This window comes from Chrysoperla carnea, chromosome 1, assembly GCF_905475395.1.
Source record: "Chrysoperla carnea chromosome 1, inChrCarn1.1, whole genome shotgun sequence".
NCBI lineage: Eukaryota > Metazoa > Arthropoda > Insecta > Neuroptera > Chrysopidae > Chrysoperla > Chrysoperla carnea.
The window spans coordinates 18,704,871-18,776,959 of record NC_058337.1 but is presented as its reverse complement, the minus strand read 5'-3'; the positions used below and the strand labels follow the sequence as shown (position 1 = coordinate 18,776,959).

General features: G+C 29.3%; 4 protein-coding genes across 4 annotated transcripts; 3 read left to right on the top strand and 1 right to left on the bottom strand.

The window, feature by feature from the left end:
* Positions 1–19,187: 19,187 nt before the first annotated feature.
* On the top strand, positions 19,188–21,398 carry LOC123304235. Its single transcript, XM_044886343.1, has 2 exons — positions 19,188–19,352; positions 19,717–21,398. Exon 2 carries the CDS (start codon positions 19,723–19,725, stop codon positions 20,770–20,772), a length of 1,050 nt encoding a protein of 349 aa, XP_044742278.1. The 5' UTR covers positions 19,188–19,352; positions 19,717–19,722; the 3' UTR covers positions 20,773–21,398.
* Positions 21,399–25,199: 3,801 nt separating this feature from the next.
* On the top strand, positions 25,200–30,174 carry LOC123305700. Its single transcript, XM_044887495.1, has 3 exons — positions 25,200–25,514; positions 25,593–25,827; positions 29,795–30,174. The coding sequence occupies exons 1-3, from the start codon at positions 25,423–25,425 to the stop codon at positions 30,143–30,145; spliced, it is 678 nt and encodes a 225-aa protein (XP_044743430.1). The 5' UTR covers positions 25,200–25,422; the 3' UTR covers positions 30,146–30,174.
* A 510-nt stretch (positions 30,175–30,684) lies between these two features.
* On the bottom strand, positions 30,685–33,730 carry LOC123305692 (hypoxia up-regulated protein 1). Its single transcript, XM_044887483.1, has 2 exons — positions 33,694–33,730; positions 30,685–33,624 (listed from the first exon to the last, which is right to left on the bottom strand). The coding sequence occupies exon 2, from the start codon at positions 33,601–33,603 to the stop codon at positions 30,814–30,816; it is 2,790 nt and encodes a 929-aa protein (XP_044743418.1). The 5' UTR covers positions 33,604–33,624; positions 33,694–33,730; the 3' UTR covers positions 30,685–30,813.
* Positions 33,731–37,674: 3,944 nt separating this feature from the next.
* LOC123300212 (RAC serine/threonine-protein kinase) lies at positions 37,675–49,008 on the top strand. Its single transcript, XM_044882743.1, has 7 exons — positions 37,675–37,827; positions 38,434–38,997; positions 41,587–41,784; positions 41,856–42,024; positions 42,629–42,849; positions 46,107–46,496; positions 48,741–49,008. The coding sequence occupies exons 2-7, from the start codon at positions 38,440–38,442 to the stop codon at positions 48,834–48,836; spliced, it is 1,632 nt and encodes a 543-aa protein (XP_044738678.1). The 5' UTR covers positions 37,675–37,827; positions 38,434–38,439; the 3' UTR covers positions 48,837–49,008.
* Positions 49,009–72,089: the final 23,081 nt, after the last annotated feature.

Genomic DNA, 72,089 nt, shown 5'->3' with positions numbered 1-72,089 from the left:
TCGCCCAATCGTTAAATGAAACCGATTTTTTTATTTTTTGGGTCAAAATTACCTTATATACAGAGTTTTATCGAAATTGGAGACGATAAATTTGTATCGATTTTTTGCAATTTTTTCAAGGGGTACCCCTTAGAAAAATTCGGAAAAATCGTAAAAAATTATTTGTTTCGGAATTTGATGAAACTCAGTTTATAAGGTAATTTTGACCCAAGAAATTCAATAATCGAGTTTATTTGGCGATTGGCCGAGTCATTTTCGAAAAAAACGATATTTCGGATCGATTTCCGGTATTATCTCGAGAATTATTCGCCCAATCGTTAAATGAAACCGATTTTTGTATTTTTTAGGTCAAAATTACCTTATATACAGAGTTTTATCGACATTGGAGACGATAAATTTGTATCGATTTTTTGCAATTTTTTCAAGGGGTACCCCTTAGAAAAATTCGTAAAAATCGTAAAAAATTATTTGTTTCGGAATTTGATGAAACTCAGTTTATAAGGTAATTTTGACCCAAGAAATTCAATAATCGAATTTATTTGGCGATTGGCCGAGAAATTTTCGAAAAAAACGATATTTCGAATCGATTTCCGATCGATTTACCTATACCAAAATTATTTTCGTAGCATCAATATTTTTAAGCGTTAAAAACTTGGGACTAAACTTAATATACTATGTATATTTCATATATACATGGTATAATAAAAAAAATGTTCTATGTGGCTTTATGTTGTTTACTTGTTTTGTGTATTTTTTATTTTTCGTATCAGTAAACATTTTCGTTTTAATATAAATATTGATGCTGCTCAATAGTGCTTTATTAATTTGAATTTTAATGAGTATGGACCGTTTAAAAAAGTATATCATCACTAAATTTAAATAAATACTATTACAAAGGTACCTATATCTGAACGGAAACAGTTTAAAATATAAAAAAATACGTAGAAAATATATATTTGATGAAAAAAATGTTGCAAATATGAAAAAGAATTATATTTTTTTACATTTACCATGAATGAGTTATTTAAAACTTTTCTGTAAAACTTACTGCCAATTTGAAAAGTGGCTAAATTACTCCCACAGCTTTTTGTGAGTTGCAAAAACGCCTTTCATCTGATCGACCAACAAATTTTTATACGTAATTTATGTTATTAAAGCAAAAAGTCTTCAGACGAATTTTTTCCTTAATTGAAACTACTTAAGTAGTGCCTACAGAACAGAATAAAAAAATTCACCGAAAGAATTGCTTTACTTTTGGAGTTATATTTGCTTTACAAGAAGGAATTTGGACAAATAGTTTAAAAAATTAGAATAGATTGTGTGTTTTCTTGTTAGAAAATTTTTCTTTTCGCTTTTTATCACTTTTAATGTTTAAAAATTTTTAATTTCTTTGTCGTTTACAAGTTGTATTTTGGAAAAATTTGTTTTTTAGTGCAACAGAATACTTACATAAAATAAGTACTTAAAGTGGAAAGAAGATCTTTTATTTTTGAGATTATTGAAATTTTGCGTGAGGCATCTCAAAGAGCTACTGAGACATCAGAGCAGCCCCAAGTTCGGCTCCGAGAGCACCAGAACAATCCCAAGATCGGCATGAACAGCTTGTCGAGTATTTAACGTTTCAACGAGCTACTGAAAAGGCGCAAGATCAGTCGCCATTTGTTGGGTTGTTTTTCGCGCGCGCTCTAACAATTAACAATCAAGCACACTTAAAATGCAATTAGGGCAAACATTTTAACAGGATGTTGTTGAGTAAGCTTTACACTACAAATAAAAAGTTTATACATATTAAATATCTGATTGTTTCATCGAGTTTTTGAAGGATGAAAATCGTAAAAATCCCGTTTTACGAATTTTTTACTCGAAACTGGAGGGCTTAGAAAAAAAATGTCAAATCACTTGTATACCATGTATATGAAATATACGAAGGTATATAAGTTTATTCCCAAGTTTGTAACGCTTTAGAATATTGATATCATGAACATAATTTTGATATAGGTGTTCATAAAATCACCTAATTAGTCCATTTCCGGTTGTCTATCTGTCGTCTGTCGTCTGTCTGTCCGTCTATCATCGCGATTACTTAAAAACGAAAAAAGATATCAAGTTGAATTTTTTAAATCGTGCTGACGACGTAAAAAGTGAGGTCAAGTTCGTAAATGAGCAACATAGGCCAATTAGGTCTTGGGTCCGTAGGACCCCTCTTGTAAACCGTTAGAGATAGAACAAAAGTTTAAATGTAAAAAATGTTTTTTTATAAATAAACAACTTTCGTTTGAAACATTTTTTCGTAAACATCACTGTTTTCCCGTGAGAGCGCAAATTATGCACAAATGTATGTTATGGCTATATCAGTTATATATGTGTGACATGTATGTGTGTGTAATTTGATAGAGTAAGCAACACTGTCTTTACATGGTATTTCAACAATTAACTCAATCAATTGTTTGTTTTCACTTGTTTCTGTTAATTTTGATCCCAATTATATGATAATATTTATTCCGAAGCGATTCGTTACGCTACCGGATTACCCTACAGCAACCTGTACTTTTACATTCAGGAGCATGTTTTGAACTTTTGTGCTTAAAAATAAAATTCGACGTTGTTGGCAAAATTTGTTAAAAAATATTTGTTGCCGACTCCGGTAACGTAAACATTTCCATTATTTTCATTCGGTGTAAATGTTTATAAAATAAAATAAACAGAAAGTACATGAACTATCAAAATTACTATTTACTAATACAACAAAAATTTTCAAAACATGTAAATAAATTATTTATGTAAAACAATATACCATATATTAAAACATTGCATTCATAGATCCGTCATCATAACCTTCTATAGTTTGGTCTATTTATATTTTCGCTTACGTTATTTTCGTTGTTATAAAACTTAATGACAATTTTCCAAATGATGCCATTCAAAAGTCAATGTTCTTATTGATTTTCACTAATGAGACGATAAAAACATGGCCTACACTATTTTCACACATCTTTTTATAAATTCTAAGTGAATACGTTTATGGTAGCCCTGTTCCATGTTAAAGGGCATTTAATTCACATAAAATAACTTCGTTTCATTTCCTGTTTTAAAATACAACTTGGCAGATTTTAAATTAACACCTTTCAGCAGCATCAACACATTCTGCGTATGCCGCAATGTTTGATGACCATTAGTTAGTTGATGGAGTTTGATTAAGAACATGTAGCAAGCATCACTATTGATAGAAAATCGACATCGCTATTGTGAAAAGAGAGGAATCCATTCTATAAATGGCTCCTCGACGTTAACATAAAGTGGATCTGAGTGCCATGAGTCACATTCAGTTTCACAAAATAGAGAAAACATGACTACCGTCATCTAAAATAATGGATTGTAGGAGTACAACGTGTGTTAGTGTGGTATTTTGTAAAAATAAGTAAATTCCAACTTACTTCGATCATGTTTTGTTATATGGTTGTTTACCAGTTAGATTTTTTTTTCAATTAGAACGATAATCAATATCACATCTTTGTTCAATTTTAATCGGCCATAATGTATTGTTCTCGATTGTCTCTGTCTGTTTTTGACTCTAAATCCTCATCAGACGTAACAAAGAGGGGTGATTAAATTGTTTTGTAACTGAACTCAAAGAGATCTTGTAACTGAACGTTGTAACTGACACTCAAAGAGATTAGCATAGTTCACGGTTTGAATTTGGATATCACTTTCTGCTGGATTTGAAAATATATATTATTTTATTACATTTTCGTTTCTAAAAAAATTTATTAAAGTAGTTCATAAGTTTATAAGGTCAAGAGGTATCAGAACTCGAGTTGCGTTTTGCAATTATTACATACAATTATTACATTAATTATTTTACATTATTTTTCAGTGTGGAAATTAAGATTGTTACAAACTTGTTATTAAGATTGTTAATTGGTTTTGTGTGAAATAATGCCCATTTGCAATAATGTATAATAAATGTTTATTGTTCCAATATGGTACAGCGATTATAACAATAGCTGTAGGTTTTCAGTTATTATAATAAGTTTAAAAAAGGAAGTAAAAATACAGAGAAATTTATTTTCTTACAAATAAAAATATTTTTTAGTTATGTACAATAGCTAAAATATAGTAAACAACAATAGAAATATAGTTAAGAAAAAAAAAAAAGTAAAATTTATGAAAAAAGTCTCAATAAACAAGAAATTAGAGTATCAACATAAACATATTATAAAGTTAGATTAAACAAAAATATCAACGTTTATCATGTTCATTTAACAAAACAAATAAATATAATGTAAGGCTTTTTTCTCTTTTTGTAATAAAAAGAAATTAAAGAACATCAATTTTCTTCCATAGTAGATAAGCTGTGTAATTTCAATAGCCCTCTATATGAAGTTGAAATTCAATAAATATACAATTTGCAAATATCAATAATTAACAAATTATAAAATTTAAATGAAATAAGAACCTTTGCAATAGACATTAAAGTATATCAAAGTTTTCAAGAAATTCGTCTAGTGGTGTTTTTTTTGTATTGAGCCTTCGGGTGTTGAACGTTAAAATATTTTTAATTATGCAACAACTTTTTGTACTACACTGTTCGTATCTACCGAACTCCCCATATGAACTGTTTTTTTTCAGGGCAACGCACCCATAATTGAACTTTTTATATATTTCCAGGCAGATAAGAGAGAACGCTGCAGAATTGGGACTGGCAATAAATGAAGAAAAGACTGTATTCATGAAGATCTCAGCCTCACAAGACCGGAGGATAATGGAATACCTAGTAATAGATGATGTAGTTTATAAGGCGGCAGCGCAATTCAAATATCTTGGAGAACAGGTGAACAACGAGGGAAAATGAGTGCCGCCATAAGAGAAAGGTTGTAGAGTGGAAACAGGGCATACATTGGAAATCAAAGGCTCCTGGCGAACAAACTAACTTCACGTAAAACCAAACTGATAATTTACGATACGATTTGAACGAAAGATCATAAGAATGATATATGGTGCAATCCGAGTGAGCGAGGAAGAATGGCGCATCCGAACCAACAGAGAAATCCAGAAAATCCTGAAGGGAGAAGATATTGTGTAGTTCAAATCACAGAGGCTCAGATGGTTCATGTGCAAAGAATGTAAGAAGGAAGAATTCGAAAGAAAATATTGCATGCCAAAGTGTACGCCGCACGAAGAAGAGGCAAGCCTTGACTCAGACGGTTAGTGGTCGACTCAGATGTTTTCCTGGTTGGACCAAGTTATTGACGATCTGAGGGTGATGCGACTCACTGGATGGGGATCCGCTGTCAAGGGCCGAGCAATCTGGAGGAGAGTGGTCGAAGAGGTCAAAGCCCATCCCGGGCTATATCGTCATTTGGATTGGATGATATATTTCCATGGAAACAACTTTCATTTTTTTGTTTCTTACACAGATACGTTAGATTCCACACTTAATTTCATTTCTTTTTAGAAAAGACCATTCCACAGCCGCCCACGATACCAGATTTGCTACAATATAAACTTATATGTATTTATTTACTTATCATAGTGGTGTTTTTTATTGTGTCCCACTTTTGGGTTACTGAAACCCAATGAATCCGGATTTCAAAGCTACTGGAAGATTTCAATGCCACAATTCGAAAAAGTCAGACATCTTTGTGTGCTCATCAGATTTTGATTAAGTTTTACACTGTAAACTATATTTCTAAACGTGCTTATTTGTTTCTTCAACTTCTTACAAAACTTAAGAAATATAATTATAAACAATTTTAATTTGAATTGTTTCATGAAAAGAAGCTGTCATCATTAACAAAGGAAATATATTATATAAAACTATACAAACTATCTCCATAACACACCGAAGGTACTAAATGCCCGTATCTTAAAGCGATTATGTAAAAATTTATATAGTCTGTCTGCATTCATCTATGAAAGAACATAAAAATAAAATTTATACAGTTTTCTTCCTATCCGATCCGTATATATATAATACCAACAACTAACAACAGTAAACTGTCTGTTGTGAACTGAACTGAGTTGGTGCAAACAATTCTAATAATATGGGAATGATTACTTCTTGATATGAGGCACGTCGTATCATACAAAACACGTACGTTTTAACAATAACGTCTATGCCGTATGGATCAATGGATTTTTCCAGTCATTTTATTCCTGTGTATATACATGGTGGCGCAGAAAAATATGCGATTTTCAAAAAGCAGTGTATCACGACTACTGCAAGAGCTGTCACAGTGGTGAGGAGGAGGAGACAATGTCTCATCTTCTCTGTCACTGCCCAACTCTTGTCATGAGGAGATGGACTTACTTGAGCCAGCTCTCTTTGACGACCTCTCCGACCTAAAGTCAGTCGACGTCAAAGCCTTCCTTCTGTTCTTAAACAGCTCCAAATGGTTCATAGAGTAGTGGCCGGGGATGGGCCAACCCTTTTACGGTATCCCAACGGACCCTATGGTCTAAGTGTGTCCCACCCCAAGACAGCCACTCTAACCTAACCTAACCTTGTGTACAAGTGCTGATTATAAATTTGATAATTTAGATATCTCTCTTCAATCATCAATACTCTAACTATAGTCGTCTCTGTTCATCAAATGATGGATCTTCGTTGAACTGAACTTGATAATTAAATTAAAATTTTGTTTTTATGTCATCAACAACCTTATATTTTTATGATATTATTATAAACTACAAGATTGTCTAAATATTTTAGATAGTTTTTTATTACACTCTCTAGATTTTTTGACATAGAAATATCCAATTGAAAAGGATAACCTATATGATTCATCATTTTTTTAAATAATAATAAGATAAAATAATAATAAAAAGCCCGATGACCTAGGATTTGTTTGTGATTTTTGGAAACTATGTTATTCAAAAAATGTATTTATAAAGTTTTATTGAAACCCGTAGTATTATTATATCCCTGCATATGTCCTTAATTAATAATATTGACCAAATACCATACATAATACAATTAGCTTAAAAAATTACTTTTCTCCAGTACTTAATTTTCATAAATTCCTGTGCTTAAAATTCATATGGTTTCGTTTTACAGCGTTTTCAAAATCACTTACTTCTCTGCGTCACATTGTATATAAAGCATATGCATATATACTTATATGTTTTACACAATAGAAAAATAGCTTTACAAATTTCTCAAAAGTTTGATAAAAAATGAATAAAATATATATTAAATTATTCCAAACTATACAAGAAATATTACTTTTAGGAAGTTAAAACCGCCAAAAATTTCACTTGCATAATAATATGGTGATCCCAATAAATGATATCAAAGCAATGGCCTCACCTATCACAACAAAGAATATCAATATATATATATATATATATATATATTTATATATATATATATATATATATTCTTCCTTAACTGCCTTATTAAACTTCCAAAACTGCCTTAGGCTGTTTATGTAGATTTTGGTGTCAAAATTATTAAAGACAATGAACCTGGAGTAGAAGATGTACCTAGAGTAGAATCGAACCATCGACGACAGAATATGATGTACTTCGTCGCTAGGGGAAAATAGAGCAAAAAATGTTGCCATTGATATTGTGTTGGGATTTTACTGTACATAAATTACAAGGAACTACTTTAGATCAAGATGTAGTTGATTTAAGTTCACGTATTTTTGCGAATGGTCAAGCCTATGTAGCGTTGAGCTACATATTGGTTAGATATCTAGATGGACTAATAATCAGTAGTTTAAATCGCCGTAAGCAACTTAATAAACCCAATGATATTAACTCCCTTAATGAAATGACAAAATTGCGAAATTTACCGCCTTATAATCATAATTAAAAAAGGTAAAATAAAAAAATTAATTTAAAAAATCAAAAAACCCGACTGAGTAAAAAGTAAACCAAACTTCACAAAAAATTAACTGAAAAGAAAAAAACAAGTCCAGCATTTTACATAGCGACCTTAACAGTCGGGACCCATTAAAGTCTATACCGGCTCAAATCTTCCTAATAATGGGTCCCGACATGTAAAATGCTGGACTTGTTTTTTTCTTTTCAATTCATTTTTTATGAAGTTTGGTTTACTTTTTACTCAGTCGGGTTTTTTGATTTTTTAAATTACTTTTGTTATTCACAATTACCTTTAATTCCAGACTTAATTATATTGTTTTCACACAATATAGCCCTTTCCACAGCAGTTCACGTTACCAGGCTCGTTACAGTATTATAAAGTAGAGACCAGGGCCCGATCTAGGGAGGGAAGAGCCGGGCAAGTGTCCGGAACGGCAAAAATGGGGAGAGGGCGGCAAATTTTCAAAATATGATATACGGTAATTTCGATAATTGGGACTCAATACGATCAGGACTATTCCGAAAACTGGGATTGCACGGAAAAAATACATTGTAATTCATAAATAACATAAAACATTGAAAAAACACTATTGGAATATATGTATTTAAGCGAAACTGTATATATAAATATATAATCTATAAAGGCTGGTTTTTAAGTTGACATAAAAAATGTTGGGTGTGTAGACGCACATCTTACGAAGACATTAAACGTGACCTAGAAATGACCCTAAAAATTGTTTTTTCGTATAATTGTTTATGCTAAATCTAGGCACTCTTCGAAAAAAAAATTCAAATAAATCCAATAAAAGTGGTTCGTTTTTCTATAAAGACCATTTTAGTTCAAATTGAATGAACAAACGCCCAAAAAACTAGATTTTTAAAGCTATCAATTACTGTCTAAACGAATCAGTTTACAAAAAATGTTTCAAGCAAAAAATGTTTGCCTATTTATAAAGAACAACTTTCTAATTTAAAGCGTTAATCTAATGTTTGTGAGTTATGAATCAGAGTGACATCTTATTTGAACCTGAAAACATAAATCGAATTCAATGCTGGTATAAGATGTGTCCCATTGAAACTAATATTTTTCATTTGAAGGATTTTCCTCGATTAAATTTAAATATCGATTTTCAAGCAAATGTCAACTTAAAAAAGACATCTTGTATATGGTATGAGTGTAAAGGGCGGCAAATATTATTTTTGCCCGGAGCGCCTAAATAGCTAGATCGGGCCCTGGTAGAGATGAATGATGTTTCGCATGGCTAATGTATGTAAGCTTCTAGGTATCAACTATCGGAAGATTGCTCGAAACCATTAAATGTTGAAGAATTGCAAACATCGAAGTTCACTTATCGATTCATTAAAAAATATCGATGCCACATTATGATATACCTATCACTTCGATTTTTTACATCTATAATTGGAGACATTTGGTTTATGTTTAGTTTGTAACCCCCGAACTAAAACAAAGGGGTGTTATAAGTTTGACCGCTATATGTGTGTGTCTGTATGTCTGTGGCATCGTAGCGCCTAAACGGATGAACCAATTTCGATTTTTTTTGTTTTGTTTGAAAGGAGAAAACTATAAATTGGCGATGATCTTTCAAATCGGCTCAGTTTGGAAAATGTTTTAAGGAAAAAGGCAATTTAATGGAGAGTGTTCTTAATTATTTTCAAATGCGAGTTTAGGGCTCCGTAGCCGAAAAATTTTTCGGGGGTTTTTTAAATTTTGTAAATTTTACTTGTTTGGTATAATTTTCAAGATTTTGTTGTTATTTTTACTTTTAATTGTCAACATGCAAATAAATATAGAGAGAATAAATATATACATCCTGTATTCAAGCTTTATTCAAGTAAAGCAAAATTGTTTTCCAGTGAATTGTTGTATAAATTATGATATCTAATTAATATTCACTTAAATACCTAAATATTCAATAGTTCGTGCTGGAATAATGTGGCATTTTGTACGTATAAATGTTATATCTTGTACAGGGTAATTGTGAACCTCGTAAGGCCCACTTAAATTTAAAACGCCATAAATTTTTTTAATTAATTTTTTTTAATCCCTATGAGTAAAATAATTAATCATTCTTTTGCAACACAAATTTTATTGGGTAAAAAGTATTGATGGGCAAACTTCTCATATTTTAGTGATTCTAGAATTGAAAAAAAAACAAAATTTAAAAGTATTGATGGCCTGTTCTTATAGTTTACAACGAAGGCCCGTTATATATTTTTTTTTAAAACTATATAAAATTTTCATTTGATTGCGTTTTTTTATTAATACATATGGGCATTTGCAGTTTTAAAAATTTTGACACTACAAATTGCTACAAAACAGAAATTTTTTTCTTAAATCAAAAATATCACACATGATAAAATCTATCAAATTCATTTATAACAGAACATAAGGAATAAACGGTCCGAAACATCGGACAAGACTTTATTATACAGTGGAATCTCGATAACTTAAACCTCGGTAACATAAAAACCTCTGTTACTTCAAAAAATACTATGTTCCCTTCCCATCAGAGCCCAAAACCTCTATAACTTAAACTACGCAACCTCTATAACTTAAATAAATAATCTCTGTATAGGCCCTCAGTAACTACATAGAAACATGTATATACCTCTATATTAACTCGGGTACATAGAAACATGTACATACCTCTATATAAACCTTTACCTAACATAGACACTTGATAACTTAAAACCTCTATAACTTAAAATATTTTGTGTTTCCCTTGGACTTTAACTTATCGAGATTCTACTGTATTACAAATTGATATATTATTCTTGTAATATTTTTATTGAAAGCAGCCAATTGTAAGAATTATTTAAAAACAAGGAAAAGCTTCAGTCTCTTAACTTCACTAATTTGGCTTTAGAAGGATATAGTTTGGTAAGGGTGAGGTTGAGCAAAGATTACCAAGTTACAAAAGTTACTTAAAAAGACATTTTAAATAATATTTGATCAATTTTGGGTAGGGTTGATTTCACCACTTTTGAAGATTTCATCCCCTCCAGTTCCAGCGGTAGGGGTCCCAGAGGGGAGTTATATCAAAACTAGGACCTTGTTGATATAAACCCTGATACGAAGAATCACTGCTGTCCCGTCAGCCTCTCCCTAGAAAATCCCATTTTCCTGTATCTGGAAAGGTTTTCCCTAGGGTGTGGGCTTTCTAGAATTTTCCGGATATGTGGAAAATTCTTATACCAATCCTAGGAACACCTTAAGGTCTAGCCTTGTTTGAGAAAAATCGGTTGAAAATTGAAGGCTCCAGCTTGGTAACAGATAGAAAGACCCTGAAAATTTTTAATTGGGTCACTTTCCTATTTGTGTTTTAATTTTTATCATAATAACTTAAAAGAACGAGCATTTAATGAATTTTAAGATAGTGACGCAATTAAAAACTTCCGCGAGACTCCGCCAAAGAAATTCTCATTTTCCAGTTTTTTTAATTTTCTAATAATTCTAATTTTTCTCCCTGATTTATTTATTCTATTTCAGCTGTGAAATACTATTTCCATATGCAAAAAAATTTTTCCGTCACTTAAAAAACACTGAACAAAAAAAAAAATTGTGAACATAAATATAAATTGTATTTAATATTCATTTTACCTATTGCATGTATTCAGCTGCATATAAACATTAAAAACTTCAGGCAACCTGTATTGCAATTTCGTCTTTATAACTCATACCATTAAAATATCGTTTCCTATTATCTTAGTTTATGAAAATTAAATTGTCTTCAAGCTATTTTACATCATCTAAGATAATAGAATAACATATGAAAATCGTTCAACAGCGAAATATTGATCCAATTATTTTAAGCTAATTAAAATTAAAATATAAAAACTGATTATCATGATATGTGTTATAAATGCAATCGTTATTGAACTACTATTTATCTCTACACTTTTTCAGAGTCGCAGGCCTTCCTTCATGATCTTAAATTTTAGGGTCTCTAACTACAATTGTTATTAACTCAAAAACTGTAAAATATAATCAGAATTTTTCTCCATATTATATGATTCTTTTTGTCTTTTGCGTGATCCGATTTAAATATTTATTTTTATATGTATAAGTTGCACAAATATTGTTTTAACAATATAAATAACTAGCAGTTATTTATGTTATAGCCTTCAATTCTCTTACCTTCACATTTGTTGATTAATTAATGAATTTTTATTTCTAGTCCGAATCCCTAATTATTTTGAAAAGGAAATACGGCCTTCGTTTTGGTTATATGGATTATTTTGTACATAGATAATATCCACCAATAGAATTCAAGAAAATATTATAAAAAAGTTAACGGATACGATTTACCCCCTGTAATTTAGTTTTTGGAACTATGTTCCTTATTGCACGTTATTGTTATGATTTGTTTGCTGATTAGGAGGAAAAACCAAAAAAAGTGTAACAAAAAAACCACACCTAAAACCGATCATTTTCACCTAGATCACTTAAGAAACTAAAACTTTTACAAGCGATTCAGCTTGCCATGAATTTTGAGAATATGCAAATATATTTTTATAATTTGTCAATTTGCATTTTTTGTCAAAATTTTATGTTTTTTTTATTAAAAAAATGAATTGTGAAAGTGAGTTATCAGAAGTTAAATAATAGAGATAGTATAAAGTATTTAGTGCAAGGAAATTTTTTGTTATGCCATAATAAATATCCTGATCAAACCAAATGTGGATAAAGTACACACATATTGGGTTGACTACTAAATCAGAAGAATGTCTTTTTTAAAGTAATTTTACAATTAATTCACAATAAAAAGTAAAATTAACCTCATGATAACTTTTGATAAAATATTTTACAACCGTTGATCACAATTGACAGATAGAAAAAATTTTGTTTTTCTTAAATTTTGAGTTGAATATCTACCCGAAAATTTGAAAGTTTAAATATAAAACCTAATAGTTTTTCAAAATTTTCCGTACATGGCACATTAAATATCATAATGTGTAATTTTTTGTCATTTAAAATGAAAAATGAATGTCTCACATTTGGGACAAAAGTTATCAAGTGATGTAAAAATGAACTTAATGGGTATGGTTATCATTAGGTTAAATTCTTTAAAGAATAAAACAAGTAGTGACTTCAAAAATATAATACCTTAAATTTTAAGAAAAAAATCTTGAAAATAAAAATGTAAGCGATACATTTATAATGTACGAGGATACAAATGGAACACAGTTCCTATCGAGTCTTCCACGACATCTCGTTCTAGTCAATGTCATTTTTAACCCCCTAACCAAAAAAACGGTGTTATAGGTTAAAGGTCTGTCTGTGTGTTTGTGTGTCTGTTTGTGGCATCGTAGCACCTAATGGTAATTTAATGGTAAGTGTTCTTAGATATGTTTCAAGTGCGATTTTAGAGTTCCGTACCCGGAACAACTAAAAGAATAGGCGATAATTCTCAAAATCAGTTCAGTTTGGAGAAGGCTCTAAGAAAAAGGGTAATTGGATGGAGAGTGTTCTTAGATACGTTTCAAGTGCGAATTTAGAGTTTAAATTTCACTTTTTGTACGCAATGCATTTCTAAGATTTTAATATTGTGCAAAAACAGATATATTCAAATAGGATTTATCAGATTCCACCGAAATGCCGTTTTCGAGCTTCGCCACAGACCTTAATCAAGGTTATTAAATCGAGTCTTGGTTTATCGTTCCTTATCCAACCCTTAGTAAAGGCTAATAAATCAAGTTGGTTTGTGTTCTTTTACAGACGGTCAAAAAAAGCTTTGATATACAAATGTAAAAATAATAATATGGATGTATTTATAAGATCGCTTAACTTACCTACCTCATTGGGCGCCATCCTGTATCATATGACAGTGTTAACTCTTGTAGCTTTTATTTGTTGATTGTATTATATAGAAATATAAGCACATTTAAGCACAAATACGAATATACGAATTTCATGAATATTTGGCAAACGTTCAAATATCGTGTAATAGTTTTGAATATGTATTATTTCTATGTTAAATGCTCAATGTGTACGGTAGGTACATTATTATGTGATTTATAACCTTACAGGTCTAGTCAAATGATAGACATGCATTAAAAGTATGGAGGGTAAAGGTAAGGAGGACCATCTTAAAAAGGAGCCAAAGTAAAAAAGTGTCTGAAAAACATAAAATAACAGTTTTTTAATTGACCACAATGGCGCTTTAGTGGAAATTTGTAAAAACTATATATTCAAAAATACTGCATGTTGGTTTTGGTTCATCGCAACCACAAATATCTATAGATTGACTGATTTTATAGACTTTAAGGATTAGATTTAAATAATAGCAGTGTGAAATCTAAGTGTGAAAAAAAATTATGAACATTGTTGTAACCGGTTATTATAGATGATACCCGTTATGTGTTTATAGATAATAAACATATAGATAATATTAGTCGTGGACAACTAATATTGGATATCAGAACCAGATAATACTTATTTGTCTGAATTATGTAGGGTAAGTAGCGTCTTTCTGTCTATATGTTATGCACGCCACTGTTTTATATGAACTTCTCTATCCTACGCTAATAATATGTTTAGTTATGATCCTACTCTTATTACTTTGAGAACTCCTTTTAAATTTACAATTTTGCTACAGTACCGCCATCCTTATTTACTGCATTTCGATGGACACTTTGATACACTAAGATGGTTCTCCTTGCCTCTATCCTCCATAATTATTGCTATCATGCAGTTATTACCATCTTGTTCCAACCAACTAACCATAATATAAAATCCTGTAACAATGCCTACTGTTTATAAATAACTTTTAAAAATTTAATATTCTGCATACCATTTTTCGTCGCTTTTATGTGGAAAACCCTTTTGTTACCCAATTCTATACACGAATGTACGTTGTATAGACTGTATATGTCTATACAACGTACATTGGATGGATCATTTTAATCTATAATGACTTATAAAAATTCTTATAGCTCGTTTTGTATTTAGCCAATCAAAAAAAAACTTTCACAAAAATTGAAGGGTTGTAAGTCTAAAGGTTCTGAGTGCCAATTTTATTATTTAGAGATATAACAAAAAAAACATTATTAAATAAAAAATTTACTGAAATTATTATTTATTTTTACTTAAATCAATTATACACATGTCTTACAACTACGCGAAATCATAAAAAATAAAAACAAACAAGAATCCTATGAAGTAATACAAAATAAACATTCAATAACTTAGAATGTCTATGAAAAAATATTGAAAAAAGGCTAAGTGCCTTTATGAAAGATAATAAAAAAGTTCTCAGTCTTCGGTTCGATCAAACAAATGTTCGCAGAATGCTCTGTTTTCGGTGGGTATGTATGGTATCATATCCTTTAAATCGTTTAATTTCTCTTTTGAAATATTATTTCAAAAGAGAATAATGAATGCATGGAGAAAATTTTGGTCTCTGAAAGTAAACTGCACATTTCTTTAAAAACAAAGGCCTGGAATGCGTGTATTCTACCGATTTTAACGTACGGTACCCAAACCTCAGCGCTAACCATCTCAAATTATAAAAAACGCAGGAAATGCCAAAGGAGTATGGAAAGGTCTATGCTAAATTACAGACTTGCTAATAAGGTTATATCTAATACTATTAGATCAATAACAAATGTCAAGGACGTAACTGTCTGTATCAAAAAATTGAAGTGGAAATGGGGTGGGCATGTTTCAAGGCTAAACGATGATCGATGGACGACTAGATGTACATCATTAATTTAATCACCCAAATATGGCTGGGTAACAAAAATATTAATCCTCTTGATTGGGGTTGAATTAAAATTGGAGGAATTTTACATCCAATCAAAAACCCAAATCAACCTGCACCTAAAGATCTATTGCAAATGATATTTTACAAATTGCAAAAGGGAATGCGGTTCAGTGTACGGTTGTCGACGCATAGACCTCTTTTGCCATACAACTTGCAGAACCTGCAGTGAAGACACTTGTCTAATTAGGGCATAAAAAACTGAAGTGATTTTGATTTTCCTTTTTTTTTTTTTAGATTAGTGTATAAAAGAAATTGAATGTCAATTTTAATACTTACATGGGCTGAAAAGTCTCAGGCCTAACAAAGAAAACACAGTTTTTTTGGTTCAAAATTAGCTTTATTCATTAACGTAATCTCCATCAAGAGCAACGCAATCATTCCAGCGCCGCTCTAACATTTCAATACCACTTTTGTAGAACGATTTATCTTTTGCCTCAAAATAGGCCTCAGTTTCAGCGATAAACTCTTCATTCGTGCGAAATTTCTTTCCGGCGAGCATTTTTTTCAGGTCTGCGAACAGCCAATAGTCGCTGGGAACTCATGTAGTTTTTGATTGACTTGTGACACGGTGCGTTGTCTTGATGAAACAAAATTTTTTTTCTTTGCCATATGCGGTCATTTTTTTGCAATTTCGGCCTTCAAACGCTCCAATAACGCTATATAATATTCGCTGTTCTTGGTATTTTCTTTCTCAAGATAGTCGATGAATATTACACCACGCATATCCCAAAATACCGACGCCATAACCTTTCCAGCCGATTGTTGTGCTTTCGGGCGCTTTGGACGAGGTTCACCAGTTGCTGTCCACTCAAATGACGATCGTTTTGATTCCGGAGTGAAGTGATTGATCCATGTTTCATCCATTGTCACATATCGACGCAAAAATTCCGGTTTGTTACGTTTAAGCATGGCCAAACACTGCTCAGAATCTTCAACACGTTCTCATCATTGTTTCAAATATTTCGTACAACGTACAACGTTAAAATATAATTTCAGACTTTCAATTTATAAAGAAGTATTCCTTACATACCGCTTGTGAGAAGAATAATTAAAATTCTCTGTAAATATTATAAATATTATAATTATTTAACCACATGAAGTTAAAATAACCTTAGTAACATGACAAACATGCAAACGTTGATCTATATTTTTCTATAAAATTATTAACATGGGTTTTCCATATACAAAATTCACATCCCCTTTTTAACTCCTTAGGGGTAGAATTTCGGAAAATTCTACCCCTAAGCAGAATTGGATACCTACGTCATACAAAGAACACACCCTCCAAGTTTCAGGTCTCTACAATCAGCGGTTTAGGCTGTGCGATGATCCGTCATTCAGTCATTCAGGACAAAGCATTTTATATGTATAGATAGAAGGAAGATATTCACTTCTGTGCAAAAGCAACATCAGCGACGCGACGCTTTAATTTCTGCCATTTCGTTGACAAATTTTGTCAAGTCTCTCGTTTAAGTTGTGGTAGTATCCATGGTCGTAAGATGAAATATTCTGTTCAATACACGAATGTAGTAATTATAGTAGGGATGTAGTATAAAGTCCTACTTAAGACGAGGGGGTGTATCACTCAGGGGGGAAGCAATGTGCCTACTTTTAATTGGCTGCGGCTCTCATTCGCGAGAAATTCAAATAGTACGATAATACTTCATGTGTTTTAGATTTTAATATTTCTATATCCATGGTTTTAGATTGCCTCAAGCAATATGCCTGCTTTTGATTGGTTGCGGCTGTTTGCACTCTCAATTGCTGGAAAATTTAAATGGGTCGCGAATTCTGCGTGTGTTGTAGATTAGTCCGAGCAAAAAATTTTAATTTTATATTTTAAAAATTCTATAATACGTTGAAATTTAGTATTGAAAATTAATCGACGTATTTTCGAGACATTCTTAAGAATTATATTAGTTAACTTATAATAGTCGTAACCTATTGAAGCATAGATATGTATGATATCTGTGGATTGAAGATTGAATATTCACTAAATTGAATAGAATATTGTTGCGTTTAGGTTACTTATATCGTTGAAAAAATTGTTTTAAAACAAGCATAAATACTTCACATATTTAGTTTTCTTTACAAATTTTACTTTTCTTTTGAATATATGATTATTTATTTATGTTGTCCACATACGTCAACCATATGTCAAACATGTTTCCATGCTTACAAACGAATCAAAAACACTTAAAGAAGGCTTTGAGCATACTTTCAGCATGCGCCTAGTTAACAGCCAATAGAAAGTAGGCACAATGATACCCTGCCTCTTCCCCCTGAGTGAGACTCACCCCACTCGGTTATACTCCATCCCTTTTAAAATATTTCTATATCCATGGTTCAATATAAATACGCTCACTATTAATTCTAACTGTTATCATTTCTAACTGTAATAAAATCTCATGTAATAAAATTTTCAGGCAATAATTTACAAGGGTTTAAGCGTCTCGGCAAATAATAATTTCATTGAAATAAAGTGCAATAATTCAAATTTAATGACGCAAATTTCAATCATTTCAAGTTATAATAATCACCTTTAAGAGTTATTGAAAATTTTCTAACTATTTTTTAAAATTCTTAAAACTATTTTTTAAAATTCTTAAAACTATTTTTTGAAAAACTTTCTTTGTATGATTTGCAGAGGATGCATCTGTCTGATTAATCATAAACTAAGTTCGAGAATGTCAACAGATGTACAAATAATTAATTTAGTCTTGATTTTAACCAAATAAATGCTAAATTCTACGATTTTTATAATTTTTTGAGATAAGGAGTAGTTAAAAAACCCGGTTCGGTATAAGGTAAATTTTGAAGAAGAGGTTGCAATAGACCCAAAAAAAATAGATCCGAAAAAAAGAGATCAAGAAAAAATCGATTCGGAAAAAATAGCGAGGGAAACAGATCCAAAGGTAGAAAAATGTTAATTTTTTATATGTTTAGGCATAAAAATTTGAATCTAAAGAAAAAATTTACTATTGAATTATTATTTAACACTCATTACTGTATGATCATTACATTCAGTTATGTTTTCCAGGTGTTTTTTCCGGATTCTTTTTTAGAATTATATGATTTTTTTATCTATTTCATTTTGATAACTCTGTATTGTTGCAATTACGAGTTGGTTGGGATTAGTTTGTCGATTTAGGTTCTGAAGTTACTAGCCTTTGCGTTCGAAAATGAGACATTCATACAGAAAATGGAGATATTATAAATCTTATAAAAAAATGAAAACGGGGATATTATAAGTATAAATGGTAAATTTATTTTTTCCACATCTATTTTTTCCGGGTCTATTTATTCCAGATCTATTTTTTTCCGGTCTATTGTTTCTAGTCTATTTTTCCTTGGCGATCTATCTTTAATAAGTCTGTGTGTTGTTATCATTTTTGACAGCAATTATTAGCATTATTCAAATGTTTAATTTTTTCTCGAAAACCAAAACCATTTACGTGATTGCTCAAACGTTTTCGACTCGATTGAGTATTCTATTTTCTGATTGATTTGAAGTAATGACTACTGTTCGTAAGCTCAAAATTTAATCATTCATTACAAATAACCAATAAATCGCAAACGAAAAGAAATGCAAGGTTATATTCTATGAAGAAAAGTGACACAGAAGTCACAAACTATTGACATCAATAAAAAATAAAGATCTTAAAAAATATTTAATATAATTTCAAAAATAGAAATATTATAGTTTGATTATTATATCCTACATCAAATAAACAGGTAAATTGTTTATGAATTTTTTTAATAACTGGGGGTTCAGGTGGTAGATGCAATCATAGGGTAAGCGTAAGGGCCTTAAAACCCACAGACACGTGGTTACATGATCTCCTTAAAGGTATGATCAACCCGCGAATCACAGTGTCAACGGAGGGGCCCAAAAACCTGCAGATTTGATCTACCTGACCGTAGATCACAAGATAAATTTGAAAACAGATCAGACGCAAGGAACAAGAAACTGGTAGGCTGGTGATTTCATTCTGTGATCCGCGGGTTGGTCATATCTTTAACAGGGTCGAATTGGCACGGGTGTCGAAGACTAATGATTTTTTATTTACATTCAAATCAATAAATATCCTTGTTTTAGAACATCATGTCTAACATTGAAATATGTATGGAATGCAAACCCTCTATAAGAGAAATAATAAAAATGAATGAAGACGAATTGAAAAAATTTTTGATTTCGCATGGTCTTATAACTGACATTATGAAGTGTCCAAATTGCCAAGAAAGTTGCAATCTATATAATGAAAGTATAAAAAAACCAGACAGATCTCAAACCAACTACGAAAAAATTAGTTTAACGAACAAAAGATTATATTGGCGTTGTCAAAAAACAAAATATGTTCAAGGAAACAAAAGAAAGAAATTAATCAAGTGCAATTTTATGTCGAGTTTTTGGGCGCATACTTTTTTTGCAAAATCTCAATTGTCAATTGAAGACATAATACATTTTGTGGTATTTTTTATTACGAGTAATGCCCCAAAAACTGACTTACTACAAGACGAATTTGGTTTTAGCAGAAAAACAGTAATAGATTGGGTTAATTTTATGCACGAAGTATTATTAGATTGGTCATTCCGAAACAATTCTCTCATGATTGGAGGGGAGGGGAAAGTTGTGGAAGTCAGCGAGTCCAAATTGGGGGGACTTATATGTAATGGAGAGCGTGTATATGGAGGGCAGTGGGTTATTGGGGGAATTGAAAGAAGTTCAAAAAAAATGTTTATTATTCCAATAAAGACGCGAGATGAAGAAACTTTAATCCAAATAATACGAAAAACAATTGCACCTGGAACAAAAATTGTTTCTGACCTTTGGAAATCGTATGACAGCCCTCCACAAGAATGTTTTCTTTCTTTAGAAGGTGAATTATTAATTCCAACGAATCATTCAGAAAGTTTTATAGACCAGGCAACTGACGCTAATACCCAAAATATTGAGCGCTGTTTCCGATACTTAAAAAGAAAAATTCCAAAAAATAAACTGACTGAAGAACATTACAGCAACTACATCGCGGAATTTTTGTTTGTTCGGGCGTACCCCAATATAAGGGACCGAATACATCAAATATTCCGTGAAATATCAATAATGTATGACCCGACAAGACTGAACGATAAACGAAATTACTACGAAAATTAATTTTTATTTCAGGTGCAATGAAATAAAATTTTTATTTATTATATTTTTTGCAAAATGACCTTTCTAATTATATTTCACGAATGAAAACAAAATTAGATTATCTTCTTCCAAAACCAAATTCGCCTTAAGATTTTTTTTTTTTTTTGTTAATACGTAATTATTATGATTAGTCAATATTTTCGTAGTTAAATGGTACCGTCAGTATTATGTAGATAGTATGTACCCGTCTGTGATACGCAAATAAAAATTAAATTGTAAAATTATGAATTTTGATGTGAATTAATCTATTAATGCAAAAAAATAATAAAGTAAATAATACTCATTAATGTTAGACTGTCAGCTCGTGATAGAAAAAACAATAACGAATAAATGCATAGTGAAAAATTAACATTTGTTTGTAAAACAAAGAGGAAAACTTTTTACAGCCTACCATTAATTTTGATAAAAAAGCAAGACTGTTAAATACACGAAAAAATTTATTGGTAAACGGTTTTCTCGTGTACAAACTTTAACACAACCAATATTTGAGTGGGCCAAGTTCGATGTTTTAATTCGTTGTGTGCGTAGTCATGGTAGGGACAATAAAATCGATGCCAGCGCTTTAAGTGAAAAATTTTGGAGTTAAAGGGGGCTGTTATGACTAATTTGCAATTCTTTACATGTTAATGTAATAGAAATGTCAAATTAAAATTATTGAAAAACACGAATTAATTAAACTTAATGCATTAAAAATTGTGAAAATAAGAAATCAAATTGAACAAATATTATTTTTCAAATGTAAATTATCATAATTATTTATTTAAATTTGTGAGACAAGAATATTAAATTTTAAATGTAAGTCTTAAATGCAATCCATACAATTATATATGCATCCATACAATTCTATAATTAAAGTAGTGTATCGTTACCATGGAAACGAAACTCACGCACGGGGCGAATAGGGTATCTCCATAACTATACGAGATAGAAAAAAATGGATAGTATTCTCTCTATCTCTTTTTTGTTCGTTTTTGTTGACACCAATGAACTTGTAAAAAAAAGTGATCGAGAGGATACTATCCATTTTTTCAATTTCGTATAGTTATGGAGATACCCTATTAAAACACCGGATTTGGCCCACTCAAATATTGGTTGTGTATATGTCCTATATCATTGACAGACTGTAAAAAATTGATTTTTTTTTTATGTCACAAGTAGCCAGTTCATTATTTTGAATACTCGCACTTTCTGTAAAATCTTACAAACAAAAGTCGTTTAAGATCATTTCTTTCTTGACATATAAATGCAAAATAAACCATTGTCCTTCATATTCATAAAACTTATTTTAAAACATGATTTAATTAAAAATAATCTTTGTAAATTTTTAGCATATTTAATAAATACTATTGTAATAAAGCTGAAGATTTTGTTTATGATTTAACCATTGACTTTAGTTTTATAGACTAAGCATCGCCTATCTTTCCGTACAGTGAGAAACGTGCCAACATCTGAGGTATTTGCTTAGGTCAGCTAGGGATATTTATTAAAAAAATACATTTATCAAAAAAATACATTTATCAAAAGAATATAGAACATTTACATTCATTGAATGTCAAATTTTCATATCTATTTCAATCATCTTAGGGTTTTACCTCAGAACCTAACGGTATAAGCTGAATTTTTGTACAACTATTAGTTTGATGGTACAAATGTTGTTTCAAAAGTCACATATGGTCACGCGCATGAAGGTTATAAAGAAGGAGAAAATCGCTATGTACTAAACTACTAAAGCATTAGCGCACCTGTCCCTGAAAATTTGTAGAATTTATAGTTCATTTTTAAGCCACCAGCCGCGCTGTCATCAAGAAGTAGTATCTGTGAAGTTAGCTGTTGTTGTTAGCATACTGTACAAATTGATATATCATTTCAAACTAGCGCACAACAGCCCGCTTTTATTGATACTACTTAGCGGTCGCAGCGCCTCACTTATTTTATCCATATTTCGGGGGCAATATTTTCTATAGCGATCGTTCTCCCTCTTATAAGTTTCATGGTCACGCGCATGAAATGGTCACGCGTGTTCGCCCTTATATATTCATGGTTAAAGGTCTCGAAAATCAGTTTTTTATGAATATCTCGTTTCTTTTGCCTTCAATCGTATTAACATTCAGTAAAAAAGTTGTAGAGGATAAAATTTTCTACAAATTTTGTCTAAAACTTTTTTTTGTACGTTGTACCGTTTTTGAAATAGGGTGCACAAAAGATGGTGCGCTCAGCTTAACGTACTTCAGTGGTGGGTCACTATTTATAAATACACGGTATTAAATAATTATTTTAGTAGTATATAATGAATAATTATGGAAAAAACCGCATAATAGGCTGGGATTCACGATTGACCCTGTCTATAACACGGTTTTTTCATTTAATTATCGATTAAATACTACTTAAATAATTATTTAATACCTTATATTTATAAATATTGACCCTTCGCTAAGGTACGTATAGCTGCTCCCTCTTTTTATACCATGCATATATGTAATATGCAAGGTATACTAAGTTTGTAACGCTTAAAAATATTGATGCTAAGCAAAAAATTTTGGTATAGGTGTTCATAAAATCACCTAATTAGTCCATTTCCGGTTGTCTGTCTGTCTGTCCGTCTGTCATCACGATTACTCAAAAACGAAAAGAGATATCAAGCTGAAATTTTTATAGCGTACTGAGAACGTAAAAAGTGAGGTCAAGTTCGTAAATGAGCAATATAGGGCAATTGGGCCTTGTAAACCGTTAGAGATAGAACAAAAGTTTAAATGTAAAAAATATTCCTTATAAAAAAATAATCAACTTTTGTTTGAAACATTTTTTCGTAAATATCACTGTTTACCCGTGAGGGCGCAAATTAGGCGTAAATTATATAGTATGTAATTATGGGAATATCAGTTATGTATGTGTGACATGTATGTATGTGTAATGTGATAGAGTCATCAACACTGACTATGTATGGTATTTCAACAATTAACTGAGTCAATTGTTTGTTTTCACTTGTTTAAAAACGGTTCAACGTATAAAAAATGCTTTCAGACAAATAATATCTCAGCTATACGTACCTTAGTGCAGGGTCAATATTTTTAAATATAATGTATTAAATAATTATTTAAATAGTATTTAATCCATAATTAAGTGAAAAAACCGTTTAATATACAGAGTCAATCGTGAATCCCAGTCTATTATGCGGTTTTTTCCATAATTATTCATTAAATACTACATAAATAATTATTTAATACCTTATAAATAAATATTGACCCAGCACTGAAGTACGTTAAGCTGAGCGCACCATCTTCTGTGCCCTCTTTATCATACAAAAAAATCTTTCAGACAAAATTTGTAGAAAATTTTATTTTACCTTAGATGTTGGCACGCTTAAAATCGTTTGACATTCAGTCTATATAACTCTAACGTCAATGGGTTTAACGCACATGTATCTACCAGTAAGATTCGAAAAAATTTTCAATATTAATATCTTTTTTCGGTTCTCTGTGGCGCTATAAAAATTTATAAATATAATGCATGCACTTGTATTAAACGTTTTCTATACAGGGTATTTCGACAATTAACTCAGTCAATTGTTAGTTTTCACTTGTTTTTTTCTAAATTAGAAAAGTTTAAAAAACCATAACAATTATGGCGGCATTTCGGCTGCCATTTATTAAGTTTTCGAAATTTTCGAAAGTATTTTAAATTTTTTTTGTTTTTTCGAGAATATTTCACAAGACCACAAGTTGAAGCTACCTGCAAATTTTCAGCTTTGTATCTTTAATAGCTTTGGAGAAAATGGACAGCAAAATTTTGTCCTAATTTGCAGCCCCACGGGTAAACAGTGACGTTTTTCGTAAAAATGTTTTAAAAAAAAAAGTTTATTTTTTTATAAGAAGCATTTTTTACATTTAAAGTTTTGTTCTATCTCAAACTGTTTACAAAGCCCAATCGGTCTATGTAATTCATTTACGAACTTAGCCTCACTTTTTATGTCCTATCGTGTTAACAAACGGGCAGAGAGACGGACAAGCAGACCACTGGAAATAGATTCTTTGGGTGATTTTATGAACACCTATACCAAAATTTTGTTCGTTGCATTAATATTTTTAAGCGTTAAGGAGCAATTCCACTGAAGCAACACTGGACGACATGTGGCTCGATATTTGTTGTCAAATGTTGCTTATTGTAGGCGTGCGACAACGTAGCACAAAATTAAATCAAATTTGTCCAGATTGCATGTTTCATGTACAAATTTGGGCCAAAATTTCCTTAATATATATTACATGTATACAGGGTATAATTAAACATTAAAATTAAATCTAGTAACATCTGACTATGCCACAGTTGGCTAAACTGGTACCTTGGCAGCCACGAGATGATACTGTCGTGAGACGCATGGCATGTTTATTGCAACTTACACTTGTCAATAACATGAACATAACCTTCACTATTATTATTATGGATAAATTAATAACTAAGTTTTATTATTTTCATTCTAAGAGATAATTTAAAAATATAGAAATTAGTTTTTAAATTTCTAAGCATCCATAATACCTCGTTGTTATTTATGCATAATAAAAATTTAGATAAAAAACACTCGAGTATTTATGAAATGTACTAAATATAAGAGTTAAAATGTATGATAAAACAGTTGCATTTTTAGCAAAAGCTGCAATTTTAATTCCGCAAAGTTTTCCTGATAGCGCTGCAGTAAAAAGTCACCTCATGTAAAGATAAAAACATTTTATAATATTCAATTTTATGTTAATAACTACAATTTACATACATTTCAATTATATTTTCAGCACAAAATGTCGAGACGCAGAATACGATAAACAAGTTACCTTAGCTAAGAGTAGTTTTGGACCTAATATTCTTTGTAAAAAATGTGGAAATCCATGGAGTTGTGTCGAAAAAATTCGTATTGGAAAATCAAGAAAATTTAAACACCAACAACATTTACTAAAGAGTCAAGCACGTCCTGAATCTAAACTTAATAGTATCCAAAAAAAAGTTCTAAAGTTTCAATCAAAAAAATTGGTAATGGCTTATAGACTACAGTTCCGTAAGCGGTCGCCATCTGTTTGGCCATAAACTTCATGTACTCATCATTCTACTTCATGTTTCAAAATACCTAAAGAGATTTCAGAGATTCTATTTTTACATAATAATTCGTGTAAATAGTTCAATCCATGACTCTTTCCGATTTGAATTCTCGCGGTTAAAAACGATTGGCATGGAATTTGAACAGTGGTTAGCAATTGGCTCAAGGAACAAATTCTATGCAACAAACTTTGTCGATAATCTAATACTTTTCAAAGCTATTCATAGTTGTAACAAACTTTGTCAATAATCTAATACTTTTCAAAGCTATTCATAGTTGAAAATGTCGATTTTTCATTTAACAAATGCATCGTTTTTATCGATTTTTCATTAATAACTCGAAAAACTTCCTAAAAAAAAGTAAAGCTTACAATAAAACAACTGAATAATGTTAAAATGGAAATTAAAAAATCTTAAGAAGACCTGTTTATATATTTGAGAAAAAGTTCGATTTAAAAATAAGTAACATTAAAAATTTTTAAATCTTTACGATGAATTAATATTTGTTAATAGTCTTTTAAATACATTGTTCTCAAAAAAATAGTTAAGTCATAAATATTTTTTGAATTATATATAACTCGTACTGGATGTAGTAGACTTTAATTTTTATCTTTAATAGTCTTTTCGATAAAGCGGAAGTTCAAAACATTGCATTTTTTTAGTGAAAATATTTTTTGTTTTAAATTTATTCCCTTATCTATTTTTGTGATTTATTTGAATGGAATAATTTGCACCTCCAAAAAAAGATGGTATTTACACCCATGATCAAGTGCACAACTGTATTATATAACTTGTTTCTTGAGTCACTTTTTGACTGCTATCCAAATTTTATTTACTAAAGATAATTTTTCTCAAGTTAGCCCAATTTCAAGCACGCCGGCTGTATAACTTGTTTCTGGGGCCATTTTTGGGCCAAATCAATTGAAATGAAAATTGGTAGCTTATATCTACTTAACGATATGGTCAAAATATCCAAATAAATTTTAGCTCAAGTCAATACTTTTCTCGGTATTTAAATGATTTTTACAACTCAAAATTTGAGTTTTTATATCTAGGCGGTCTTTCCAAAGTGCATACCAAGTTGCAATTATCACAAACACACTTTTTATTCCATATACATTTGATAGTTTTAATGTCATAATACTAATTCATTTGCAATAAATTTGAAACCGAAAATGCAAGGCTATAGAAGTTAGAGCATCTTTTAATTTTTTAACCCTCGAACCAAAAATAGGGGTGTTATAAGTTTGACCGCTATGTGTGTAAGTCTGTGACATCGTAGCTCATAAACGGATGAATCGATTATGATTTTTGTATTGTTCTAAAGATAATTTAATGGAAAGTGTTCTTAGCTATGTTTTAGTACGAGTTTAGGGTTCTGTACCCGAAACAACTGAAAAAGAGACGATAGTCTTTATAACCGGTTCAGTTTGGGAAGGTTATAAGGAAAAAGGTAATTAAAGGAAAGTGTTTATAACTATGTTTGAAGTGCGAGTTTAAAGTTTCGTATCTGAAATATTTGTCGGAGGTTTCTTAAATTTTGTAAATTTTTTTTGTTTCATATGTTTCAAAATTTATTGCAAAAAAACCGCTAGCGAAACAAAAACTATTGTACTTGGACCATGTAATTGAGCTGAACCTAACAACTAATGAGTTATTGCTCAAACTTGAAAATATAATACACGGCTCAAATCATCATATGGTGAAAAATCTATGTCAAGAAATCGCGTGAGTCATAAAAATTTTGTAACATGTTGATTTTTTCAAAGATGATTATTTTAAAAAAAAAATACTATAGATATTAGTGATGGGACGAATATTGTAACTACGAAATTTAGCGCCAATTAGAGAGCGATCGCTTATTTTTTATTTTTTTAATATAATATAAAAAACTTATTTGAAACTATGAAAATCGTATACTTTTTGTTTGTTAAAAAATACACTGAATCTTTGCATAGATGGTACTTGTTTTCTTTTTTTCTATATACATGTAAGCTTTTTAAGATATTCATGATTTTTGGTTTCGTGGCTACCCATTTTTAAGCAAAACAATTGAAACAAAAAATTGCAGCAATCATTAAATTACCAACATTTCTCATTAAAATATCAACAACTATTGTTCCAAACATTTTTTCGAAAACAATGAATTGAGATCATATACGAAACGATGTGCAAAGGTTCAGATTCATGTAAACGTGAGTATGGTAAAGATGTCCGAAAACGCCCCCGTTCTAAGACAAAAATTTCAGAAACTCCGCTTTTTATTTTTATATTTATATTTAGCACGCGGAGAAGTTGATTTGCCTATCTCCTCTCAGAATAGTTCCCAGTGAGTAAGTCACTTTTTTTTATATAAAAGGACTTTTCTCAAGGCCATTTGGATTTAGAGAATATTTAAAAGGTCGGTTCTAAATAAAAGTCTCCTTAATATGTAATTTTGTCTTCATAACTTAAAAAGTTCTATCTCCAAGAAACAACAATAAATAAGAAAAACAAATTTCTTTATCTACATGAAATTTTAATTTTTCAAATGCTTTTGATGTGTAAATTTTTTGTTAATCCAAAAAACTTTGTGGTTATATTAATATAATTAATTTTTAATTAAAAAAAAATTGATTTAGTACCTTCAAAAACAATCTCAAATTGGAATTAGAGTCAATATAAATTCTAACTAATCACTGTATCGGATTTTGAGCTTTCTAATATCATAAAAAAACTTGAACACCGAATCAAGAACGCTAAAAAAAGCATTTAGAAAATATTTGGAGTTAAGTAGGACCATTTAAGTTATGACGGCAGTATATATCAATAGTTCAAAAGCAAAGAGGTAAATTTTTCCCATTTCATTTGAGTTTTTATAACTTGTGCTTTTAAACGACATCCATTTAAACGATGATTAAAAATGAAAAAAATTAGATTTTTTCAAATTTTTCTCGAAAACACAGTATCGATCGACTTGGAAAATCTAGAAATGTCAGGGAATTTTGAAATTCTGGAAAGTTCAAAGAATTTGGTGTAAAAATATCGAGTTTCTAAAACTGAAGGAAGACCTTTTTCTCCATTGATATCTTGGAATCTAGTATAATTCTGCACAATTACAACTACAAATTCTCCGGTTTTGTTTGAGGTTGTCAAATCATTTCATTCATAAAAAAGTGGTAGATGGATTAAGTATAAAAACAGTAGTTTTTAATGATACAAAATGAAAACTGTTTTGGTCACGATTTACTTAAGTGAGTGGTGTTTTATTAGAATACAATACAAAGAGAAATTTTCGTATTTTTTTTAATCGAAAAATTTCGTATTATTATACCTGAAAAACGGTCTGGGAATTTTTGCTATCATCATGGAAAAGTAAGACAATTTCAAATCACCAAATGAATGATGAATGGTGGAAAAAATATTTGAAAAAATTAATAAGTCTTAGGAAATTAATAAGTCTTAGGAAAAGTCTTAGGAAATTAATAAGTCTTAATAAGTCTTAGGAAACTCTGAAAAAGTCTTAGAAACTTTAAAAAAGTATTAAGAACTCTGAATAACTCTGAATTAGACTAGTCCGAAAACGTTGAGAAATTCAAAGTTCCTAAGACTTTTTCAGAATTTCTTATTCTTTCTTCAAATATTTTTTCCACTAGGGCATTGTTATATCGAAGGTCGTTTTTTATTTCCCTAGTTAACCTCTCGTATTACATCGGGTGGGATTAATTTAAAAATATTCTTCGTAAACTAATAATTCGAATACACGTTACCTACAAATTTACAACCTTCTATATCCTTTTATGTTATGAATAAAGAAATTATAGAAAATTAAAGTTAGCAGCTAGCTGATCAACAAATTTTGATATGTGATAATATTAATTTTCTACAAACAAATCATTGATCCAACAATATTATTTTATTTCAGATGCGCATTTGTAAATTTTGCAAAAATATTGCATTCATTGGGCCATTATCACGTAAGATTTTACGAACTAAAACAAATGTTCCGTTTGCAACTACTCCAAAAAAATTAATAATACCAAATACTCCACAAACTAAACCAAAATCCAAGAAGAAAAAAAAAGATGCATTTGCTGGTCTTAACAAAATTATCGTTCAACAATCTCGGACTCCAAAATCATTAAAAGGAAAGCTACCTCAAGTTTTATCAGAAACGCCAAAAGGAATACCAAAACAGAATGTAAATAAGCTCGCAAAAGCGTTGAACAAAGAATCATCAGGATCAGGATCATCAATAATGAAATTATTAAAATAATATTAAAAATAATTTTTATATCATTTTTAATAAATAAAGTGTTCTTACATAAAATTGTTGCTATCATATTTAATTAAATAATTTTCCAAACTTAAATTATCAGTATATAAATGTATTAATGTAAATTTATCATTATAAATAACGATAGGGCGGTCATCTTAAATTCTTCAAAGCCGGAGTCTCTTTTGAACCAAAGATTTTATAATTTTTAATTTATCAAGAAAATGTTAACTCCCGCTACCAATACTTAAAATTATATTTTTCGTTCTGCTTGAAAGAGAGAGATAACAACCCTAATTAACCATAATTTTCAAACCTAAATATATATACAACCAAACCAGATTTTTTTTGAAAATTAACCCAAGATGGAAAATTTTTAAATAAGTAGGCGCTTAAGTATTTTTTCAAAACATCGGAAAAGTAATTCAAAAAACAATTATTCATAATTTACTAGTATAACAAAAATTTATGACTTAAAATGCTATTGGTGATCAATGGAATGGTATAAATTCGCAAATATAATAAAATCACTCGAATACAAAATTAAAATGTTCATTATATTACGATTGTTCACAGTACAAAATCATCACGAAAATACTTATAGGTGCATTCATTTCAAACTTTATTTGTATCCGAATGAGTTCAATTTAACTAAAGACAAAATGAAACTATAATTCATTGTGATTTTCCTCATCATTGGCTGAAACGGTTTCTTCCTCATTTGGTTCTTTTGGTGTATTGTCTTCTTCTTGTGGTTCTTCAATAACATTTTCTTGATCTTCAGTACCCTCTTCTTTTGGTGAGTCTTTTGTTTTGTCAGCCTTCTCAGGTTCTTCTACCACTGGTTTTTCTTTAGGAGGTGTTTTAGGTCTCCATATTTTTAATTTATTAACTAAATATTTCACCTCCCGATCCAATGCTGCCATTTTTTCAGATAATGCTCGTACCGTTAGTAAAATTGGATCCGATTTTTTTAATTTGTCTTGTTCTTCAACCATTTTATTACGCCATTCAGTTGTTTCAGTAATTATTTTTTCTAAATTGTTTATTTCAACTTCAGTAAATACTTCATTTTCACTCTTTCCAGCCGTCAAATTTTTGGCTGATGCTAAAAAGTGTTCAGAACCATTTAACATTTGTTTCAACGCAGCTAGGGCTTCGGGCCGTTCTTTATGTTCGTAAACTCGAGAGAATAATCTAAAAGTAAGCTCTTGTACTTCAGATAATTTTTTATTATAAGTTTCGCTATCAGCATCAGAGCCATCCTCGTACAACCAATCTGAAATTTGAGAACATGATTCTCTAATTTTTTCAATTTCTTCTGGTGTACCAGATTCTCTGTATTCATCTTGATCTAATTTATTTTGCGCATCAATTACAAAACTTTCTAAGTTATTTAAGGCAGTTTCTCTAGCTAATCGTTCGCGATCCACAGTATTCAAAACTTCAATTTTATTTCTAGAAGTTTTAATTTCTTCTTCAGAAAGAGGTTTAATTCCAATAATATTGGTTTGAGCCGCAATAGGTTCCTTAATCAAGACAGTTTGTGGTTTCTTCTCTTTATCTGTTTCAGAATTTTTTGTTGTATTTTGTTGTGTGGTTTCATTTGTTTTGTTTAAATTCGGAACATCATTAGTCTGTTCTTCAGTTTTTGATGCACTTTCTGGCGTTTTTTCAGGCTGTTCACTTTGATTTTCTTCCTTTTTCTCTGTATTTTCTTTAGCTTCTTCGGCACTTTTGAATAAGTTTGTAATTGTACTGCCAAGTTTAGAGAATGTACTTTCATCTTCTGGTTGTATTACTTTTTCAACAACAGACTCAACATTTACAAGATTTAAAATACCCGAATCATCCATTTGAAAATGAGCTTTAATTCCTTTAAATTCAGTATTTTCTCCTTGATTTTTCTTAATTGCCGCCGCAACTCCTTTGAGAGAAATTTCACTAATATTTAAATTACCTAAATTTAATAAATCAATTGGTGCCAAATGATCCAAGTCAGCGTAATTCACATTAAATTCGAAATCGTCAGTATGTTTATTGAATGTTATTATTTTCTTCTGAGGGTATGGATTCATAAGTCCAAATAAAGTTCTTTTAACTTGTTTGATTTCTCCATTATCTGCAGTTCTTTGGAACACAATTTGAATTGGATATAAAACACCATCTTTTGTAATAAATTTCTTAACTTTGAATCCCTTTGATAAGTCAGCTGCCTTATAAACAGCACCCATAGTTGCAGCCTCATCAGTATTCAAATTTTTACTTAATTCTATTTTGACTAACTTTTGTAATTCCTCTTGAACCTTTGGCACACGTGTTCCGGCACCAACAAGCACCACTTGGTTTAATACATCTAAGCTTATTCCAGCCATCTTCAAAGCTTGATTAACAGGATTTCCAACACGAGCAAAAACATCAGCACATAAATTTTCAAATTCTTCTCGAGTAATCTGTAAACGGAAATCTTTTTCATCCAATAAACTTTCAATCTGAGCATAATGATCCGCATTTGCCGAAAGAACATTCTTTACTCGACCAGCTTCTTTGAAAAGTTTTGCCATAGATCGTGCATTTTGGGTAACGTCGTTTGGAGTCAATTTCATTTCATTGAATTTTTTAGCTAAATGATCTCGCAGTCTCAATTGTAATTCTAAACCTCCAAGAGTTCTATCTAATCCAACACCAATTATTTGCAATTGTGGATTTGTTTCTACGAAACCACGTTCTTTAGATTTTACCATTTGATAGCTTACAATTGTTGCGGTTGTAGAAGATGCTCCCATGTCATAGAATAAAATATAATACGCACTTTCGTTGAAATCTTTTCGTCTGAATATACCATAGTTTAAGCCAACAGCAGTATAATCATTAATTAATTGCAAAACTTTTAAATCGGCTAACTGAGCAGCTTGTAACATAGCATGCCGTTCCGCTTGGTTAAAATATCCCGGAACTGTTAAAACACATTCTTTTATAACTTGTCCCGCCGATTGTTCAGCGTACTCCTTAGCTTTGTGTAATAATTGTGATACTAATTCTTCTGGACTATATTTAGTCTTTTCATCGACTACAAATAAAACTGTATTTCTTGACGGGTCTCTTTCAATTTCATAATATGGAAAACGCTTCCGGAATAGTTCAACAGAAGGACTATCGAATTCCTTACCAAGCAAATCTAACAAATAACTATAACTATTTTTTGGAAAACGTATGCCTAACGTTTGAGCATCTTCACCAAAAGTACGCACACCATCTCTAAACGTAATTACTGCTGGTGTTTTCCGTTTAGATTCTTTATTTAATGCTATTTCCATTGGTACACCAGGTGATACAATACCAATTTTCATCCACTCGGACCCTAAGTCAACCGACATTACAGCCAAAGACGTTACAGTTGTGGTGAACAATACCATAAAGAGGTATGAACTTAATAATAAATGAACTATTTTACCCATTTTAAGTTTTTCGATGTAAATCTAGAAAGATAGAGGTTATTAAATTTCATTTCTTATTTCTATTATACATTATAGTAAAAAAGTACTTACAAAGCCGGTATGCGAAAATAAAAATGTACGACTGAATTTACAGTCTGAATTAAAAAAATTGTAAAAGAAATTTCACAGTTTCATTTATAAATATTATTTTATTACAGAAAAAAATTATATATTTAGTAATGCCAGCTGTACTACAGAACTTTTCAACTACACATCGTGTTTTTTACAAATGACATGTGTGGCGATTAACTATTGGTTCAGTCCACAGTAATAGAATATATCAGAATTTGAACACGATACGTCAGAATGGTGAGTGCTATGTACAATTACAGTTCATTTCATATGATATGCCATTGTACTTAAAATTGTGAATAACGTATTCATAATTCAAAATTATTCAACTGAATAATTTTTACTAGATGACTCGGTGAACTTCGTTGGGGCTTGCATTATTTTTAATAAATTAGAAAAGTTTAGCAACACAATTATGGTTTTCGAAAATTTTCGAAAGTATTTTCTAGAATTTTTTTCATTTTTATAGTTTTTGAGAAAACGGACACCCAAAATTTTGTTTTAATTTGCGCTCTCATGAGTAACTACTGATGTATGTGAAAAAATGTTTGAAATAAAAGTTGTTTATTTTTATAAGTAACCTTTTTTAAATTTAAACTTATGTTCTATCTTTAATGGTTTACAAGATGGGTCTTACGAACCCAATACTCAATTAACCAATTAACCTACGTTGCTCATTTAAGAGCTCATACTTTATACGTCCTGATCACGTTATAAATATTGAACCTTGATATCTCTTTTCGTTTTTGAGTTATCGTGTATTTCGTAAAAAGATATAACTACAGATTATAAGTTTATACATAACAAGTGAAAACAAACAATTGGCAGAGTTCATTGTTGAGATACCATGTATAGACAGTGTTGATTACTCTATCACATTACACATATACGTATACATGTCACATACACAACTGATAATACCATATTAATACATACTATAAAATTTGCATCTAATGTGTGCCCTCGTGAGTAAACAGTGATGTTAACAAGAAAATGTTTAAGACAAAAGTTGTGTATTTATTGTTTGATAAGGAACATTTTTTACATTTAAACTTTTTGTTCTATCTCTAACGGTTTACAAGATGGGTCCTATGGACCCAAGATCCTCATTTACGAACTCGACCTCACTTTTTACGTCTTGAGTGCTTTGTAAAAATTTCAGCTTGATATCTTTTTTCGTTTTTGAGTGAGTTGTCGTGTTCACAGACGAACGGACAGACAATTGAAAATGGACTATAATTAGACCAAAATTTTATTCATAGCATTAATATTTTTAAGAGTTAAAAACTTGGGACTAAACTTAATATACTATGTATATTTCATATATACATGGTATAAAAAGATAGACAACATGAAATGTTGTCTAATAATTCAGGACCCCTATCGCAGCCAAAGACAAGATTGGATTTTTTTGAGGGGGCCTAGGGCGGCAGAATTTGAAGGGCGGCAAAATTTATGAAATGCCAAAATTTTAGAGTCACAAAAAAGTAAAGACAATCAATTATAAAAATTGGTTCAGAATAGTTTTTATAAACAATTTTCGATAGAAAATATTATAATCCAATTCATTAATCTACTTCTCAACCTGTGTGGGTAAGATGTTAATTTTTTAATCGATCAATGATATTCTTTATCGAGTAATGTTCTTTACTTTCTGTTCCTTTAGTGAGATTAATCTCACGTGTATGAAGCATTTTGAAATTATTTAATCCAAATGACTTCTCAATTTGTTTTTATTGTGAAATAAAAATATCGAAGATTTGTATGTAACGGATTAAAAAAAAAGTATGGAACAAAGAAAAAAGTATTGGTTTTCTAGTCAATCTAATACTTTTTAATACTTTTTTCTTTGTCTCAATATTTTTATTTATTCAGGGGTATTGAATATCGTTATAATTTTCATTTAAAAGTGCCAGAACATTTTTTGTTTATAAAAATAATTTTTTATGAAAAATAAATCCCATCTTTTTCCACTTTCAATTTTTTTAATTATCAAAATAACTTGCAAAAAATTGAAAGTTTTATCTAAAATAAAAAAAAAAAATTAATTCTATATTCCTCATATTTGCAAAATCTTCAATTACATCTGCAAATTTCAATAATTTCTGAAAATCCAAGTGCAAGAATTTCAAAATTTTTTAAATTAAAGTATGTGAGCTGATATATATTAAAGCGGTCGACTTATGATATAGTGATTATCATAATCAGAATCTTCAGGATTAACGATTAACTAAAATATATTTTATGGTGGAAGCGCAGGTAGCAGTCTATAATATTGATAGTTTAAAGAACTATAAACAAAAAACACGCTTCTGTAACTAGCTAAAATTTATGAAAAATAGAAAATAATTTCTATATTTAAAAAAAAAAATAAACACAAATAATTAACTGAGTTAATTGTTGAAATACCATGTATAACCAGTGTTGATTACGTAATCGTTTGTTTTTTTTTACGTCTTGCAAGTAAAAAAAGATAGCTCCTCTTAGATAGTCACATCCATATTTCTACCCCCACATGAAACAAAATCTAATTAATTATGTCGGTCGCCTTCCATAAAACAAATCACGGCCTCTTGGAAAATGCATTTAAAAATTCATTTTTTACCCCCATAAGTTATGATTGAGCAAAAATTTTAATTCCTGGTCCAAAACAAAAGTTGGTAGAGCCTATAGTTGATAAGGCGCTTGGATGGAATGAAAGAGGTTCGGGTTATTAATTCCTGATATACGTGTCTTTTTTTCAATTCTCTTTACTTAAGATTAACTCGACAATTTATTTGTCTTTATAGCTTTTACGCCATTGTACCACAAACATAATATCGTACATTGATATTGATGAAATTTGTATCCAAAATTTATTAAAACAAACAAAAATAATTGACATTGATCATATGAATGCAAGAGATTCATGTCAAGCGCCTCGTTCGATTCCGGTTTTCTCATTACTCAAAAGTTTGTTGTTTTTTTTTTGGAAATGAACATTATTTGTATTTAGGGTGGCCAATTCCAAGTTCCGGAAAGGTGGCAGATAGTGAAATTAATCTAATTATACCACTGAATTATAATACTGTTCGATATTTCGATGATTTGAGTATCCAGTTTTTTCCATAATAAAATATTTAAATAAATACTCTTCAAGTAATTTAAAATAAAAGCTGCTCAATATTGTCGAATTCATCTGAATATGAAACAAATAATCAAAAAATATCTTTTTTTGCTGAACTCGGAACAATTTATGTTGATATTGAGTCGGAACAAACTAGAAGATTTCGGGAGTTTCCCGATCAAATCTGGAAAGGTGGAAACCCTATATTGTATTTAAACTTTTCTTTTATATCTTACATTTTAAAAGATGGATATTCCATTTTATTTTTTTCCATTTATTTATACTAAATTTAATATACTCCTGATTTAAAATATAAATTCAGGGCATAAAAAAAATAACGAATTCCCGAATGGTTAAAATTATTTTGTGAGTTAAAAGGAAAATATTTTTTAACTTTTAAAAAATATTACTATAGACAAGCGCTCTATTTCTAGTTAGAGGAAAAAATTCTTGATATTCTATATAATAAAAAAACAACAAATTTTTCAAAATTTTAATATAATGTTTACAAAGTCGAAAAGCAAAATTTTAAAATATCCGCCTAAAACGGTGCGTACATAAAACAAAGATGACGTATATAATAACAAAATGCATGAAATTTATCGTAAAATACCTGCGTAAAAGAGAAAAATAGCGTTTAGAAATAAGTAAAAGTAAGATGAAAATATAAAGTAAAGTGACATATAATTTTCAAATGCGTATATTTTGTATGATATCCCAAGTGTTTTTGAGACTTATATACAGCAGCCAGCATTGATTTAAAATGTGAATAATCTTTTTAATTAAGATAAAAATTGTTAAGATTATTATTTGAAAATAATAATAAATAATAATTCATTGTTTAAGTTTTGTGGATACGTTAGTTTTTATTAAAAAATTTTATGTGAAAACACGTGTATTGAAATAAAGTGCCTTTTTAACCAACCCAAATATAAGACGGACTCAACAAAATATTAATGGTTTGATTAAAATTGAAAACGGCATCATAAAAATCAATTAATATAAATGTAAATATTTTACTTTATTTTTCATTTATCGATATTTGTTATTTTATTTAAAGTAGTTCGTATCATTTCAACAGAATATCCCCAAACAAATTTAATAGGCTTAAGACGTAAATATTACGTTGTTTACTTCAAATGTAAACATTTTTGTCCGTGTTTTTTCCAATTACATAATACTCGTAAAGAAAAATTTTTATTTTTCAGTTCTTTTATTGTTGTTCAGTAAAAATCAGCTGGAATTTTAATAATTGAATTTACTATAGAGTTTTTGGTTAATTAATATTATTCATAATATTTCATTATAATTTTAATAGCTCGAGGGAAAAATATTTCGATTTACCATTATTCTCAATTTTTAAAACATACCCGCTATTGAAAAATTTGTAATCAATAGAAAGCATATGGTATTTACGACTTAAAATTAGATCTTCATCATTTTAAATGTGCATGACACCTACGAAAATAAAAATAATTTCATTATTTATTTTAATCTTTTTACATTGACTTATGAGGCAGATAAATATTTATTTTCGAATATGGAAATAATTAAAGTTTCGAATATGAAATACGATTTTAAAGAAATTTAAAATATAATCTTTTATTTCGTAGATCAAAATGACTGACGTATCTCCGATGAATACATCAAATAGTGTATCAGGACCTTCATCGAATCCAGGTCCTTTGAGACCTGCAAATTTTACGGGACGTATTGTAAAGGAAGGTCAACTGTATAAAAGGGGCGAACATTACAGAAACTGGCGATCACGATATTTTTTCTTACTAGATGATGGTTCGTTAATTGGTTTTAAAAGCAAACCAGAACCCAATTCTAAGGAAGATCCATTAAATAACTTTACTGTGAAAGGTTGTCAAATAATGCCAACCGATAAACCAAAACCGTACACTTTCTTAATTCGTGGATTGCAATGGACAACAGTTATTGAACGCACTTTTAATGTTGACACTGAACGTGAGCGTGAAGAATGGATAGCTGCAATTAAATATGTTTCAGAGCAAGTTACAGCACCTGGAAGTTCAGTACCAGCGTTTAATTCTAATCAAATTGAAGATGTTGATATGCGACCTGCAGAACAAATTACAGCAGAAGATCTTTCAGAAAAATTTTCTGTACAGGGCACATCTAGTTCAAAATCGACTGGAAAACGGAAAGTTGTACGTATTGAAAAAATTTACGCAAATCCGATAGCCGCCGCTGGCCTTAAATTTCATGGATAAACTCTCTTATTACCAATTAATTTCCTAAAAGGGTTATTTATACTGAATTTGATCCATTTTCGAGATACTGTTGCAATTTGAAGTTTTTTAGTTGCGATTGAAATAAAATAAATAAGTAATTTTGGTATCTAATTACACTAAGTACAAAATTCCAAAAGATATGCTCAATAAAATATTTTTCTATCAAATAAAATAAATAATTTTATAGAAAAATTCATATTTTTGGCAGAGTATATTAAATTGTTGTTCTATTACTAATACGTTGCTCTTGAGCCGAGTCAATTTTAATTATTATAATGGCTCAAACATCCAGTGGTTTATGTGAACTATATTTGCAACTAGGTAAAGTCAGTTCAATAACTCAGAAACTAACATGTCGGGCGAAAAGTTACCAACCTGCTGTTTCTGTTATCATTCCAAACTTAATTTAGGAGTTTAATTTGGAGGCAGGTTTATATAGGCATAATAGTGATATTCAACAATAACATTTAGGAGATTAACTTCATATCACCCATTTTTTCATATCTGATCTCTGATGCATTATTATTTTTATTACTAATAATTACGATATATTATTAATAATAGCAGCGTAATAGGAATTATGGGTAGCCGTAGATATCTCACCAAATTTTAAAAATGTTTCAGTCTTACCTAGTTTAAAAACAATAATAAAAAACCTGTTCGAATCTCAAATAAAATTTTTTTTTCACAATCACAGTGGTGATGAGTACTTCATTTCGGCTAATTTTGGCAAGCAGACTCCTCGAGAGTGTAGGTAGAGGGCTAATTTTTTTCAAACCTGGCAATATTCTAAACATGTCAATATGGCGGTTTAAATTTATAAAGTTAAATTTTCCTCTGTATTTCTTTCATTTTACGTAGATAAAGTTAACTTAGATTAATAATTAATATGCATTTATTTTATAAATTTATTTTATAAATTAAACAAGGTGAAGGCAAACAATTTTATTATAAATTTTAATACTTTTTTTTATAAATTAGAAGATTTTAAAAAACCAACTAATAGAGGGCAAGCCATTTCTTTGATTTTCGAAAATGGACACAAAATTATTGTCCTAATTTGCGCTCCCACGAATAAACAGTGATAGTCTACAGGACTGAGGGGGAAATGATTTCGTGACTAACACACTCACGAAACTTCGCGAGTGGCTTCATTTTAGTGTAATCTACAACATTTTTATTTACGAAAAGTTTGGAAATTGGGGCGTTTGCATAATAAAATATATAGTCGTTAAACTGCCATGTTTAAGGCGTAGGTCTGAGAAAACGGCTCATTAAATTTGTAGGTCAGTACGTACATTTAATTTTACTTATATTTATTAAACAATTGTGTAAACATTAGCAGGTTGTTCATAAATTTCCATACACCCGTCTTTCGACATGTTGGGGGTGGAGGTCACACCAAACGTCTCAATATTTTTGTAGGCCACTATTATTATCTCTTATTATATTCATATATCTTGCATTCAAGAAAAAAGCCCCCCCTGTACTGTAGACTATAACGTTTACGAAAAAATGTTTCAAGCAAAAGTTGTTTATTTATTTATAAGGAATATTTTTAAACTTTTGTTCCATTTCTAACAGTTTACAAGATGAGTCCTACGGACCCAAGACGCAATTGGTCTATGTTGCTTACTTTTTATGTTCTGAACACGCTGTAAAAATTTCAGCTTGATACCTATTTTCGTTTTTTAATTATAGTGTTTACAGGCGGATAGACAGATAACCGGAAATGAACTCTCTTTAGATGATTTTACGAACATGTATACCAAAATTTTATTCGTAGCATCAATATTTTTTAAGCGTTACAAATTTGAGACTATCACTTACAATTATATTGATATATTTTACATATATACATGATATAATGAGGGAATGATAAAACAAAATGTGAAGAAAATACAGGAAACATTATCTCAAATTGATTTAGAATTTTGTGTGGATATTTTACTCCCTATAAAACATTCAACCCTCATACGTTAAAACTCATTTTATCATTTTAATATAGCTAGTATTTTGTGAGTGAAAAGTCATGGAATTTTGTCAGTTTTATAACAAAGTTTTCTATACAAAGTAGTTAACAAAAATGGCGCATGAGATTGTAACACTGTTCAGAGTATGTTAAAAGTGCTCTGTTCGAAGCAATTTAAAAGTAATAATTTGGTCAACGAATTTTTGAATTATTGAACTAGATGCTCTTCTCCCTTTTATATACCAATCGAAGTTTTAATTCGCGTAGAATTGAAGAAGAAAAATATTTTTTTTTGTTTTGTATGATATTTCGAAAGCGGATCAAACAGGAGAAAAATTCTGTTAAGTAATTGAATCTAATATTTCTTCTTATTTAAATTTTTTATCCGCAAATACTAAATATTGTTATTATTTGCGGAATAGCCGTATTAAGAATAAACTTTAAGTTCAGAAAATTGTTGTCACTATGTAATGCGCAATCGAAATTTAAAGCTTGAATGATATGGATATAAAATATATTTTTCTTTTTTATAGACTCTAGAAAATTTTGAATATTTAAAAGTATTGGGAAAGGGTACATTTGGTAAAGTAATTTTATGCCGTGAGAAATTAACTGGTCGATTATATGCAATTAAAATTTTAAAGAAAGGTGTAATTATGGAAAAAGATGAAGTTGAACATACCCGTACAGAAAATCGAGTTTTACGTACCACTAACCATCCTTTTTTAATTGTAAGTAATATTTTTTCACAATTTTTCTTGCTTTTTATTCTTATAGTAACCGAGAAAAATTAAAATTTTAGTCACTGAAATATTCATTTCAAACAAATGACAGATTATGTTTTGTCATGGAATATGTTAATGGTGGTGAATTATTTTTCCATTTATCACGCGAGAGAGTTTTTTCTGAAGATCGAACCCGGTTTTATGGAGCAGAAATTGTATCTGCGTTAGGCTATCTACATTCTTTAAGTAAGTATTTTTGTTTTAAAATAAGTAGATTATACTACTGCAGTTTGAGATAAAAAGTTGCCTTCGCATATTATTAAATTTATTATAAGAAAATCATCAGAAACTCGTACAAGAAAAACCGAAACTACGGGTCCTATAAAAACCGTTCTGACCGAAAATTATTGCAGGTTTAACCTGCAATGAATTCGCAATTTTTATGAAAAACTAGTACTTTGGAATTAAAAATGACAATAACTGAAATTAGGTCAAAATTTTTTAGTTTTGAGAATGACCCGGCCGTCTGATATAAATTCTCCAAAACATAACCTTTTTAGACTATCAATTAGTAACAAATTATTTAAAATGCGTAGTATATGTAATACCAGTACAATATCGTCGATCGCAGAAGCCTGCGACGTCTGACGCTCATTAGGAAACACTCTCATTTAAATACATTGAGGCAGTGTTCTGCGTCATACGCTTGCGAGGGGCGATAAACTTAACGTGGCAACATGTGTTTCCTTATTGTTTGGGATTTTCAGGAATACAGGAATCTAAGCTTAGCTTGTTGCACTTATCGATCGGATTAAATGAAAACATTAAAAACATTAAAATTTACTTTCAGAAATAATTTACAGAGATTTAAAACTAGAAAATTTACTTTTGGATAAAGATGGTCACATAAAAATTGCTGATTTTGGTTTGTGTAAGGAAGATATCACTTATGGGCGAACTACCAAAACATTTTGTGGAACACCTGAATATTTAGCTCCTGAAGTTTTAGATGATAATGATTATGGAAGTGCTGTTGATTGGTGGGGCGTTGGCGTTGTTATGTATGAAATGGTAAGTATTGTTGTAGCTCTTCTTATTTTAAAATAATAGAATATTAAATTCGATGGGTCTGCTTCTGATTATAGGGATATTGATATTTTTATAGATACGAATTTCTATAAATATATTGATAGTAGCGATATCTTAAAAAATATTCAATATTCATTCATTCTTTTTTTACCCTGGCTTATATGTTTCATATATTTAGTTTAGCTCCAAGTTTGTAACGGTTAGAAATATTGATGGTCCAAACATAGAAACATAGCTCAATTGGGTTAAGACCCATTTTTTAATTCATAAGAGATAGGGAAGTTTAAATACAAAAAATGTCCCTAATAATCAACTTATTAGGAAAATGTTAAAAAATTTTACAACGTTTGAAATTTTGTTTTGTAAATATCCTAGTTTTCCGATAAAGGCGTTAGTTCGGACAAAATTTTAGTTTCCATTTTCTCCAAAACTGTAAAAGATAAACGAAGGTTAAAAAATTCTAGGTAGCTCAGAAATGGATTAAGAAATTTTGCGCCCGTAGGCAGTTTCAAAAATTAGCACCACCCAATAAATAAACGGTCCGAAACATCAGACAAGACTTTATTATATTATAAAATTGATTTAATTATTCTTGTAATATTTTGATTGAAAGCAGCCAATTGTAAGAATTATTTAAAAGCAAGGAAAAGCTTTAGCTTCTTAACTTCACTAATTTGGCTTAATTAGGTTTTATTTATTTGACCACATTTGACGATTTAATTCCTTCCAGCTCCACGGCTCCAGGGGAAGGGGTCCCAGAAGGTATTTATATCAAACCTAGGACCTTGTTGATATAAACCCTGATACGAAGTTTCACTGCTGTCCCCTCAGCCTCTCCCTAGAAAATACCATTTTCCTGTATTTTGAAATGTTTTCCCTAGGGTGTGGCCTTTTTCTGGATATGTAGCCTATACCAATCCTAGGAACACCTTAAGGTCTGGCCTTGTGTCAAGTTTCTCGAATTCTCCCGGATATGTGGGTTATACCAATCCTAGGAACACCTTAAGGTCTAGCCTTGTGCTCAGTTTAATCGAAATCGTTAGAGCCGTCTTTGAGAAAACCCAAAAAAAAGTTTTTCCCAAGAGTGTGGGCCTTCTCGAATTTTCCCGGATATGTGGGTTATACCAATCCTAGGAATACCTTAAGGTCTAGCCTTGTGCCTAGTTTAATCGAAATCGTTTAAGCCGTCTTTGAGAAAACCCAAAAAAAAAAAGTTTTGAATTTTCCCGGATATGTGGCTTATACCAATCCTAGGAACACCTTAAGGTCTAGCCTTGTGCCCAGTTTAATCGAAATCGTTAGAGCCGTTTTTGAGAAAACCCCAAAAATCCTGTTTTGGCCTTAAAAAAACGCCTAGGGAAAAAATGAAAAAATCGTCTGGAATTATGACCAAACTGAACCTATGTACAGAGTTTGAGAAAAATCGGTTGAAAATTGAAGTCTCCAGCTTGGTAACAGACATACCGACGGAAGCAACATTTTTTAAAAACCACTTTTTTGGAATCAGGGACCTTCAAAACGTGTATTTCCGTTGAAACCCCGATATCGATTTTTTTTTCGATCACAATACTTTATTATATTTATAATATGTATAATAAAGTAAAAATTTATCAATAAAGACTTCTTTTTAGTTCTTTAGTTTCAAGTTCTTTAATTCTTAGAACCTGTAAAATCGCGTTAATTGTTCGGGGCAGTTCTCCGACTCGAGCTATCTTCGTTAAATAGGATCGTAGAAGGATACATTAATCAGAACAGCACTTTTCTAAATCACAAGAATACAACGTTACTCACATACATGCTCTATTTTTAACTTCTCCGGTGTTCAAATTGATCAAATTGCTTAAAAATGAAAATTTAGTGCAAAAATTGATCTAGGAAATTGAGACAAAAATCGAAATTTAACTCGAAATATCCTAGAGTTCTCATTTATTATCTTTGGTAATATTTATACTACACTGACACTCTGAATATTTCCAAACAAAATAAGGTAGAAGTAATATCGGCAAATTCATCTGCTGTGAACTTTCTCTTCCGTATCTTCTTTGTGTCATACATTTGAATGTCAATCTCAACGGACTGTAATTTTTGTCATACTTACACAATTAATTTTATGTATGTTTAAAAACTTCCATGCGCACGCTCCTTCTTTTGTAACCTCGCACTTGTAGACACGTGCCTTATGGATAATCCACCTCTGTGGTAGCTTCAAAAAGTTGTTCTGTTGATTTTAATTTCATGCAAAATTCGTCGGATAATATTATTAAGGGAGTCTTTTTCTTGTTTAAAAATTCGTTTCAAAGCATGTAGATTCTGAAGAACAAAAAATAAATCTAAGTGAAAAAACCGTATAATAAACAGGGTTAGGGGATCGCGGTGGCCATTTTACAGGCCCGTTTCGACCAGCCCATCGTTCAGCATAGGGTGTTTTAAAATAATTGAGAATAGAGAGCTGGAATGCCGTCATATTCATTATTGCCTATTAGTTATCGGAATATCTTCCAAACACTTACATGAGCTTAAAAACTCAATGGATTAAGCAAAAATTCGACACGTTGTGAAAAATTTATAATGTTTGTAGCTAAATTATTGATCATTATTCTGATATTCCCGGTATAATACTAATGTTAAAATTTACCTGTATGCACGGATGTACCAAAATGCCATTTATTTATAAACAGTATATCGTCTATTAAGTAAGTTGCGGAGGAAATTATAGCTTCAAAACTTTACTTAATGCTTACCCATAAAAATGTTAAGTAATTATAGTTAATGAATATAATTAAAAACACACTCTTGTAACTAACACCATTTTGGCTGGATTAAAATTTTAGTTCTTATATAAAGACTGTGAGATGCAAGTGTACAATTCTAATAAAATATTTTCTAATGCATGAGATAATCAATCTAAAAAGGAGGAGGGATGATTGCGTATTTATGATTAATGTTTAACGTTTGAGCCTCAAGTTATATCAAACTGTAACTAAATTCAAGCTGATTTCAAGTATTTGACGCTAATGTCAATGACTGTCGATTTGGCATTAATTAAAATCCAATTACAGAGTCAAATGAAACCAATTTCTAAGGATAAGGGTACATTGTAGAATCCATATAATGGATAGATGGACAAAAGTTTTCAAAAATAATTAAAAACAATACATTTTATGTTGTATTGATGTATTTTCTTTGTTATTATAATAAGCGTGATAATATAAGTAGTAATCTTATTAATATAATTTTAGATGTGTGGTCGTCTTCCATTTTACAATCGGGATCATGATAAATTATTCACCTTAATTTTAATGGAAGAAGTTAAATTTCCACGAACACTTAGTGCTGATGCGAGAAGTTTACTAGCTGGGTTATTAGTCAAAGAACCAGCTCACAGATTAGGTGGTGGACCACAAGATGTTCGAGAAATAATGGAACATCCTTTCTTTAGCTCAATTAATTGGAATGACTTAGTTCAAAAGAAAGTACCACCGCCTTTTAAACCACAAGTTACATCGGATACCGATACACGATATTTTGATTCAGAATTCACAGGTGAAAGTGTTGAATTAACACCTCCAGATCAAACTGGACCCCTTGGTGCAATTAAAGAAGAACCGTATTTCCAATTTAGTTATCAGGTTTGTAAAATAAAAATTTTTATTTAATTTACTTTTCTCCATTCGTTCAGGATAAGTAAATTGTCAGTTACACGCGCGAGAGGAGTTACTGAACACGAACGAAGTGAGCACATTATTATTTTATAGGAGTGCAGGATTTGTTCTTTCTTTTTTTACTGTTTCCGTGCGATAAATAGTGAATTACCATCTTAGTAATTGGCTATTTGTCACATGAAAGATAGAGCATAAAGAAAGAACTAATCCTGCACTCGTACAGAAAATAATGTGCTCACTTCCTTCGTGTTTAAAAACTTCGCTTGTGTGTAATTGCCAATTTATTAGCTGTAAAATATACTAATTCAGATTTATTGCAATCCATACATATATAATTTATTTTAGCATTTTTTATCAGCAGTTAAAAAGTTTAGGTATTTCAATATTTAAACCATTATCTGATTGTAAGTGTGAAAAACAGTATGTTTGTTATGATAATATTTATTGAATAATCTGGAGGCCGGAATTGAAAAAATTCAATTCTCATGAGCTCTAGAAAAGGTGTAGAAGTATAGTCTTTTTAATTTAAAAAAATAATGGAAAGCTGAAAACAAACATGAAATGCAGAGAAACATGAAATATAGTAGTTCCAGAGATTACTCCCTATATATAGAAATAAACAAGCATGCATATGAAATGCATAATCACATTTCTTTATAACAATAGGATAAATTTGTAAAAAATTATGATCAAATAATCATCAAAAATTCATGTTGTCATTTAATGTTTGTTGTGAGATTTTTGTTTTTTGTGTTTTAAAAATATCTTTTCTACTAATTGGGAATCGAATACAATCGACCGTGGGACACCACGGGTTTTTTTAAATGATAAAAACATAGTACCAAACTTTTCTCTATGATTTTTTTTTTTCGAAAAATGCGTTTTTAAATGAACATGATGACGTCATATTTCAGTTATCGTTCTGAAAAAACGCAGCAGGAAATTTGTAGGACACTATGACCACTTAATAACATTAATAATTATTAAACAATAAAATATTTTGCCCGACAAAAGTACTGCACCGTTGAGCTTATATACCACCTCGTACTTAAGTATTTCTGTTTTTAAGTACGTACATGGTTCACTGCAGAGGACAGTTGGGTAGACTTGTTAAAGACGAGCCACTCACGAAATCTGAAGTATGAAGTATTCATCATTTAAAAAAACCGTTATGCCCCACGGTCTACAAGTCATGGTTTCCTATTATTATACAGGGCACAATAATAATATTCGCACACAAGGTTTAGCCTAGCCTGGCTAACCGTTATTATCTACTATTTTCAGTGCCCTCAGTAATTGGGGTGGAATAAGCCACCTATTACACTTCGTGAAATATTCGCCCGAACAGAGAAGTTATGTTCAACTTTATATTGTATTTTTAAAAACCCATTTAACTGTATACTACATATAACACGATGCGTATTTCGCCACTTAATTTTTTTTCTTTCAATGTGACTAATTTTTGGCGAAATAATAATGTGTAAAAATGTAGGATGACAAGATATTGATGTAAGGTAAATTACCCTTCAATATATCGGTGTCGCAAATAAAAAGTAATTTTCTTTGTTCGTCGAATTAAGTCACGTATCTCCGTTAATTTTAAGATTTTTCAATTAAAATTCATATTATAAATGCTGGATATATACTAAACGCTTCTTTATTGAGTATCGGGCCAAATTTTACAGCGTTGGGATATTCTATCTGATTAAAATAAGAAAAAAAAGCATATTTTCCTGACGGAGAAATTAAAAATTTGCCGGGCCATTAACTTAAAAAGGACATCTTTTACAGTATATCACCCTTGCTCAGTTATATTCGTATTATGTAAGAAGACTATATATCCTCACAAATTTTTGGCACGGAAAATTTTTATTTTCTCCGTTAGGAATATTTGCTTTTTTTCATATTTTAATCAGATAATCGACCATCCCAACACTGTAAAATTTTGGCCCGATACTCTACAAAGAAGCGTTAACTATGTATCCAGCATTTATAATATAAATTTTCATTTAAAAATCTTAAAATTAAATCTTAAACGTTTAACGATAATCGTATTCTGTAATAACGTTAATAACGTCTACTTTTATTGCTGATTAATTTTATAGTTTTAATTATCCTTTTAATCCTTACGCGTCTAAAATTGGAATAATTTCATAAATAAAATTTGTTTTTGTAAAATTTTAATTTTAATTTTATTTTTGTCTAATATAGGATATCGCATCAACTTTAGGAACAAGTATGACTGGAATTCGTATAAGTCAATCGAGCACTGGTAGTGGTGGTGGCATAACTGCAGCAATGCAGTGAAAATTTTTAAACGTATTATCAAGATGAACAATTTGATTGTGTGCTCATCTTCTGTTCCTATCAATTTTTAAGATTTAATTTACAATTAAGTTTCTCAAAACATACTACAAAAAGGTTAATAATCATGATTTAATTCAATTTAGAATGGTTAATTTATTAGCAGCTTTTTAATACGCTCAAAGTGTAGATCATTTATAAAATTATTACAAGTTCACAAATATGATCAAAAAGAAATTTTTTTAAAGTTTTAAGTAAGTTTGTAAATAAATATAACCATTGATATTTTATTTAAATAATATATATATGGGAGTTAGAAAAGTACCGGAATAATAAATAAATAAATTCTAATAAATAATGCAAAAATTTACTTCCTTTTAAGGTAGTTACTCCGCGACAGTGCAGTCAAAAATTATTGCCTTATTACCCATTCTATACGTATATATAATGCTATACAACCGGACTGCATACAATCTAGTTGTTTTAGTTTGTTTTAGTCTGACTGTAGTTTGCCTTATACCATCACACACAATAAAAATAAGGTATGCACATATATTGTAGGATGGAAACACTCATAGACCCCTCCATTAAAAATAATACTATAAATGTAATATTTGATTTAATATTTTAGGGAAACTAAATGTTGAATATTTTTTTTTTTTTTTTTTTTTTTTTAAGATTCTAAATTTTTCATTATTCTAAATATAAGTTTTTTGTCAAAACGGCCATTCTCCTTCACTGGAAAAAATTAAAATGATTGTTATTTTCACACGCTTCTCCTATACTACGTGTGTTAAAAAGGACATTTTTAAATGCAAATATCTCATATTAGGCGTGGTAAATTATCTTTAAATTTTAACAGCATATGCATGATGCATTTAATAGCTTATATTCTGAGTTTTAATAAATTCTTGAAATATTGCATTTACGGAGTAACTACCTTAATAATAGAGTTTTAGAATTTCAAATTGTATTCCGAGTCTATTCGGAATACAATAAGTTTATAAGTAAGTCGTAATAAGTTTATAATTTAAAGTTTCCCTCTATTTATTATCAGTTAACTTTTGAATGACATTGAAAATAAAAATAAATTTTAAGATCTGATCATAGTAATAAAAGCTTAAAACCTTTGTATAAAACTTTTTTTCTTTTTTTTTTTTAAATCATCATGTTTCGAATTCTTCTGTTGTTCCGATACCTCTCTAACACCCTGTACTAAAGGCATTGATCGTCTAGTTAATTATTATAAAAAAAAGTTAATATTTTGTTAATTTTAAACTAGATTTTAAGTAAAACATACTCCAGAAACATCACAGTCAATTTTAATTTGTACACTCGGTTGTGATGATGTAAAAGGAGACACCACATCATACAAACCTTATGAGAAGGTGATTTAGGCTCAATTAATTGATTTTTGGCTATTGATAACTGGTAAGTAACCTGGTAGTCTAAATTGAACTACTGAAAACGGGTCCACTTCCTTTAATTAGTACGAATTATTATCGCCAGTTGGCGGGGTTTATATGATTTGAATTTGAATAATTTTAATGCCCTTTAAAAATGGTAAAAACAAGCAGTGACATCTGGTAGTCTAAATTGGAACTACTGAAAACGTGTCCACTTCCTGATTTATTTAGTACGAATTATCGCCAGTCGGTGGGATTGCAACTCCATTTTCAATTCTTTAGTTGTTGCTAATTAAAACAAATCTATCTATTTGGTGGAAAATTCGCTTGGAGCTTGGAGCTTCAAACACGCGTTTATCTAGATTAACATAACACCCATGTGAACAGCCTTATTTAAAACAATGCATTACTAAAACCACGTTGGAAAAAATAACGGACTCCTGGCGTATCGTGTGACCATGCTCTTAAACGATCATTAAAACGTATGTTAAATTTGACTCCCCTGTCACCACCGTCTTTATCATACGTATTAAATTAATAATCATCTCATTAATATTTCAATGCGATAGATAAAGGATATCAGTTTTTAATGCGCGTTATTTGAGAGTATATTTTGTGATGTTAACATCCCTACTTCCAAAACAACATTTGTAAAATGTGTGTAGCAATTAACGTTGAAATGTGCGTTTTTTAAACGCTTGTGGATCATTATTTAAGATTAAGTATATTAAAGAACTTGAACATATCAAGAAATCAGCCATGGAAACCACTGAATTCACTATTTTGTACGGTTTGTATGATGTTCGTCCCTTATGATTTAATTGTTTTGGTTTGTTATTATTATTTTTTAATTTGCCATGTTTAAACATTTTTTTTCTATGAATTTTAATTAAAATAAAGCAAAATGTTAATTTTTTAATAATCTATTAAACGTTTTTATATTAAAATACTACAAGAAAATGAGTTTTTTAGTTCAAAATTTTTTGGGACTCGCTTTATACTGAAATCTTTTTTTCGATTGAATGTGTGACAGCTACTTTGACATGTTAATTTACACCCTTATAACTACTTATAATCAAATTTGCAACGGTTCCCTTAAATTTTTGAACTAATAGTTAATTTATTTCTCTGTTGCTTGTGCTAAAACGCGTGCAGCAAAAATGGGTTCTGTATTTTGTTGATCAAAAAGATTCATGAATTGTTTTGTTTTCGAGATGAATTATGTTCCAAGAGTAATTACATATTTTTTAACACACCACTGCATATAATTTCAGATCTCATATACTTGTGTAAAATATTTATTTAACAGGATAATTAAAAATAACCCATTAATAATAATTAATAATAATATGTCATCGAAAATAATATTGATAAATTATTATTTATGAATGTATTTTTGATCGAAAAGAACGTTTCAACGCTGTCACTTGATATGAATTTTGGTGAGTGAATAAGATTATGAACTAAAAGTTAACATTCCACACTTTGACAAATTTCTGAGCTATTCGAGCTCTGACATTTGATTTATTGAAATGGATTAAACGAACTGTAGTTCATTGTTTTGATTGTTTGGTTGTTTTTGACCAAAGGTTATTTTCAATGTCACCCTAAATAATTTTGACAATTCGATTTTATTAATGAAAACTATCCAAACATAGTTTCTGTTTTTCAGATTTTACTTGACATATGGTGCCTTATGGCATAAAATAGAACATACGGTAGCCAGTTTATATCTGGGTTCCATATATGCTATGTTTCGGGTAAAGTACAAAATAATCGATCTTTGTAAAGTATAAAATAATCGAACTTTATCCAACTAATTCATACTTTGTCTAAATAATTTACAATTACGTGGGATACTTTCAAGAATATCTTAATTTCAAGAATTTGTTTAAAATTAAAAGAATGTGCCCTTTTCACTAGAGAAGAATAAATATGAATTTTTTTAAAAGCTGAATTAATAAGTTTCCAATTTATACACAACCTAGATTTTTTAAATAAATGTAAAAGACTGGTTAAAATACGCATAAAATTTCTCATGTGTCCGTAAAATAAAACAAAATATTTCGGGTTGAATATTTATTTTAGTATTTTGATCTTGAAAGGTTGAAAATAATCTTAAATAGGTTTTCTATCAGTTCCTTATTTTCATACTAGCTTATTTATATCTTAGTAAGTATGTATAATTTAGGTTATTAAAATCGCCTCAGTTAAACAATTCTAAGTGTACAGATCATATGTAATGCTATAGTGATAATACTTAGAATGTTTTAACTGATGCGATTTTAATAACATAGAGTATTTGTATTGTGTATTTTATAACTAAATTACGCTATACAAACATGCATATTATCATACATTGCTAACACATTTGTTTGTATATTTGTTAAGGATATACAAGCAAAGACAGAGGAATCTATTTAACATAATTTTGATTAACTGATATATCTCGAGATATATCTTTTCATCAAAACACGGTAGAGTTTTACCTCGCCCAAAAACAGCGAACTGTTATAAACGAGCAACTCACGAAATTGTTTGTTAAAAAAACAAAACATTGTATTGTTATTCTTTTGATTCATTTCAATAACGTATGATTACAAAACTTGGAACTCAACTAACTCAGACACTTGTCATTTTTTCGGTTTGTGTCAAAGACAACTTTCATTCAGAACCTTAAAAGGTACTCATCAAAATTCAAATCAATTGATGATTATCCATTTTGTACAGAGATCTTGATCAATTTAGATTTATTTATAGATTATAAATGGAATGCATGTCTTATACTAAAAAAATATTTTGAAAACGTTTGTAGTATGTATAAAATTAAATAACATTTTGAAATTATTTTAAATTAAAAAAAACAAACAAACAGAAGATTGTTAAAACAATTAACCTACGATGATATGTATATTTAATGAAGTCGATTTACTAATTATAATTTTTTACAAAATCATCTCTTCATACAAGAGTGAAAAATACTAAGCTGCCAATGTACATTTAAATATTTTGTGTTCCAGAAAGTGTAAATTACAATTTTTATATTTACTCTACTTTAAAAACTATAATTGGCAAAAATAAAAAATGTGATGAAATAAATGTCGAAAAATATTTTTGACATTGAGAAATATAACTGCTTGTAACGCAAGTATTGAAAGTGAATTCATTTTGAATTAAAAATAAAAATTATGAAATAATTGTTAAAATAGTTCTTAGTAGTTTGCTTCATTAAAATCAAATTTAACATTTCTGGAGCTCAGATGAAAATAAGATTATTCATTTCTGTAATTTAAGTAGGCATTTACAATAATTTTTATTTTGCTCGTGTTTTAAACTCTTCCTTAATTTTTCACGCAGTGCAATAATCACTATCGCCAAATTATGTAAGAATATTGAAATTAAGTATACGGTTAACGAATTTACTTAAAAATTATAAATATATATAAATATCTTATATATTATAAATATATTATAGTATAAATTATATAATTGCTTATGCATTTTCCTGTAATACAGTAAACTCAGTTTATGGTGTTTATTATTTTTTTGCTCAAAACAGTTACAACGTGTTATGTTACATTTGTGAATTATGTTTACATAAAATTTTGTTATTTAGGGAATTCCATTAATTTGCAATATACACCGATACATTTTCCGATGAGATAATAGGGGTAACTAAAGATTGGAAAATAATACCAGATTAGAGTGTGCCGAATATATAAGTTTATTATAGGATCACAAACTCAAGCAATAAAATACATTTTTTCGATAATATAATATTCCAAGTGTCTTGCCAGAGACTTTGCGTGTTGCGAGTTTCCAAGTTTCCCATAGGCATTTTATTATAAACTTCATATTTACTAATTATAAAGAGTAGGATTTTAATAAAAGAAAATCGAAAGAAAATACTTTTGGATAAGAGAGTGACTTAAGTTGGTAGCTTATACTCCCTGTAATTTTAAAATCTTTTTTATTGTATTAAAATCTTGTTTTTTTAATGATTGAAATGGGAAGTTTATAATGAAAAAAAGTAAAATCCATGGGAAGTTCAGAAAGATACATTTGATATTGATGATAAACTTAACTTTCCGTTTCCTGTTTGTAGTTGATGTAAATAATTAATTCACGATCTTGGTAATGTTATTAGGATAAGAGACGCTCTATAACTAATTAATTAATTTTATAAATTGGACAAAAAGAGACGACAGTTCCTGTTGTAAAGATATCCACTCTTAAATACACACATAACCCCACACATAACTGATATTCCCATATCAATACATACTATTTGCACTTAATTAGCTCCCTCGTGGATAAACAGTGATGTTTACAAGAAAATGTTTCAAACAAAAGTTGTTTATTTTTTTATAAGAAACATTTTTTACAATTTAACTTTTGTTGTATCATTAACGGTTTAAGACAAAATTGACTTATGTTGCTCATTTACGAACTCGACCTCACTTTTTACGTCCTGAGCACGCTATAAAAATTTCACCTTGATATCTCTTTTCTTTTTTGAGTTATCGTGTTGACAGACAGACGGACAGACAACTGGAAATGGACTAATTAGGTGATTCTATGAACAACTATACCAAAATTTTTTTTGTAGCATCAATATTTTTAAGCGTTACAAACTTGGGACTAAACTTAATATACTATGTATATTTCATATATACATGATATAAAAATGCGACACTTAAATCGAATTCTAGGGTGTCTTTAAAAAGTCTGATATCAAAATAAGTCGATTTGAATAAACTTGCCTTAGTGCCAAGTTGCTTCGTTTGGGAGCTAGACGGTCTTAAAATTGATATTTTTTAATAGTTTTTTGTAACTTAACCCTAAATGTGAAATGGTATAATTGCTATATTTGGATACGTTTTATACTTCAAGTTGCTGTATTTCTACGCCTATGGAGGTACAGGATTAAAAGAGTTGAGTTTAAATTCAGTAAATTTTTTTACTATAAAGTACTTTTGGTAAAAATCGTTTATCCACGTTAACAGTGGCCATCATGTTAGAGTAGATACCTTTGACCAAGTCTTCAGTATGAGTTTTTCAACCTCTTCTATGATTGGAAACATGGAAAGTAATATTTACTTAAGCCAAATTGGAAAAATAATAATTTGCAATTTGAAATGTTTTAAATAACTTGGATGTTAAAATGATTTTGCTTCGAAAAAATAAATTTTTAACAATATTTTCAAAGAATTTTAGGCGGGCAACAATCTTCGAATGTTTAACCGTGGTGGAATGAATTTTGGAGTCGCGAATTAATTCTTCCTTTTTTTATTCAATCTAAATTTAATTTTCAAATTTTGTTATGGTATCAAGTCGTTTTTTAAATTTTTATGGGTAATATGGCAAATTAGATATCAGTCATCTACCCAATTATCAAAAAATTAAAATTTGAACGAGATTGATGGGAAAATTTAAGTTATCGTGTCCAATCAATTAAATCAAAGAATAGTAAAGAAAAGCGTATTATAACTTTGAGTAGTTTGAATTTAAGACCAACATACCGTTCTCTCCATCTCTAAGAAGAAATAGATAGCTCTCCATTTCTAAGATAGAAATCAAGCGAGGAATTATTGATTCCTAAATTTTCCGAACTAATCAATTTAAATGTAATAAAACAGACATAAAAATTCTTTTTACTTTTATTAGAAGCTTGTGGAGTTAATTTCAAGAAAAATATTTCTAAAAAAATTTAATATTGTCATAAAATCTCGGTAATTTAAAAATAAATATATTTCTCATCAATATCAAGTTAAAATTATTTTACAATCTTTCAATAGCGGTGACAATTATTTTTATGTAAGTTTTATTTCATTTAAGTTGATTAATTAAATGTATTAATCGCCTGCATTCACCATATTTTTAAAATGTCATACTATTGATTTATTTAAAAAAAAAATTGTTTAAGTTTGTAAAGGTATTTCCTGTATTTACGGATTTTGTAACGATTACACAAGTTTTTTGTCACAATATAAAAACTGAAATTTTAATTTTAGTATATTTTCTACAAAATTTTTAACTACATTAGAAACTAAAGTTGATGGAAATAGTTAAGGAGATTATTTATTTATTTCTATCCTAATTGTATTGTTAAATAGCATTCCCAGAATAAATAATGCAAAGCTAGTTAGTTTATACATATTTAAAGTTCGCACTATGAATAAAATTAGTTTATTTAAAAATGAAAATATATACGGTATTTAGTAGTTTTATTTAAAAGAATGCTTAATATATTATTAATATAAAATAAGAATATTTTTTATTTATCAATTATTTTGTGAAATTAAAAATATCACTTTAAAATTGATAACGCAACGATTGTATAGCCATAATTTTTTTTACTGCCGTAATTACCCAGTGAATTAAATTAATTTCATAAATAATGTCTATTTAATATTGATAAAATGCATATGGTAAATTAAATTGTTTTATGGTGATATATATGATTGTCGTCTCAAACGAAACATGCCTAAAAATTTAGATTGATATTTGTTTTTTGATAAGACGTTTAAATTGTTAGTATTTTGTTTGTAAAAAATAAAACAGGATTAAAGAAATAAATTGTGAATAATTTTCTTCATAGATAATTTTTTACTGGAGTATACTAAAAACAATATTTTCTTGTAAGTTACATTTGATCGTCTATATATGGGCTTTAAAAGAATATAAATATAAAATGTTATTTTTGTAAAATTTTAATATGAACATCACGCTTTTTTTTAAAAAACCTTTTCGGTTATGTGTACAGGTGTATTATTAACTTTGCAAAAAAATTTAATGTAATATTTTTTGCAAAAAAAAAAAAAAAAAAAAAAAAAGAAAATAAAAAAAATTCCTTTTAAGGTCACAGGATTTTCAATGTTTAAATCATGTTTGAATTTTTTCAAAATACAAAATATTTTTGTATTTTATGATCAGTTTTAAACGAAAAAGTACTCTTGTGATTTTTTTACTAGACGCTTAGTTTTCGAAATAAAAATTCTTGAAAAATTAAAAATGCAATATTCAATTTTAAGTAAAATGCGTTATTTTTTCAATCTTTGAGGGAATTCGCTTAGCTAACGCGCTACGAATTTTTTTTAGGTCTTATAGATTAAAGGAAATAGCCCATCGCAAAAAAATTATAATAAATTGAATCGTGATTGACATTTTCAAGATGTCAATTTTCAATATTTAAGTTTTAAAATAAATCCCAATTTAATTTGATACTATGAGTTTTTTTTTTTTTAACTCAAATGTTAAAAAGTATCATTTTTATTGCATTCCTTCCCAAAAGAAAAGTTTCTGAACAAGTGTTCATATAATTTTTTTATTTTTTCTTGCCAAAGTAATCTCATATTAAATTTATTTGTTCGAAACTTTGTCGTCATTTATCTCGAAAATGAAAAGTCATATATCATAGATCATAGTCTTTTTTTCATATTTTTACCCAAGGAATGTCAATTAAAAAATTTGTTGCAAAATTAATGATACACTGTATTACTAGACAGAACGTTTGCCAGTGCAAATAATTCGAGTTTTATAAGACAAATTTAAGCGTAGTGATATGTGTACTAATATAAAGCATAACTAATATATGAACTTGAAAGTGTATTTATTGTCTGTATGCTCACCAACAAAAAACTAATACATTTTCAAGAAATTTTATCAAGATTTTGACAAAATTTGGGAGTTTATATTTTGGTGTTGGAGAAAAGACTATTTTCTATCTTTTCTCATTCATGTTAAGAAAAAAAGTAAATCAATACAAAATGATTCAAGCATTGTCTCTTTGTTTATCGTATACTACCCATATGTAGATTGAATTTAACTTGAACACGTTCAGTTACGCAGTTTTTTTACTAATATGCTCTGAGAGTCGATCAATTCGTTAGCACACGTAAAATTCATAATATGAATTATATTATAACAGTGCCCGCCGGAGGGTCACATGATCGAAATCAATAAATTGAAACTACTTCTGGCGCAGTAGGCTTTCAATGCTAAGCATGTTGAATTAATTGTTCCATTTATCAAATTCAATTAACTCGTAACAAATACTTCAAAAACACTAGTAAACAACGGTCGTAATACTACATGATCAAAGAATAATAATCTAAATATTATAAAACTTAATATTTAAAACAAAAGAGTATTGAAGACTCAAAAAATAATTTAAAAAAAATTGTTTATTGTACCCACGAGGCCAATTATTCAATTTTTAGGCACTGCTATATTCAAACTTATAATGTGTTCATATATCGTCTAATTACGATGAAGTGATACCATGAAAGAAAAGTAATCAAGTATTTAGAGAATTTTATAAAATAAATAAAAGTGATTTCTCCTTGATTAGATTGTTCTTTTCCGTATCACAAATTTTATATTTTTTACAATTATAAAAAAAAAATATATATAATTATACTATTATTGAAATATTATTAGTACCTTTAGCTATTGTTATTATTATTTTGTTATTTATATAATATTATAAAATACTATTAAACTAAGAACATTTCATGTCTCAAATACTAATCTCTGAGCAAGTACGTGAAAAATTCAACTTGTTTACTTTTTAATCAATTTTTTAACTTCCTGAAAATAATAATATCTAAGTAGTATACTCGTTCAACTTTCATAGCCAATTAATTGTTATGAATAATTTACATTACTCATTTTCTTTTTAACATTTATAATCCAGTTAAAATATTATTAAAATGTTGAAAAATTACGAGAGGCTTAGTTTTTGATTGGCAAAATTGGAAATTATTTGGTATGCTTATGAAACAATAACTTTTATTCAAATCCCAAAAGGTATACAAATTTTACTACGCCTATTAGGGATATTACGTTAGTAAATTGTACATGTATATCCGGATCTTAACTTTAAATGTCACCAAATTAATCGCAACAAATAAAATAGGATGACGTTGTATTATAAAAGCTCTATGCTTCTTATGAATTTACAGAAGAAACTATTATGGTTGCAATTGTGCATTAATTTAAAGGTATAAATGTTACTACAAAAATGATTTCTAACATTTAAAAAAAAATAAAATAAATAAATTGGTCCGTTTTGGAATTAGCCCGTCATGTAAAAATGACTGTTAACATACTCAAAATTATTTGAAGTACCTTGATTTACAGAGATTTTTACAGTTTCATAAAAATACTAAAACATTTCCTGTGTTTTTCAAATAAAACTTCCTGTGTTTTTTTCGAAGTTCAATGTAAATTATTATTGGATAGTATTTAACCAATTAAAATTATGTTTAATGATTATGAATTATTAGAAATTGTAATTTATCAAATGGTTAATAATGTTAATAGCAAAAATTGGCTATATACTTTCACATATAAAATTTGTTATTTACAAATTAATAATCTGTACAAATTGTTTTACAGAGATTAGGTAAACTGTAAAAGTGCTAACATGTTTCGAGAATATCTAAATCGAACGGAAAAATTTTAAATAATGTCATTTTAAAAAGTTTTACATGTTTATTGCATTAACAAATTTTAATTTTATCTTTTAAAATTTTCTAGGTATGCATCTTTTATTACTACTACCCCTCTCGGCTTCCAATACAGGTTAGGCGTTATCTTTAATTTCAGAAATGAAACAAGCTAGCTATCTCGATTAATATTGATTTTATGTGAAAAAAGGTTGAGACAAAAGCTCTTAATAACTATTGGCTGTGGGGTAGAAATAATTTTCGGTTTTGCGCCCAAATCGTTATTCATAGACGAAAAAAGGGGTAAAAAATTATAGCCCAAAAATATTTAAAAAATGTTTTTTAATATATGTAATATATATAATATAATAACAATTTTCGTTATAATTATTTTTCAAGTAAAATCAATATTTTTCAAGGTAAGTTATTCCTACTGAAAATCAAGATCGCAAATAGGTCACTCAGGGGACCTATTCCCTACTTACCATTAAAATTTCTCAGGATTTTGATTTAACGGAAAATTCGATTCTTTTATTATCGTGCAGATCAATTTCAAATAATGATATTTTACAGGAGCTTAAGTTCAGAACATTAATACAATTTTTAAAATTTTAAAAGTTATCAACCTTAGAAATGAGGGCTGACGAATTTTTCGTTAGTGAAAGTTATAGAATGGAAATGATTTTGAATTTTTTACGAGTTAGATATTTTTCTTGAAAATTTCTTATCTCACAAACTAAATTGTTACTTTCGAGTTAACTATAAGCCGTATTTTAATGAATACTGTTTCATTCTACGTTTAAAGCAAGTTTATTTACGCAAAAGTGACTTCTCCACTGCACCTTGGTTTTTATATCTCGAAAACAAATCATTTTCGCTTATAATGTAAGGCATTTTTCGAATCCAATCCAGTTTGTAGGAAATTATTTAATGAATAAAAACAGATTCAATTATGAAATAATGAATCATAAAGCCATATAGTTTAACTATACAAGTTGTAATTCTTAAAGGAATTTATTTTGTTTGTAATTGTATTTGCTTTGGAAGACTTAAATAAAACTAAACGCTAGTAAATTTTTTAAAAGCTTTATTTTGCTTTATAATATTTCTAAATATAATTTACATTTTGCAAAAAAAGCCTTTAAAAATGTGCATTTTATGTTTAAAACAATATATTTAAATTTTTAATTGCCAGAAATTTTTAGTTATATTTTATAACAAAGTGCTTTGTTAAAAGTTCGATATGAGGAATTTTAATTTGGCAAAACATTTTGTGTAATTGTATATATATTCTTTACCATGAAATAAATATATCGGATAAAAATCAAATTTATTTTTCACGTATTCCTTAAAAGTCCTTTATTTTTAAAACTTTAGTTTTAAATTAAAAAATTTGAAACGAAAACTTGTAGTTTTGGGCCATCCTTTATAAATCACGTTACACAAAGGGGTCAAATTTCCTCCCCCTCGTCTTTGTCACAAGTGGTCACATTTATGAATAACACGTCCCTCTGGTGTGACGTCACATATTTGTCAATTTTATATTAAGAAATAATTAAATTGAAACAGCAGTTTCAAAAATTTTTTATTTTCATTCAAAATAATCTTTAATCAAATTAATATAAAGTTGTTTAGCTCGTACACAACGTATAAATTTCGCGTTTTATTCTTTTAGAAATTGACGTCATCAAGCTTTTGACCTTACTTCTGCCCATTGCCACTCAATGTCATATTTCGTTGACCCCTCCCGTCCCCCTTAACGTCTAACGTAAATTATGGGTCGCTTTTTTTAATGTTTAGAAGTGCAAAATACTAGGTGCATCCATCAATGTAATTTTTGAATCTTTTAGAATTTATGTGTTGCACATATATGGCAGGTAAGTGAAGCAAAACCGCAAGTAAGGGTCTATGTTACGTTTTTAAAAAGATTTTTATTTGGTGGAATTGGTGTACATGAGCTTTTTGAACGCGTTGGGAAAAAAGTTCATAATCCATTCAGATGACTCTCAGAAATCAGTGGAACAAAGAAGGCTGTTGTTGATAAAAAGCGCGGTGGCCCTCTTTGTAAATAAAGCACCCATGATCTATTTTTCTGTGCTGTAGATATTTATGAATTTGAGCTAAATTTACAGAGAGGCGGCCGTTTTTTTCTTTCCAAGTGTTTTCAATGCCAAAATTTAACTTAATTTGAGTCTATTACACGAACTATTTATTTACTACAGGTATATATGATCTATACTACAGGTATTTACTATAGGTATCTATGATCTGTTATCTATGATCGAGTTCAGAAAAAAACAGCCTCGCTCTCATAGAGCTAGTTGTACAGGGGGGTTTAAGTTCTAACAGCAGAACTTCATAAAATGGTGGCTAACGTTAAAAGAGTGACAATTTCTCTATAAAGTTACAGCCGGGAAATCGTTCTTTTTTTAATTTTACAATAAAAGGATATTCTCGTGAATATTGCCAAAACGGCTGCTTAGAAGGTAGAAATTTGGAAACAATGGCCCAACTTTGGAACCATGGTGCACCTATATATCCCCTGGTTTCGTTATTTATCACCAAAAAACCGCTTACACTACGAAGGTTTCTTAGCTTATATTGTCAAATTTCCAGTTTTTCTAAGCAAGGGCGTTTTGGCAAAAGTTTCAGTTTTTTTAACTAACGAATTTTTCTGTTGAATTTTTGTGATAATTTCGAAAACATTCATTTTACAAAGCACATTTGCAGAAAATACTCGTAGTTAATGTTTTTACTCGGTTTTAGGTTTCCGCTATCAAACATGAACAAACAAAACCCTTATAATTTCGCTATATCTGTCTGTGATGGGCCTTTGTAACTTTGACGTTTATTGTTCAATATGTAGCAGATCGCTGAATTGCTCTTTCAGAGAATAATACAAAGTTTCAAATTAATTTCCTGCTCAAATGAACAGAGCGCCAGATACGGTATACAGAAAACTGAAAAAAGTGTCAATGTCGACTATTAGACTTTCAACGACAGTTATTTCGAATATAATACCTACGTTAATAAGAGGACAAGGGGGCTTAGTTAAAGAAATTGGATGCAAATTTTTTAAGCGTAGCGCTTCATGTAGGTTCTGCTTACATAGATCATTGATAGATACATAAAAAAATGATCAGCAACTTTTTTTCGCCACGTAAGATTGTGTGCGATATAAGCTCCCATAGAAAAAAACTGTGTCGATGGTAGTGCTCGGTAAACACTAAAATTACTTCCAACATGTAACGTTAATTAGAGATACAGCGGGCCTTACAATTAGTTAAATATTTTGAAAGCTTACTTTTTTTCTTTTTCTTGAAATATTCACCAGAAGAGAAAATTTATTTGAAACTTTTTATTGTATTTTTAAAGACCCATTCAAACGATATATAACACGATGGTACTTCTGTATATTATATCTCGCGCAAATTCTATAAAATGTTTATTGTTCCTCTCGTGAGTCATTTATTGTCGACGTTTAGGTATGTTTTAAAAAGTATTTATGTATGCAGTTAAATTTGTATTATGCATTTAAAATAAGAAACGATAATACTTATGGGCGATATCGTTCCACGAGAACCATTTTTATATTAAATTAAAGTTTATTGTTTAAAATTACTGATGTACTCAATCAATTTTTTCATTATTAAAGTTTATTGGTGGATTATTTCCAACACTCCCAATTCTATTTTAAAAGGTACCGAGATCTTTGCAATGTTAATTGACCCATTGACGGATTACGCCAAATTTCACTCTTTGGCAGTTTATCTGCAAGGATAATACGGAAAAGAAATAGTAAGAATTCTTAACTTTGGGACTGTAAAATGCATAACGATTGTTTGCAAACAATTAAAACTGAAATACCGGTAGCACTCGTCCCAATTTTAAAGCTCACTTGCAGCTAATCAAAATATATAACGTAAGCAAATTATCAATCTAACTTAAAAAGATCGTCTAAAAACATTTCGAAAAGGGATCATTTTATCAAAAACCTTCGCAGTCGTCCGGCCTCATCTAAATCAGACACAACTACCATAATTTTTTTTCAAAATTGATCGGACCTAAAAAAAGTTATCAACAAAAAAACTTATACGGTGTCTTCATTTCAAAATTATCCACCTTTATGCTGTACATTGTATAATAAATTAATTTTATTGAAAATACAAAAATTAAAAAACATTGAGGACACAAATGTGTTCTCAAATTGTCAATTCAACATTCTTTCTTTTTTTTTTTAATAATGCACAGTATTTTTCGATAAGGACTAATCCCTATCCCTATATATTATAAATGTGAAAGTAAGGATGTTTGTTTGTTTGTTACGCTTTCACGCAAGAACTAGCGAATGGTTTTTAATGAAACTGTACAGCAATATAGCTCATACATCACAATAACACATGATCTATAATTTATAAAGATAGATTTGAAAAAAAAAATTAAAATTAATCTGACATTTACTAACTGTTTTAAATTTTTACAGAAATCTTTAATTTATGGTTCAAATTGAATATCATAGATGGAGAAGATCCTATGATCATGATTTTGAACCATAAATTAAAGATTTGTGTAAAAATTAAAAATAGTAAATGTCAAACCATGGCCACCTTTCCTGATATACTCAATGAATTATGACTATTTTACAATTTAAAAAATTGAAAATTGTGCATATCTTTTAGCTGCGTAAAAAAATCCCTTCAAGTGTTATGGAAGGGTTATAAGTGAGCTCAAAAGAGGTGGAGGCTATAAAGCGTTGGTTTGTACTTTTAGGCCCAGTGAAGCGGGCAGGTATCAAGCTAGATCTGTTAAAAAATTAACATTGCAGCAAATTAAAAAGAAAATTCAATCATTAGATATTTCAATACATTTTCAATACATAAGTTCGTCTTTAAAATTTTGATATTCTGAAAATTCTACAGCCCTTAAAATTGTGCCGCCCTAGGTCCGGGCCTCGCGGGCCTAAGTTAATCTAGCACTGTCTACTTGGGCACCAATTATTCGAGGAAAAATCCCTTACTTTTTCAGAAAGAAATGGCCTTTGTTCAAATTTTCTGAAAGTAAAATTTCTGATAGTTCTTGTTCTGTAGTTTGCTCTAGTTTCCAGGTTTGGGTTTTTGAGTTCTGAAAGGCGGGAGTGTTACTTCCTAAAATAGACAATAATATTGGATTTTAATACTAAGAAAGATTCTATCTAACGATAGAAAAAAGAACTATAGTTTGCAACGCCCATAAATACATAATATTTAACGGGAATGTTTGTTTAGAATCTTTTAAACCATACACATATAAAAGAGTTTTGGTTCAGTGAAAAAATCAGCTGCATGGTTTAAGTATGGTCTATATTTTTTTACTCGCGAGGCTTACGCGTTCTACAGTAAAATCGGGATTACTTCTTCCATAAAATAGCATTTCTTTTATAGCGTATAGTGACAACTTTAAAATTGAGTTGGATCAAATAAATTTTACAATTACTATTTGTCATATTTTTAGCTAAATAATGCAATGAGCGCGACTGGAATCTTTATATCGAAACAAGAACAATCACCAAGTTTTAATATTATTGCAAATGGTACTCAAAATAATAATGTCAATTTCAAACCAAAACCAACAGTAACACATACGCCACGATCGATGCCTTCATTTTATCGTCGAGATATAGATTCCGAAAAAGGTAAAGTTTTCTTTTTGCGATAATTCTAACTTTAATTTATGGGATCTTACTTTTACAGATTTTAATTTCCAACCGAATGTGTAATTCAAGTGTATTAATTTAATTTGTGAAACTTGTTTTTACATATTTTCATTTACATCCAAATTTTGAGGAGTTGACATACGTTTGTATATAAAAATTGTAACAGTCTGATGATTAGTAGAGTTGATGGATCGGAATCCGGCGTGTTCGAGATATTTTTCGTCTTTGAGCTGTTGGAAGAGGATTAATTCAAAATTTTTGTTTGATCTCTTTACTGGGTGTAATTGAGTACTAAATGAACTTGTAACCAAGCCATCAGAAAAAATTTTTATTTAAAACCTTTTTTTGCCCATCATACAAAAAGAAAATTTTTGTATGATCTCGTGGTTATAGACTCATTCGGTACTCGTTAATACCCAGTAAGGTGGCAAGGAGGCCAGACAAAAACTTTATTTTGACTCTTTCTAGCAGCTCGTTATTAAATATTTCGGCGAAGTCGAATTTCTCAGGCCAGTGTAGATAAAACAAAAGTCGTGTCTTGGAACCAGCTATCAACCAACGAACAGTTAGGATTTTTATATATAAATGCAGTCAGTTCCCTAACTAGTTGGATTATTTTTAAATAACTTTTTGTAATAAATTAAATATTTTTAAATAGACTATTAGAGGTAATAGAATAGGGAATATTCATGAAATTTAAATTTGGTTCAAATTTATTTCTTCCGTAACTTTAATGACTGGACATTTCAACTAAAATATTATTTTTTAATTACTTAAAATTAATTAATAAAAGTACAAATTCAGTGAGGGCATTTAAAAATTTCTAAAACGGAAATTCAAATTTTTATACGGACGTAACATCATAGTACGGGCTTGTCAAATTTGTTGACATACTGTATGATATTAATTACTTACATTGTATATGGTATTTCATTAAATTATACTATTCTACGGCTTTTTATTAGAAAACTTAATAATAACGATTGTAAATTCTGTGTTGTAAATTCATTTTTTTTAAGTGTAAATTATACATTGAACTATCACCAATTGACAGCTCACGTACGTCATCAACAGAGAGCGCCAAAAAACTGCGTTTAAATATCTCAAAATTATTTTAAATATTTTTTTACATTTAAATATAGCATTTTTAAGCAGTATTTATATTTTTTACTTTGTTATAACGGTGTAAACAATGAATTAAAAGTATTAAAAAAAAAAAATACATGAATATTCCCTATTATGAAAAAAATCATTTCGAATTGATAAATTTTGAATTTCTAATTTAATTTTAAAGTAAATTTAAATTTTTCAATGGACAAATTATTTTGAATTAATGTATTTTTTTTTTTCAATTTGTGATTTAATTAAAAAAATTTCTTTTTTATAGAGTTATAATTGTTAAAAATAATCATTTCATAAATTATATCATTAAAAAAAAGAGTATTGATTTTATATTCAAACTAGTTGTCTCTCCCCTGAATAATAATTTCAAATCATTACATCCTCCCTCTTCTAAAACTAACATTTATGACTTTCAAGAAAAAATTATACGTAGCATTAATATTTTTAAGCGTTACAAACTTGGGACTAAACTTAGTATACCTTGATATGTATTACATAAATGTATGGTATAACAAATTTTTTCTGGTTTTCTCGATTTTTTGCAATTTTCTTACGTGGTATCGTTACGAAAAAATCGAGTAAGCCACAAAGAACGAACAAAATTTTGGAATAAGTGTCCATAAAATAACTAAAAAAGTCCATTTTTGGTTGTTTTGGTTTTGTGTGTCTGTCGACACGATAACTCAAAAACGAAAAGAGATATTATTAGCTGAAATTGTCATAACGTGCTTAGGACGTAAAAAGTGAGATCGAGTTCGTAAATGAGCGACTTGAGTCAACAAGATTGATCAAAGCTTGCAAAGTGAAAGCTTGCATATTTTAAAGCGTTACAAATTTGGGACTAAACTTAGTATACCTTGGTATATTTCATATACATGGTATAATTATTATTCTTAAAGTTGTACATGGTATAATTATTATACAAATAAAAAGTCGAAATGTAAACGATCTTAGTATATCTACTAAATCTACTAAAATGATTTGTCTTTTAATAACAGCGCGCGTAGATTACGCTTTTGTATGCGCAATCGTGGTGATCATTTTCAAAACGATTTGTATTAATAAACATTATTTTAATTTCAGTTTATTTTTGCTCCCTTTGTTCTAACTTGTAAGTGTTTGCGTGTCTGCTTTTCTGCCAAAAAAAATGTTTGATCGATTGTTAAACGCCGCATTTTTTGCAGTCGAGAAGCTACTTAAATAATTCTGCAACATTAAATGTGGGTATGTAAAATAGTGGAACCTGGTTAAGTCGTAATCTTCAGTGGAAATAAAATGCCATTCCCTTCCGCTGAACCCCTAAATACTCGATATCTCGAATTATTAAGAATTTCAAAAAGTAGACTCGGTAAGTCGTAGCTAGTAAAACATAATGATGTCGTAGTTAGTAAAATATAATCGCGTCTTTCTAAGCAAAAATCTTAGCAATTATATTTTCTTTATCTCGAACTACTTGTTAAGAAGTCTCAATTTACATACTCATTAACTCGAAATTTTTTGCATTTCGCTTGAGATTCGAGTTATCGAGGTTGCACTGTAAATGAGTTTTTCATGTCCAGTCAATGAAATTGAATTCTACAAACTCGACTAAATAATTATAAACAGATAAAACATTGATACTGAATACATACGTTGGATGTTAAATATTAATTCACTCTGTTAGTTGTTGTATATTCACTTATTAAAAATAAATTTACAATTAATTTTGTTATATTTCGTTCAAATAGAATAATGGAAAATATATTTAAGCGGCAAACCCCTGAAAAAGTGCGTAGAAATGAAATTGACAGACCAATCACTGAAAATGTGAATGCGACTAAACATGTGTGTACTTTTCGTAAAGCTTGGACCAAAAGGAGTCGATTAATAAAAAATCAAATTCGTGCGAGGTTGCAATTAATTGTTATTAACAAATTAATTTGTTTACTAATAAATAATTGTTTTTTATATTCAAAAATACCTAATACCTTCGTAAATTTCTTGTTTTTTTTTTTTTATAACTTTCCCCATTTTCCGCAAATTTTCATTTTTATACCATGTATATATGAAATATACATATTATAATAAGTTTAGTCCCAAGTTTGTAACTCTTAAAAATAATGATGCTAGGAAAAAAATTTTGTCATAGGTGTTCACTAAATCACCTAATTAGTCCATTTCCGGTTGTCCGTCAGTCCGCCCGTCTGTGGACACGATAACTCAAAAACGAAAAAAGATATCGAGCTGAAATTTACAGCGTACTCAGGGCGTAAAAAGTGAGGTCAAGTTCGTAAATGAGTATCATAGGTCAATTGGGTCTTGGGTCCGTAGGACCCATCTTGTGAACCGTTAGAGATAGAACAAAAGTTTAAATGTAAAAAATGTTTTTTATCAAAAATTAAACAACTTTTGTTTGAAACATTTTTTCGTAAACATCACTGTTTACCCGTGAGGGTGCCAATTAGGCGGAAATTTTATAATATGTACTATACTTGATTATCAGTTATGTGTGTGTCACATGTTTGTATGTGTAATGTGATAAAGAAATCAACACTGACTATGCATGGTATTTCAACAATTAACTCAGTCAATTGTTTGTTTTCACTTGTTTTAAATTAACATTGACGGCGAAAGTACCTCCTTAAAGAGACCTTCATGAAAAACGATAATTGTTTGTTTACAAATAAACACAAACACACACACACACACACACACACACACATATATATATATATATATACAAAAAAGCACATTATATGATAACAGGTGTTGTATGATTGTGCGTAAAATTTGATGGTGATATTGTGAGTGAATCCTTCGATCGTGAAAGTATGCTGTTTTATTCAGTCTAAATGTACGTAACTGTATAGACATATTTAGATAAGCATATATAAAGTATTTTCACAAACCGACCGCGTGAATATATTGGCGCACCTGTAAACCGGTGTAATAATAAACTCCAGGAAAATTGTGTTATATAGTACAACAGTATTTCGAGATACACATACAAACCACACTGAAGGGTATTTTAGAACAACACTTCGCGTCTAGAATTGCATTCGAAAACATAACATATATACATAAAACATATAACATATAACATAGTATAATAAACGTTGAACTTACCATGTGGTTTCAAAAATAAACAGAGCTTGGATTACATTTTATTATATTGTTTAACAAATATTTTCTCAATTATATTAGGATTATATATCAGTGAATTTAATTTTAATTTTATTCATGAAAAATAATTTTAACAATATATTTTAAAGAATTTTGTTTTTCTGTTTTTTGTTTTCTAATAAAATGTTAATAGAATTTTTTACGCTGCTAAATATAATATTTTAAATAAATATTTAGATAGTGCCATCATTATTTATATTATAAAAAAGTGTTGTTAGTTAAATGTGTGAATGTGCTAATTTTAAAATTACTTAGTTTGTGAATTTGATTTGTGTGATTAATTTCAAAAATTTTCGGATTATTTATAACTTTGAAATTAGAAAAAAGGTACGTATATTTGTTTAACTAAAAATGTTAAATAAGTACTTAAATAGTGATTACATTATCGTTAATCTATGGTTCGTTAAATAATGTACTGCAAATATTTAATGATAAACGTTAAATTAAAATTATTAACAAAGTTTTTGCTGTTATCAAAACTTTGGTAACTGTTTTAATTTAAATTACTTTAATTTGTCTCAGGTATTTTGGATATTTCTTGATTAAGATTGAGAAAATCGTTACAGATAATAATGCTTTATTTAAGTGTAACAAAAGTTTTGTAAAATTAGATTTTTTTTACCTAAATATTATTAGAAATAATAATAATTATTATGAAAAAATTTGATACAAACATGATTAAACGATTACGTTTTAATTGAAGCATGTATTTACATAAAAAAAAGAAAAGTAAATAAAAGATTTTAATAAAAATTTAAGCGTAAAAACTGGAAAAGGCAATAAACCAAATTAAATACTCTAAAAAATTCCTATTCTATTTGGCAATTTCTCTTTAAAATTCAATCGAATTAAATTTTTTTAGGAAAAAAATTCTTTTAGGACAATGGTAGGTATTAGCAATTTGTAATGAAAGATCTAGAATAAAAATCAAAAATTGCAATTTTTAACATTATAATTCAGGTTTAAAATATTTTTGCGTTTAAAAACAAATTTAACTGTTTACAACCCGAAATTTTCGACTATAAAATTTTCTCAAGAAAAAAAAACTTTTTACAAAAAGAAAACCGACTTCAAAAGAAAAACTTTTTCAAAACAAATTAAAATACACTAAAAAGTAAAAAAATAACGATAATATAATGTAGTTATATTATTATCTGACAGAACAGTTTGCTACATTAGCTTGGCTGACACAGACTCCAAAAATAACAATAATTTTAACTACATTTTATTATCGTAATTTTTTTTACTTTTTAGTGCATTTTAATTTGTTTTGGAAAAGTTTTTCTTTTGAAGTCGGTTTTCTTTTTGTTAAAAGTTTTTTCTATTTTGTGATTTTTAGTGAACCTGAAGTGCATTCACTAAAAAAAGAATCATCGAAATCGGTTGGCGTGATTTTGAGTTATTCGCCCTCTTGTCGTGCATTCTTAATGCAAATTTAAGACTTTTAATATTTTCTCATGGATGCCGTAAGCAGAACTCGAAATGGGACCACACGGTAAGCACTAGCTTTCAAATAGATAAGAATCATCAAAATCGGTTCACCCAGTCGAAAGTTCTGAGGTAACAAACATAAAAAAAAAATACAGTTGAATTGATAACCTCCTCCTTTTTTTGTTTAAAGTCGGTTAAAAAATGATATAGGTGACTCGAGTAGGAGCTGTGTAAACTAAGATAAAACAATCTCGCTTTCATTAACATAAGTGAGATAAAAATTATAGATCTCATCATCTTCATTCAAATTTCTCAATGCACTAGCGTCCCGAAATTTATTTATAAAGCATAACAATACATCGGATGTCATAAATCTAAATTTTAACGAAAGTCACTTGCGCAATTGATTAGGTATGATAGATACATTTGAAGAGATTTTTGAAAAATTGCACCTTCAATCGAAATTGGTCAAGAATACATTCGGAACAAAAATTCTCCAATGAAGTAAATAAATTAGTTTTAAAAATCGAGATCTAATTTTCATCCTATGCATGATGTCTATTGCATAACAATCATAACATATAATAGTTATTTTTGATGTAGGTAAGTGGAATAAGAGCTATATTAACTTAGCTTAGGTACGTTCGCGTACGTTTGCACAACCAGTGCATAGAACGAGTTATCACACTTATATTGTAAAATTTTTTATCTACTACCACTCTATCTAATTGAGTGAAAACGTTCTGTTTCGTTAATAACGTCGTGTGTGATAATAAACTCCTTATCTCACGTAAAATGGGTGGGCTAAGAAGTTCTTATCTTACGGGCGTAGATAATAATAATTGAAACACTTTTCATAATGACTATAAAAATCAATTTATAATAGCGTAATATAAAGGTACTAGCTCGACTCGTGGGAAATTCCGCTCCCGTAACCCGTGGCTACCTTACAACCGTGGCTAAAAACATCAAATTTCGTAGAAAACTGGTG

Excerpts from the sequence above, each read along its gene's own strand:
- LOC123305700 (XM_044887495.1), top strand. The coding sequence starts at position 25,423 with ATGTATGATAAAACAGTTGCATTTTTAGCAAAAGCTGCAATTTTAATT. Across the intron at positions 25,515-25,592 it reads GCAGTAAAAAGTCACCTCAT|CACAAAATGTCGAGACGCAG; the intron begins GTAAAGATAAAA and ends TTATATTTTCAG. Across the intron at positions 25,828-29,794 it reads AGTTTCAATCAAAAAAATTG|ATGCGCATTTGTAAATTTTG; the intron begins GTAATGGCTTAT and ends ATTTTATTTCAG.
- LOC123304235 (XM_044886343.1), top strand. The coding sequence starts at position 19,723 with ATGTCTAACATTGAAATATGTATGGAATGCAAACCCTCTATAAGAGAA.
- LOC123305692 (XM_044887483.1), bottom strand. The coding sequence starts at position 33,603 with ATGGGTAAAATAGTTCATTTATTATTAAGTTCATACCTCTTTATGGTA.
- LOC123300212 (XM_044882743.1), top strand. The coding sequence starts at position 38,440 with ATGACTGACGTATCTCCGATGAATACATCAAATAGTGTATCAGGACCT. Across the intron at positions 38,998-41,586 it reads CGACTGGAAAACGGAAAGTT|ACTCTAGAAAATTTTGAATA; the intron begins GTACGTATTGAA and ends TCTTTTTTATAG. Across the intron at positions 46,497-48,740 it reads ATTTCCAATTTAGTTATCAG|GATATCGCATCAACTTTAGG; the intron begins GTTTGTAAAATA and ends TGTCTAATATAG.